The sequence below is a fragment of the Schistocerca gregaria genome, chromosome 6 (assembly GCF_023897955.1).
Source record: "Schistocerca gregaria isolate iqSchGreg1 chromosome 6, iqSchGreg1.2, whole genome shotgun sequence".
Taxonomy (NCBI): Eukaryota; Metazoa; Arthropoda; class Insecta; order Orthoptera; family Acrididae; genus Schistocerca; species Schistocerca gregaria.
The window spans coordinates 150,390,112-150,462,200 of record NC_064925.1 but is presented as its reverse complement, the minus strand read 5'-3'; positions in this window follow the sequence as shown (position 1 = coordinate 150,462,200).

Below are 72,089 nucleotides of genomic sequence, written 5' to 3'. Positions count from 1 at the left end.
GGGAGAAGAGAAGTTTGTGGCACAACTTGACCAGAAGAGGGGATCAGTTGGTAGGACATGTTCTGAGGCATCAATGGATCACCAATATAGTATTGGAGGGCAGCGTAGAGGGTAAAAATCGTAGAGGGAGACCAAGATATGACTACACTAAGCAGATTCAGAAGTATGTGGGTTGCTGTGAGATGCTGGGAGATGAAGAAGCTTGCACAGGATAGAGTAGCATGGAGAGCTGCATCAAACCAGTCTCAGGAGTGAAGACCACAACAACAACAATATGTGAACTTCGGCCAGCAGAGACTGCCCGTAGTCCAGTGTGACGACCGTTATGTTCATACTCAGATTATCTATTGATTAACGTTTCGTAAGTCCTTTTTTATTAGGAAGAGACAGAAGTGTCGGCGAGAAGCGCTGTTGTGTGTGAGATGGGAGCAGTCCATCTGGTGTGGCTTACAGCCGCACTCGTTAATCCGCAGCGGGCCCTACTCCAGACGGACTAGAGTGGTCCCGACAACACGGAGCTGCCGCGGAGTCAGAAACGGGTCGCCCGCAGCCGCTACGTCCGGCAAATCTGCGTTGCTTCAGGTGGAGCGGACCCGCGGACGGATTAGAGGGCTGCGCGGGCCCGCTTAACGCTAATCTCCGCGGCTACCTCTGACCTTCCTCCGCCCCTCCCACATCTACCTGTAGTTGCCCCCCCCCCCCCTCCCCCATCCCCAGTAAGCCGCGGCGGCCACAGACAGACCGCGGCCGGATTCCGGTCTCTAATTGCCGGCTGGCACAAAGGGCCACCGGCCCTGCTCACAAACAAGGCCTTCTCGCGTCTCTGACTGTACTGACTGCCTGCCCAACAGACTAGTCTAAGGCAGAACGCTCCATGCAGGGACCACACAAGCAAACAGGCAGAAGGTCTCCAATGTGTCTTGGCTACTGGTGACGTACACTTACCCTCAGTTTGGGCCTCCTGTGAAACGGCTCCTGTCTCTCTATTTGGGGTTGCTGACAGAAAAAAAAGAAGAGATAGAAAATCGATTACGACGGCCTGTAAAATTAAGGTGGGTAGTTGTTTAGCAGTAACCCCCCCCCCCCACCCACCCCCCCAGATTATCGTAATTGTCGAACAGAAGCCGGATGGTGTGGCTGAGCGGCTCTAGGCGCTTCAGTCTGGAACCGCGCGACCGCTACGGTCGCAGGTTCGAATCCTGCCTCGGTCATGGATGTCCTTAGGATAGTTAGGTTTAAGTAGTTCTAAGTTCTAGGGGACTGATGACCTCAGATGTTATGTCCCATAGTGCTCAGAGCCATTTGAACCATTTGAACAGAATACGCGTGAAACCAGTACAAAGTTTGTAGTTACAGAAGTAACAAGACCTGCAATAATACCGTGGCAGGATGTCAGTACTTGGTGCTAGCAAATAAACCTCTGTATCCAAATGGCAATGACACGACTGAATGACTCACAATCTGCCCAGCACAAACCGCTAAGGACAGAAACTACAAACTTGGAGAGGACGCTGTCTAATATTGTAGGCATCTTTCAAGAAGGGATACGTCACGATTAAGGCTATTTTGAAGCTGGACCTACGAAACTGCTATTTGGTTTCTTGGGTAGAAATAAAGAAGTTCGTGTTTCAACATTTTTACAGATTTAGTAACTATGGGGATGAAATAGTGAGGGAAACCTTTCATTTGAAGAAAAAGTCCTTATTACAACTACTAAAGTATTTTTAAACAGACATATATGAAAACTGAATTTTTACTCTTCGGTTACAAATAGAAAAATATATCTTGCAGTTATCAGAATTCAACCGCTATATGAGTGAAAGAGGGGATGCAATTTTTTATGAAACATTCCGTTTTGAAAGTATTTTTTAAGATAAATCTGAGGAAATTTCACTTTGGCTTCTCAGTTCGAAAAAGAAAATGTGCTTCACTTTTTTGTGTCGCGAATGATAGAAAATAGAGTTAAAACTGAAGTGAGATGTTGGCCTGGAAATTCTTGTTAGCAGCGAGGTTGACGTGACCAGACGTAGCTTATGTGTAATGTGGACTCTGCTAAAAAGAGCGGACTATGACGCATCACGAGGCTCTAGAGCCGTCGCAAGACGCAACCCTTGGACAGCAGCGTAGGCCTCGCGTGCTACTGTGTGACACAAACGCAATGCTCAAGAGTACTGAAACAACTAAAACAAGTGCTTCCGGTTGCGTTACCACTATAAAAATGCTAGCTGCCATATTGTTGGGACAGTGATGGGAGTGATGGCAGTGAAGGAGCAGCAGGTCTGTCGGTCAGATATGGTGTAGCCGGAGTTCTGATGCTGTGAGATCGCAGTGCAGCGCTGCGTAACGCGGAGACTTAGACTTATTTCCATGTAGTCAACACTTAGTCCAGCGCCCCCGTCTCTGCTATTTTGGGACTTAAACTCAGGGAACTATGAGAAGTTACACTACGAATAAGGCAGTTAGTAGAATATCCCCATGCACTGGTTTATGATTGCATCCAGTGTACCCTGAGATTCCAGCGGAGTTCCGTATTCTAACGAACCCTTCAGCCCTCTTTCCAGTGGTCCAGGTGCACAGAAGGCAGTCGGCAACCACGAGATATCCGGTCAAGTAAGCTCTTTGAAGCGCATTCTTGCAGTCCTATTCCCTCTCAGGACTCGTCAATAGGACACGACATTTGGAAATACAATCCCCGTTGCAGTGAAGTAGGGGGTGTTGTCTTCATGTTCTTGAAATATCTTTCCGTGATTTGATGTGACATAAGATGCATTTAGTCAAGATTCAGTGAAATGTCGTGCAGAATGTATGTTATATTTCATGGTATCGTCCATGTTCATGCTAAATTGTTTACATCGCTTTACATCTGATCCCAGTGTGCTTGAAAATGTTGATTTATGCTGCACAGATCTGATGATGGCATCGTAGTTCGGTGAAACCGGGTATCACAATAAAGGCTGTAAAATGGAGATCTTGGTTTTTTGAAGTTGTACTTCAGTTTCGCACCATGTTTCAGTCTTTTTGGAAATTTAATCCCTGTGGCGGTGAAGTAAGTAATGTTGTCTTGATGTTCATGAAACATCTTCCCGTGATATGCTGAAAAATAAGATGCATTTGGTCAAGATTCAATGAAATGTCATGCAGAATGAATGTCATGTTTCATGGTATCATTCATGTTCATGTTAAATTGTATTACATCGCTTTACATCTGATCGCAGTGTGCTTGAAGATGTGGATTTATGCTGCACAGATCTGATGATTGCACCGTAGTTTACTGAAACCGGCTATCACAACAAAGGCTGTACATTAGAGATCTTGGTTGTTTGAAGTTGCTCTTCAGTTTCGCCCCATACCTTGACAATGTCAAGTATACAGGGTGGTCCATTGATAGTGACTGGACCAAATATCTCACGAAATAAGCATCAAACGAAAAAACTACAAAGAACGAAACTCGTCTAGCTTGAAGGGGGGAACCAGGTGGCGCAACGGTTGGCGGGCTAGATGGCGCTGCCATAGGTCAAACGGATATCAACTGCGTTCTTTTAAAACAGGAACCCCCATTTTTAATTACATATTCGTGTAGTACGTAAAGAAATATGAATGTTTTAGCTGGACCACTATTTTCGCTTTGTGATAGATGGCGCTGTAATAGTCAAAAGCGTATAAGTACGTGGTATCACGTAACACTCCGCCAGTGCGGACAGTATTTGCTTCGTGATACATTACCCGTGTTAAAATGGACCGTTTGTCAATTTCGGAAAACGGTCTATATCGTGTTGAGGTATGGCTATTGTGATCAAAATGCCCAACGGGCGTGTACTATGTATGCTGCTCGCTGGACGACATAATCCAAGTGTCCGGACCGTTCGAAGAATAGTTTCATTATTTAAGGAAACAGGATGTGTTCAGCCACATGTGAAACGTCATCCACGACCTGAAACAAATGGTGATGCCCAAGTATGTGTTTCAGCTGCTGTCACGGCTAATCCACACATCAGTAGCAGACAAATTGCGCGAGAATCGGGAATCTCAAAAACGTCGTTGTTGAAAATGCTACATCAACATCGATTGCAACCGTACCATATTTCTATGCACCAGGCGACGACTTTGAACCTTGTGTACAGTTCTACCACTGGGCGCAAGAGAAATTATGGAACAGTGACAGATTTTTTGCATGCATTCTATTTAGCGACGAAGCGTCATTCACAACTTGGGTAGCGTAAACCGGCATAATATGCACTATTGGGCAACGGAAAATCCACGATGCCTGCGACAAGTAGAACATGACCCACCTTGATGGGTTAATGTATGGTGCGGCATTGTGGGAGGAAGGATAATTGGCCCCCATTTTATCGATGGCAATCGAAATGGTGCAATGTATGTTGATTTCCTACGTAATGTTCTTCCGATGTTACTACAAGATGTTTCACTGCATGACAGAATGGCGATATACTTCCAACATGATGGATGTCCAGCACATAGGTCGCGTGCTGGTGAAGCGGTATTGAATAGCATATTTCATGACAGGAGTATTGGTCGTCGAAGCACGTTCACCGGATCTGAGGTCCCCGGATTTCTTTCTGTGGGGAAATTTGAGGGATATTTGCAAACGTAATCCATCGACTACGTCTGAATACATGCGTCAGCGCATTGTCAATGCATGTATGGACATTACTGAAAGCGAACTACTCGCTTTTGCGAGGAATGTCGTTACACTTATTGCCAAATGCATTGAGGTTGACGCACATAATTTTGAGCATCTATTGCATTAATATGGTATTTACAGGTAATCACGCAGTAACAGCATGCGTTCTCAGAAATAAGTTCTCAAAGATACATGTATCACATTGGATAAACCGAAATAAAATGTTCAAACGTACCTATGTTCTATATTTTGATTTAGAAAACCTACCTGTTACCAACCGTTCGTCTAAAATCGTGAGCCATATGTTTGTGACTATTACAGTGCCATCTATCACGAAGCGAAAAAAGTGGTCCAACTACAACATTCATTTTTCTTTAAGTGCTACACGAATATGTAATAAAAAATGGGGGTTCCTATTTTTAAAAACGTTGTTGATATCCGTTTGACCTATGACAGCGCCATGTAAGGGGCCAATCTTAGCGCCATCTGGTTTTCCCCTTCAAGCTAGACAAGTTCCGTTCTTTGTAGTTTTTTTGTTTGACGCTTATTTCGTGAGATATTCGGCCCGGTCAAGATCAATGGACCATCCTGTATATAAAAAAAATTTCGTTATATTAAAAAATTTTAAGGCTAAATCTATGAAAACTGGTATTTAACTTCTCGGTTAGATATAAAGAAATATGTGTTAGGGTATTGAAGTTTCTATGGAAGTATCACCACAAGAACGAAAAAGGCATGCTAAACAAATACCTTGCATTGCAAAGTTGAGAAGATGTGGCAGTTTGTGAACAACATACAGATTCGATTAAAGGGAAACAAACAGAATCTGTGCAGACCATACAGACGACGCGAGCAAAGTAGTGGACGCTAAGCTAGTAAATCAGTACATGTGATACATTGATAACGTCATCTACTCACTTCCATGTAGTGATTACAAAACGCGACGGTACGTGTAATTCAAGATAACATTGAAAGAGGTTGCTGTGTCATCAGTGGTCGACACAGTGCAGCTAACTCTGTGGTGTGGTGTCTGTTTTATCCGCTCAGCTCTTAGTTCTGTGTCAGGAGGACACAGCACTGGTAGGATCCAGTGTAACTGCCATGACGTTTGTTGTCACAACAAACAGCAGGCTGACAGAGAAGTGTAATACGTGTGTGTCACGTGCTGAGTTCACAGCCATCGTTTTGCAGGGTGAACACTGACCCTCTCATACGAGTACTACTTGAAGTGCCTGTTATGATGTTGGTGACCAACACCAAGCTGACTCGGTGGTATGGCGCGTTCACGTAAAACGTTCAGGTTATTACTGTATTAGTATTTTGTGACGCTAATTGACTCCTGTAGTCAGGTACTTGTGACCTTTCCCGAAGGCAGGTAATGGCACGTGAGAAAGTGATGAGTATCTCACAACTTGGTCAGCGGAGTGAAGTGACCAAGCTGGACGAACTAACCTAGCAAAATGGGTGAGGAATGCTAGGCTTCTGCTTGCCCGAGCGACCAAATGATGTGTCTACCCGATCTCTTAGCGTGGACGCTGACTGAAAGGGATGGGGATGGGACAAAGGCTGCTGAGATGGATGATACGAATGGTGAAATATTATTATTTGGAACGAAATTACACGATAGAGACTGCAAGAACAAAGCAGAAAAACAGTACAACAAAGAAATTATGGCGACGAGAAGAGCTCATAACTTGAAGCAAGTCTCTAAATTGGTAATTACAAAAGTTATCATTGTTTCTGACTGTGGCAGAATCACTGGAACAATCTGATAATATGGTGCATCATAGGATAGCTGACGGTGTCAGTAATCACCACAACCGGTAACATTTTAAGTCAGGCATGAATATAAATAACTGCAGATGAATTTATTGAAATCTGATATGCAAATGCATCATTACTATTAATCTTCCACAACTGCACGAAAAGCTAAGGCAGCATGAGTTTCCAAGATCCTCATCTAATATTCCTTGTGGATTAATGACAGCATTTTATAACTTTATATGTGTTTTTATATTAATGTAAGTTTAATGATATTGAGAAATCGGATACAGACATGCTACATGAGCTTTGTTAATAACTTTGAAACGTCCCCTTAGAAAAATTGTGCAAGATTGTGCTTAAACTGACACACAATATTTTTAGCGCAATGCAATCTGACTTTCAATAATCCCTACAAAAGATGGCCCTGACTAACATTAACCTATACCTTTCACAAATCACTTACCTCACCAAAAATCTTCGTTACTCGAACTACTGCAATATAGCGAGTGCCACTACGGCCGGCTAAATAAAAGATTCAAACTACTGAAGGCACTAACTACTGATAGGCATAGTTAGCAAATGAATGATTTTAATACAGAACAAACAATGTATTTACCTTAATAGTCATAATATATATAGCAGTTCATGACATCCAGTCTTACAAATTTCAAAACTCTGTCATCTCTCTCTCCACATCCACCACTGCTGGCGGCTCACCTCCAACTGCGCAACGCTAAGCGCTGTTAGTATCCAGCTGCCGCTGCCCAACACTACAATGGCAGACAACAATGCAAACCAGCCACAGACTGCACACGGCACAGCCAGTGATTTTCACACAGAGCGCTACGTGGCGGCGGCGTTACCAATAAAAAACCTAAATATCCTACATACATAGCCCTCATGCACCCCAAAAAAATTTACTAATTGTTTTGGGCAGAGGCCAATACAGATTTGAAAAATTTTTTCATAATTACAATAACAAAGAAATGAAATGCACACACTTATCGATACAATGTTGGTCAAAAGCTAAAGTTTTCTCACAGTCCATAAAGACAGTCATGATCATTCATCAAAGTAAAATTGCAGTGTTTTTCTCAAAGTCTGAGTAGTTAAAGAAAATGCACACGGAAGTAGTGGATTTCCGTGCAGTCTTGAAGAAGTAGTGTTGTCCTTCCAACGGAAAGACAGTGCTGACTCTTGACATGCAGACAGGTAATGGGCCACAACAGAGCAAACCCACAGCAGAGTCAGTCGAAGTTTTAAAGAATATTGGTAGGTAGGTCGTCACAGAGTAGACCCATTGCAGTCCTGGTAGAGATTACGGTATTGGTGGGCAACCAGAAGTTCAGACCCACTGCAGTCCTTGTAGAAATAATGGTATTGGTGAGTCATCAAAGGTTTAGACCCACTGTAGTCCTTGTAGAGGTGGCCAACAGCCATCTGTTTGACTGTGCAGGCGCACAATCACCATTGAAGAGTCTTGCGGATAATATAGCAAGTCCATAACCACCACTTGTGCACTCACAAAAATTGTTTTTGAAATGTCCTTAGAACCAGCAATGCTCTTATCCAGTCCCTTACTGAATTATTAACACACGTGCAAACACTATCAGTCCCTACTTCTCACGTAATGTCCATATACTATGACCAACAGAAATGTGTGCAGTGAAATGTAATTTACAAGTTACTTAATTTGATGAACTGGTGTCAATTACAATTTTATAACATAAGAATACAATAATAAAGGTACAAAATATGTCATTAAAGAACATAACAATACAGATAACATTTGTAGTAGTACAGGCTTTACAAAAGAATCGAAATAGCAAATACATCAGTGTTACAAAAATTACGACATCAGTACATACATAAAAGATCAGAGTAACTTTTGAAATATCAACTACACACATGAGCATTAGAACAAAACAGAATAAATAATGTGTAAACATCTTTACAAGGTAAATAACATCTTATTAATTCAAATAATTTTTGAGGATAACAGTATTCCTCATCATAGTTCATATAACTGAGTATTAGAAAAACTCTAAAACATAAATCTTATCAGATAAACATATAAAGACCGGAAGAACATAAATACAGAAGGGTACACAAACACATAGCGGGATAACAGAAGGAAAGGACAGGGTTTGTTTTCAGTGTAACATTTGGTACTGCAGTCCAACTCAAAACTACATTCTGTAGATCTTTCGTCATATCTCAACATTTGTTTCCACCAAAAATATCCTATCCAAGCATGCTTTCTGTATTTTGTTCACATCCTCTTTCAAAAATAGTTTTTATCCACTGTACACTAATTTTTTTTGGCCAAATCATTTCTTATAGCTTCTCAATGCATTTCTTCCAATTCATCACAACTAGTTCTCTTTTATAACCTACCCCATCTTAAGCTAACTTAAAGCTACTGAGCTCAGATGCTAAACTAAGGGACAAGGCAATGCAGCAGCACAAAACAATTAATACAAACAGCAATAACATAAGAAAAAATAGAAATTGGCAAAGCAAGCAGCAGTAAATGTAATAACTTATATCTAAACATGACAAACCCACAAGCAGAAAAAATAGTACACTAAAGACAACAATGCAGATAAGGAAATGTATATTCACATCTTAATGTCTATGAAATTAAAGTGGCGCACTACAGAAACTAATTCTAAAAAAAATTACCAAGTACTGGAAAAGAAAATTATATATGCAGTTACTGTTACTAGTCCCTTCTTATTGTTCTTTCCTTTCCAAGTGCTCCTTTTTTTGAAGAATGTCGATCATAAAATTATTATTTATTAGATCTGTTGAGAGAAAGTTTTCACATTAGCAAATGCATTAAATTTTATTTTATAAAACCAATGCGGTAACACAGCTGGAAAACAGATATCAAATGAAACAAGCAACTATGAAAGGCAAAGCATAAAAATATCATTGAATAGTCATGTGACATTTCATAAGTTAGTACAAATTCTCTCAACTCTCGTAGAAAGACGCTTGTTATTATGAGGTGTGCAGATGTAAGAAAGTATCTTTCCAAGAAATGAGTGTGTCGTTTTTGCGATGCTTTCTGCAAAGGAATGTCAATAGCGAGGATAATGGCTTCTTTATTTTTTTCTCCACCTGTGTCTCTGAAAGGCACACACTAATGGCTTGTTTCCAGGTTTACGACACCAGTTTCCGCTACAGTGGCAGTCTCATATAAAAAATTTCACAGGTCAAGAATTTTCGTTACACATCTGTAGAAACAAAATTCTATTGATATAACAGTGTCCAAAAAGTTTTCGTCTGCATTGTAATACATTCAAGCATTTACATACATTTGATAACTCTAAAGTACGATTCTGGGTTTCCAACAACCTTTTTCACAAACCAGAGTCCCTAACCACTATTCATTATTCCTTACCTTATTCGTCGACACTTCTTCAATATTTCATTATAACAAATACGTAGCATAATCAAATAACTCATATAGCATTAGCTTATTGATCACAAACGTATCGCAATAGCATAATACACATAGTCATCGTAATAATAACATCGTAACACCTCAGTCAAATTCTCAAAATCGTCGTAGCTTCCTCCAATAATTTCAAAACCTAAAAAAGTTCTCTGCTCATGTCAGAAGTGTTATCTACCTCAAACGTACTTTAAAAATTGTGATCCCATACCAAATACATCATTCAAAGCTCTGACAGTATCACAATGGTTCTGAAAAAATATGAACAGTTCACAAAGTACAGACAAAATACAATTTCGTAAGTGTGAAGTTATCCAACTGTGTAATTATGTAAACATCTGTCACTGATGTAGTAAAATAAATGTTTGTCTCTCCCAGTTAAATGATCAGATAGCTGTGTAATTAATGTGTTAGAGAAATATGGTACCGATGTTTAAAATTGTATAAGCAAATACCATATTACCTAGGGCTCCTTGTGCTTGCCATATACATGGCACACGAAGTAAGCGTGTACCCCCCTGAGAATTAATGTAATTATACCCTCAGGTGTTACAGATTACAGCAATGGAATTAAATGTATCACGAAAAACTTTCTTTGTAGTTCAACAATCTTGATAATACATGGTTTAAGTACCAAATTAATCACTCAAATGCGTGCTCTGTAGTGCTAAATGTGTGTTTTGCTGTAAGATAATTCTGTGGAACTGTCGTAGTTATCGTCCTTTGTAAGAAAAGTTCTGCTGAAGTCAATGTACTTACCTCATCATAAACGAAAGTTAAATGCTTTCCGTATAGTTATCGTGGTTATTACGTTTATTGCCATGTTGAAGAAAGTACTGTGCTGTAACGTATTGTTGTGCTACAGAAAAGGCTGTTTCATTGTAGCTATACCACAACGTTACTACTAAAACATGTTTTCCTTTCCAGAAGAATTCAGAAAAACTGTGCAGATATAAAACAGATACACCGCAAAAGCAACAATGTAAATCGTGTCACATATTAGTAGCGTCGTGATATAATCGTGTAGCTATCAGAGAAACCAAATGCTAAGTCATCTTTAATCTCACCGAATGTACTTCAAATAAAGAATGTATTTTCAAGTAAACCAAAATGTCGCATTAAAATCTCATTAGCAGGACTGGTAAATGTTCTAAGTATGTAAGCCTTATAGTCGTTACGTAATCGTGCAACTAACAAACAAGAATGTACACACACAATAACATTGTGACGTCTGTTCACTAAAACAATGCACTCGTAAATACTGTCTAAATAAGTTCTCTAAGTTCTAGACTGGATAGTTAACTTCAAAACATTGTTGCATATTAACAGATTCTAAGTCTTACCAAGTATACTAGTAACGTGAAGTGAACAGCTTTATGGCAAAGACAAAGTTAAAATGCAGATTATCTTTCAATAAACGGTTTTACATGTGAAATGTGGTGTAAACCTTTACTCTTCCTAGTACGCAGAGTTTCAACTTCAACGCAATTATCAGGTGGTATACGTCGGATTCTGTAAGGTCCATTGTAAACTAGAAAGAATTTGTGACTCAAGTGTTTCTTCTTATGTGACAATGAATGAGCTTTAATGAAAACTTTCTGACCAATATGTAATTTCTTTGCATTTTCTTTACCGTGTAATTTTCTCCTTTTGTCTGCAGCTGAATTTATATTTTTAATAGCCAAATCAATTATGTCTTTGTGTCGAAGTTTACGTTAATTCGGAAATGGTACAAGCTCTCTCATTCTGTTCGGTGGTTCTTTATTTTTCAGTACAAGAACAGGTGGTAAAGCAGTGGAGTCATGAGGCACTTCATTCAGCACGTTTTGAAATAAGTGTAAATATCTGTCCCAATGCTGATGTTTTCTGTGACAATAAAGTCTGCAAAGCTTATTGATTTCTTTCATAATCCGTTCAGACAGGTTACAATGTGGTGAGTACAATGAAATAAAAACAGATTTGATTTTATGGTTACAAAGAATGTGTGAACAAACAGCAGATCAGAATTGCGGTCCGTTATCTGAAATGACTTTACTAACGTGTCCAACTTCACATAAGAAATTTTTAACAAAGGCTTTGGATACAGACCGTCCAGTGGCTTTACGTAACAGAGTGAAAGAAACAAATTTTGAAGTAAGTTCAACAGCGACTAGAACGTACGAAAATCCATTAGATGTTCTTACAAGCGGTCCCAAGAGATCAATAGCAGCAAATTCTTTTAACTTAGAAGGAATGATAGGAAACAATGGAGCACGTTGCGAGACAGTAGTTGGTTTCGCCTTTTGACAAAGTTTACAAATAGACAAGACTCTTCGAATTCTCTTTTCCATATTGTTAAAATAACAAGTCGTTCGAAGAATATGATAACATTTTCGTGGACCAAAATGTGCGTAGCTGAAATGAATGTACCAAATGAGCTTATTAAAGAAATCGTCTGCAATGCAAAGTACCCATAGCTTGTCATCAACAGTGCAGCGTTTGAACAGTATGTTGTTTGTAACCAGATAATAATGCCGAATCTGTGTATGTGTCTTTTCATGCCATTTACCTTTGATGTCTTTCCAAATCGGATCTTTATCTTGTTCATGAGCAATGTCCGTTAAAGATGTGGTGATGAAGTTTTCAAAGGCGACTTTCTGAATGTAAAGAATACTGAAATTTTTCTCGAGGTTGCATCTGTGTTACTTTTCTCAAGTCCAGCCGGTGCGTGTGACAGTGCGTCCGCAACAATGTTCTCCTTGCCGGGAATGTAGACTATTGAGAAGTGGAATTCTTGCAGAAACAATGCCCAACGTTTTAACCTGTCATGATTTAATTTTGAAGACATAAGAAATTGTAATGCACGATGATCACTGTATACTTTTGTGTGCTTACCATAAAGAAAGAAATGGAATTTGTTAAATGCCCAAACGATAGCTAAAGCTTCTAATTCAGAAACGGAATAATTTTTTTCAGATTTTGTTAGCACTCGGCTAGCAAAAGCAACGGTTTTCTGAACGGTAGTGTCATTTTCTATGGCTTCTTGAAATAATTGGGCACCAAGACCGACTTTAGAAGAATCCGTGCTAAGGCAGAAATCTTGTGACAGATCTGGATGAGCTAGTATTGGCGCATTAAGTAGCAATTCTTTCAAAGAATTGAATTGCAGCTGTGCTTGTTCGTCCCAGTTCCAAATAGCATTTTTTCCAGTGAGAGAACAAAGTTTTGATGTAACTAGAATTTGCATATTCAGAAAACGACAGTAAAAATTTACGAGACCTAGAAAACAGCGGACTTGTGTTTTTGTGGATGGAACTGGAATGGCTGTGATTGCTTCTAACTTATCAGGATGCGGCTGAATGCCTTCAGAAGAAATAATGTCCCAAAAACTTCACCTTTGTCCTACCGAATTCAGACTTTTCCAAGTTAACTGTATGTCCATATTCTGCAAAAATACGTAACACGCTGTTGAGGATGCGATTACGTTGTTCCCATGAGGCTTCTGCTATCAGAATATCGTCCACATATAAGGTGATGTGACGTTTTAAGAACTCAGGTAATATGGAATTTAGCCCGAGAATGAATGCTGCCGAAGAAATGTTCAAGCCAAAAAGAAGTTTCCGAAACTGATAACAAACGCCGAAACAAAGGAAAGCTTTGTATTTTCTACATTCTGGATGAAGTTCGATCTGATAAAAGCTGGATCTGAGATCAATGGAAGACAACACTTTTACACCATTAAAATTTTGAAGAGGTTCTTCTAACGTTTGCGGCCTGTCTGTTTCAGGAATAATGACGGTATTGATTTGTCTCGAATCTAAGACAAGCCTGATCGACCCATTTTTCTTTTCAACAACATGTAATGGATTGTTGTATGAGCTTACTGAAGGCTCAACAATGCCCTCGTCAAGCATAGATTGTATTTCTGTTCTAACACGGTCCCTATAATGTGGTGGAATTACGTATGGTCTAACACAAAATTTAGTATGCTCACGAACACGAAATTGGTATTGAAATCCCTTGATTGTTCCTGTTTTGTGAGTAAAAACTGTGGAATGTGCTTGTAAAATCTCAAAAAGTTCCTGCCTATCAGTGTCATTACAATTATCAATTTTTTGAATTTTATTCTGAATTAACTCATTAGCTTCAAATATGACGTCGAAATCACCCCTGCCAGTACTTGCAGAGTGATTGTTAGTGTCTAGTTCCGTAGAAAATTCCGAACTGTTGTCTAACAGAAGGTAAAGCCGATTAATTTCCTCGTTATGGTTTGAGAGCCAATCTTCAAATTTCAAAGCTATTGACTTACCTTCTTTCTCTAAACTTATTTCAGCATCGTGAAAGTTTAACATTGCATTGTTTTCATTCAAAAAGTCTCTCCCAGTATAATTTCCGTCGACAATAATGGAACAATAAGAAAGTTCATAGAGAAGCTGTGGCTTTGACAAAAGAATTCTAAGTTGGTTCGTTGGCGTACATCTACACTTTTTCCAATGACTGCACCTTGTAATTTAATCTTGCGTAACGGATGTGTGGGGGAATCCTTCGATTTACTGCATTTGCTAAAAGCTGTTTCACTAATTACTGAAATGGGACTGCCTGAGTCAAGTACTGCCGTAAATTTTACGTCATTTATAGTAATGTGAATCACAGGATATGCAATGTTGTTATGTTTTACGTCGTGTTCCTGGAGTAAGATATCCCAAATGTCTTCCATTTTTACGTAATTACTAGCTACGGCAGCTGCGTCGTCAGTTTCATAAGTAGGTTTTGTGGCCGCCAGCGGTATGAGTCATTGCCTATTGTGTCTTTGTTGGCGCGCGTCGTTAATGGGATTTGGAGACCTAACTTCTACAAATACACCTTGTCAAGAGGGCCCTGCTCTGTTTGAATCCCGCCAGTTCTGCTGCAATTCAGGTCTGTCGTTACGATCATATCGTGTGTCGTCATGTCGGTAGATTCCATAGTTTCTTTCTTGTCGGTCACGTGGTGGAGGATTTCTCCCTGAATCGTAACTGCGTGCTGGACTGTTGCGTCTTAAGTTATTCTGTCTCCCTTGATAATAATTATTTTGGTTTCCATATTGTCTGTTTCTCTGATTGTCTCTGTGATAGTTATTACCGCAGAGAGGTTATCTTTCCCTGTATTACTACTTTGCCAACGGTTGTCATACGGGTGGTGACTGTTTTGGTCACTCTTTGTATTGTGAGAATAACCTTGTCGTGTCCAGTTATTATTTCTTTCATGGCGGAATTGCGACGGATGTGACCAGTAATTGCTGTGTTCCTGTTTTCGCGTTCCGCGATTGTCAGTGTCAATTTCTAATTCCTGTAAGAGCCCCTGAAAAGCTTCAATGTCGTCTTTGCAACGTCCTGCCAAAATAATATGCCGTAAATCTTCCGGTAATTTGATTAAGCAAATGCGGATGAGTTCTGAGGGGCTGTATGGGTTTGACAGGTACTGATTCTTGTGCAACATGTCTTCAAAATATTTCACAAGACTGGAAAATTCAGATTGTTCATTATGATGCCATGTTTTATTCGGTCTTGTGTAGCTTGAGACCAATATGCTGAGAGGAAGGCATGGTAAAATTCTCCTTCACTGTGGCAATCGTGAATGACCGATCGCATCCTTATAGCTGGTTCATTCTCTAAGTAGCCACACATAAATTCTAATCTGTGCTCTAATGACCAGTTGGAAGGGGGGGGGGGGACGATGAGAGATTAGATGAAGCCACGCTTGTGGATGAATGTCGTTGCCAGAATTTTTAAATGTTTTGAATTTACGTGTAGTAATGAACAGCTTATAGTCAAAATCATCGTGTCGGCGGGTAGCATATCGGTCATTGTAACGTCGTGTCGGCGGTTCCATCTCAAAATTCGGTGCGCCTTGCCAATTTCTTTCATAATTTCCGAAGTTTCCTGTGTTATTATTTTGTGGTTGTTCTGTATTTCTATGTCCCTCTTCTCGTACTGGAGCGCGAGTGTCCTCTGAAATATGTAACTCTTGTATTGCTTGAGCCAACTGATCTTGCACTTCCCACATTTCTCTTTTGTACTGTGTGTTGATTTGATCTTGATTCTGTTTGAATTTTCTAATTTGTTCATACTCTTCAGTGTCAGTGAAGGCTACAGGTTTTGTGTCATTCAGATCATCATCTACCTTTGTAGACAAGTTAGTGAACTGATCTGAAAGTTTGGCTACTTTATCCGATAGTGAAATTATTTCCTCTGTGTGTTTTTCTGTACCAAGTTTCAGAGTGTCCATTTGTGTTGAAATTGTATCTGCTGTGTCCTTTAATTTTTCCTGAGTTTTTGCATGTTGCGTAACCGAATCGGTAGATGCAACTGAGTCAGTTTTAGCTTGCAAGGTCTCGTGATTTTCATGAACAATAGTTTGCAATTCTTTTATGACTGCTTTGTGATTCTGTAATGCATTTTCATGCCGCGAAAAAATAGATTGAAAATGCTCACAAATTTGTGTTTCTACCTCATTACAGATTTTTTGCCACTTCGATTCAATGTTGTGTAACTCAATAGTTAAATCTTCACGTGTTTGTTCAAGTGTGAGGTCTAACTTTTGAAGCTTTTGCTGTGTTTGTCTCTGGTGTTGTTCCATTGTGTCCCACTTTTGAAGATTTTGTTCCATTGTGTCTAACTTTTGAAGCTTTTGCTGTGTTTGTCTCTGATTTTGTTCCATTGTGTCTAACTTTTGAAGATTTTGTCCCATTTTTTTCTGATTTTGTTCAAGCTTTTTGTCTAACTTTTCTAGCTTTTGTCCCATTTGTTGCATTAACTGTAATAACAGTGCAATGCTGTCTGAAACATGTTCCTCAGTGCTTTTCGGCAGTGCATTCGAACCGGCAATATTCGCATTTTGAAAAGCAGAAAATGTGTCTTGATTTATTTAACAAAATGGTGAGGACGCAAAATCTGAATCTACAGTATTTGCAAGATTGTGTCCTGCCATTTCGGAATCCTGAGGCGAGCTGTTGCCGACCGATTGATCGATAATGCTTCCCTGTTCACTAATTGTTTCACTGCCTATACCATTATTTGCAGCCCGCTCCATTTCCCTATGCACTATTACCAAATTACTATTTTGAACATTAGTTAATTCATTACATGGTGGCGCTAACACACTACTTTCGTCTTCACTGTCATTTCTCAGTTTACTTTGGAGCCTAGTATTACGTTTTTCACACTCCACTATTGTCACAATATTTCACACGACAACACAGAAAAACACAATTTGAAGAACAAAAATAAGAGAACACATTAACTTAGCACTGGAAATAATATCTAGTTAATTGCAAGCGCAGCAGCGAAATACTTGGTGCAAACCTACATGCATGCCACAACTGTTTTACTGTACAACAATGGAAAACTAAAACTACAGAGGAAATTCTCTCTACAATTATGCGCTAGCAATAAACAAAGGTTACACTAACTACACAAGCTATAAGGAAAAAATCAGAAGATTCCAGTGAGGTATCCTCTGCTAAGGGTCAACATATGAAACGTCCCCTTAGGACAATTATACAAGACTGTGCTTAAACTGACACACAATATTTTTAGCGTAACGCAATCTGACTTTTAAAAATCGCTACAAAAGACTGGCCCTGACTAACATTAACCTATACCTTTCACAAATCACTTACCACACCAAAAATCTTCGTTACTCGAACTACTGCAATACAATGAGCGCCACTACTGCCAGCTAAATAAAAGATTCAAACTACTGAAGGCACTAACTACTGATAGGCATAGTTAGCAAATGAATGATTTTAATACAGAACAAACAATGTATTTACCTTAATAGTCATAATATTTATAGCAGTTCATGACATCCAGTCTTACAAATTTCAAAACTCCGCCATCTCTCTCCACACGTCCACCACTGCTGGCGGCTCACCTCCAACTGCGCAACGCTAAGCGCTGTTAGCATCCAGCTGCCGCTGCCCAGCACTACAATGGCAGACAGCAATGCAAACCAGCCACAGACTGCACACGGCACAGCCAGTGATTTTCATACAGAGCGCTACGTGGCGGCGGCATTACCAATAAACAACCTAAACATCCTACTTACGACTTGTGCAGTATTTTATTGAGAGATCAAAAAATAACCGCAATAAGTTTCTCTCTTTCATGTATGTATAATTAACTTTAGATCTGAATGGTGGTTATTATTTAAGTATCTGACGTGGATTCGGCAGTCTGCGACATCACCGAGATCATTCAGATACGATTGGAGGGGAATGGTATGTCCTTTGACCAGAATCTTTTGTTAGCGGTTCTATGTGGCAAGCTTTTACTAGCGGTTATGAGTGTGTGGTTGGGTGCGCGATGCAGAGCCCTATTAATGTTCAGGATGGCTGCCTCTAGACCGAAGACGCCATGTGCGGGACGATGGGTTGCGTAATCCCAGTAACTCGTTATTTGTGGAGTCTGAAGAGATCAACTGGAAAACAGATTCTTAATTAGTAAGAAAATTGAGGACATGTTAGATGACGACCAGTTTAACTTTAGGAAAGGTAAAGGCAGCAGAGGGCAATTCTGACGTTGCGATTGATAATAGAAGCAAGACTAAAGAAAAATCAAGACACATTAACAGGGTTTGTCAACCTGGAAAAAGCGTTCGACAACCTAAAATGGAGCAAATGTTCGAAATTCTGAGGAAAGTTGGGGGTAAGCTATAGGGAGAGTCGGGTAACACACGATATGCAGAAGAGCGAAAATGGAATAATAAGAGGACGACGAAGAACGAAGTGCTCTGGTTAAAAATGGTGTAAGGGAGGGATGTAGTCTTTAGCCTCTAATGTTAAATCTGTACATCGAAGAAGCATTGACGGAAATAAAAGAAAGTTCAGGAATGGAAATAAAATTCAAGGTGAAAGGATATCAGTGATACGATTTGCTGATGACATTGCTATCCTGAGTAAAAGTGAAGAAGAATTAGATGATATGCTGAATGGAATGAACGGTCTAATGAATACAGAATACAGATTAAGAATAGATCAAAGACAGACGAAATTAATGAGAAGTATCAGAAATGAGAACAGCGAAAAACTAAACATAAGGACTGATGGACACAGAGTAGATGAAGTTAAGGAGTTCTACATAGGCAGCAAAATAATCAGTGACAAACGAAGCAAGGAGGACATCACAACCAGACTACCACTGGCAAAAAGACAGTTCCTGGCCAGTAGAAGTCTACTAGTATCAAAAATATGCCCTAATTTGAGGAATAAATTTCTGAGAATGTGGTTCTGGAGTACATCATTGTATGGTAATTGGTACTGCTCAGTTTCAGAAAATCAAAAATTACAATTTCACGACAGTTATGTAAAGGATAAAAGAAGCCGGGGATCATTAGTAATGGACAAGCTTGTGATTGTTTTACAATTTTAATTAGACTCAAAACAGACTTTATTATAAACTTCAGTTCGGACATTTGCCCTCTTACTGTTGCAATATACAAATCTCCACTTTAATTGAATTACATAAACACGAATAAGAATCGTATCTTACATCCACAACCAAAATCAGAGATAGTAGGCATGGTTAAATTAATCAATGATAAACAATGGTTCTTGTTTAACCATAGCTGAAAAGACTAGTAACACTATACACTTCGAACCCAAAGTTACACAGCCACATAATACCATAACTTCATTAAAAAACAAAGATCTTAAAGCTTAATAAAACTGAACTGCCCATATAAAGGTCCACAGTGTAACATGCTTACACTAAAAATGCAAAATGGGCCAACCCAGGTAGCAAAACTGGCACACAGGAAAAATAACAAGTTGCACATTCATTAAAGATACACAAAGGATCAAATGATTAACGTAAGTGTTAAATAAGAATTGCTAGTAATAACTCAACCAATAAAATGACTCACAGAAACGCTAATATTGACAAAGTGGCCCCACTTAACTAACGGACATAATGACTCAGAATGATTCCCAAATTGCACTAAACTTTAATGAATAGCGTTAAGAGGTCCTCAGCAGTATTTGGAAACAATAACGCTACGGCCGGCATTCAATACAAGCGTTCACTCCCCACGGCCTGTGCACAGGCTCACTAGCAGGCGGTATATATCTATATATAGTCCGACCTTCCTCACAATGAACGGTCCTGACAAGAATCCATAATCGCACCGACACCAGGAAACGAGCAGACTTAACAAATGGCCTGCAGCACAAATAGATTGCAACGAAAACAAGGTCAAATCACAGCCACACTGGAATATATAATAAGCACGCCCCCAAATTCTTATGGAGCAATAACGTTACCAGTCTCCCAGTAAATTAGCAGGAAACTTAAAGATCACTTCCAGTTGCCTTAAGGCACTTTCAACATTAAAAAAAAACTTACCAACTGCTGCCGTGAAAAATGATTAAATCATTGACTCTACAGCTGCCGGGCGCGTACACAACCGCAACCAATCCCAAAGTGGCCAGTACGTCCGAAAACAAGTTAAAATTTGCATGAAAACCACTTAAAACACACACTTCACAGGCGATGAGAAACGAAATGAGGAACATCAGCCTCCTTAAAGTAGCCACTCTGGAACCAAGTTCAGAACCATTTGCCGCAGCTACCCATGCCAGAATAAATTACAACAATCTGCTTAGTTAAGCACAGAATAAAGTCATATGTGACTTGGAGCTTGCAAATTACGACCTGGGAAGCTGTTCTGCGTGAAAAGGCGAACCCACCACAATTTTACACGTCAAGGCCCCCAATGGTCGGCACCTTACATCCGGCGCGACAAAAGACAAGGGCGGCGAGCACGATTAGGGACGCAGCCTTGTTTTCAACAAGCTGGCTCGTTGAACTCGACCGGAGACTCTATCGTCACACGTTCACCCGGAAAACCGCCGGGGGTAGCAGTCAGAGACAGCAAGACAGCCGAATATCGATATCAGCGATGCAAGTAGAACAACGTACCGTCAGTCGCCACGGCTCAGAAATGAAACATGGATTGTAGAAAAATTGGGACAGAAGATAATCGACGCATTTGAGATATGGTACTACATACCAATGTTGAAAATTAGGTGCACTGATAAGATAAGGAATGAGGAGGTTCTACGCAGAATCGGAAAGGAATATGTGGAAAACAGTGATAAGGAGAAGATACAAGACGATAGGGCATTTGTTAAGACGTTGGGGAATGACTTCTATGGTACTAGAGGGAAGTGTAGAGGTCAAACACTGCAGCAGAAGTTCGAGAATGGAATACATCCAGTCAATAATTAATGATGTAGGTTGAAGTGCTTCTCTGAGATTAAGAGGGTGGCACGGGAGAAATTGGTGGGCGGGCCACATCGAATCAGCCAGAAGACTGGTGACCCAAAAAAAAAAAAAAATGAGTGTCTAACTACGTGCGTGGCTTCGAGCCCTATTAATTTCCAGGATGGCCGCCTCTTAATCCAAGACGCCAGGTGCAGGACGATGGGTTGTGTAATCCCAAGAACTCGTCATTCGTGGACACTGTAGATATCAATTGGAAAATAGGTTCTTAACTTAGTAGGATGCTCTTACGGTGGTCGAAGGCGACGACCTGATGAGGTGCACTGACCACCAGCCGACGCAAGGAAGGACGTTGTGCACACGGATGGCGGCCAGTAGAGCGGTCTCAGCAAGTAGCTGCCTCAGCATGTGGCCTTGCGAACGCCAGGCTAACCTCAGGCATTTTCGCAACAGAGTGCACCGTTGGACACCTGGAGACTCTTGCAGTGGTTGAGCAGTGAGGCGTGCTGGAGCGTCAATCCCTTGGATCGTCCACTGGTGGGATGAAGTCACACTCAAGATGGCACCCCTCTTGCTGCCTCTGGCTCGAGCTCCGGAATCATCAGGTGTAGCAACGACTCACATATCAGGTGGTAGGGGCTAAAGCGACTAGACGTAAATAAAGTTGATTGGCCCCCATGAGACCACAGTTGACACGGGTTATGTGGTGTTGTCCAAAGCGGGGTGACAAAGCAAAGTTGGCACCTCGCACAAAAAGCCTCAGAAAGATATAATCGCTGCATATAGCACCAGTGAATGAGCAATGCCAGTATAGTCACACCTGCTAGAACTTTGCTATGCCGCCACAACCGATGAACAGGGGAATGCTCGGCCTAGCTCGCATTCAACAATCATGACGACAGTACTGTCTTAGATAGGCCACCAGTCTATTAAATGTCATAGGAGGAACTTTACGTGAACATTATGTCAGTCAATCTTCAAGTGAAGACCATTCGAAAACTGTCAGTCTAACGTGATTCGTATACAGAGACAGTTGTCAATATTCATAAAATACATTTGGAAAAGTAAATCTTCGTATCTATACAGCAGTAATGCGAACTAATATTTTACATGTTGTAGTTCCACTTCATCGCCTCCTGGAGCAAACCAAAGACCCCACCGTTATGCCTGCAAATGTATTTACCAACTGAACAACAAAGTATGTCTGGGCGTCGGTAATAGCGGGAGATAATGCTATTTCTAACAAACAAGTATTTGCACTGGCTCTGACAAGTTTTTTTTTTTTTTTTTTTTTTTTTTTTTGGTACCATCAGTGCCTTCCTTCCTGTGAAGCACCAGGGCAGCACTGCCTCATTGAATTTCACCAGGTAATTTACCTCCCCATTGTTGCGTACTAGGATCTTGCACCGTGCCCTTGACGGGGAGATTTTCCCGGCAGCTTAGCTTCTCCGCCTCGTCACAGGTTGTGAAGTCTGCTCGGAGGCGTTTGGCGCAACAAGTGTGGTTTCGTCGAGAGGCTGTGTAAGTAGGCTGTTTAGGTTTTTTTATTGGTGACGCCACATAGCGCTCTGTATGAAAAATCACTGGTTGTGCTATGTGCAGTCAGTGGCTGGTTGACATTGTTGTAATACTCGCCATTGTAGTGTTGTGTGGCTGGATGTTAACAGTGCGTAGCGTTGCGCAGTTGGAGGTGAGCCGCCAGCAGTGGTGAACGTGGGGAGAGAGATACCGGAGTTTTGAAATTTGTAAGACTGGATGTCATGAACTGCTATATATATTATGACTATTAAGGTAAATACATTGTTTGTTCTCTATCAAAATCTTTCATTTGCTAACTATGCCTATCAGTAGTTAGTGCCTTCCGTAGTTTGAACCTTTTATTTAGCTGGCAGTAGTGGTGCTCGCTCTATTGCAGTAGTTCGAGTAACGAAGATTTTTGGTGTGGTAAGTGATTTGTGAAAGGTATAGGTTAATGTTAGTCAGGGCCATTCTTTTGTAGGGATTTTTAAAAGTCACATTGCGTTGCGCTAAAAATATTGTGTGTCAGTTTAAGCACAGTAATGTATAGTTTTTCTAAGGGGATGTATCATATGTCGACCCTTAGCCGAGGATACCTCACTGGAATCATCTGACTTTTCTTCTTGCAGTTTGTGTAGTTAGTGTAGCCTTTGTTTATTGCTAGCGCGTAATTTTAGAGAGAATCTCCTTTGTAGTTGTAGTCTTTCATTGTTGTACAGTAAAACAGTTGTGGCATGCAGGTAGATTTGCACCAAGTATTTCGCTGCTGCGCTTGCAATTAACTAGATATTATTTGCTATGTCGATGTGTTCTCTTATTTTTGCTCTTCGAATTGTGTTTCTCTGTGTTGTCGTGTGAAATATTGTGACAATAATGGACTGTGAAAAACGTAATACTAGGCTACAAAGTAAACTGAGAAATGACAGTGAAGACGAAAGCAGTGTGTTAGCGCCACCATGTAATGAATTAACTAATGTTCAAAGTAGTAATTTGGTAATTGTGCATAGGGAAACGGGGAGGGCTGCAAATAATGGTGTAGGCAGTGAAACAATTAGTGAACAGGGAAGCATTATCGATCGATCGGTCGGCAACAGCTCGCGTCAGGAATCCGAAATGACAGGACACAGTCTTGCAAATACTGTACATTCAGGTTTTGCGTCCTCACCGTTTTCTCAAATAAGTCAAGACACATTTTCTGCTTGTCAACATGTGAATGTTGCCGGGGCAAATGCACTGCCGAAAAGCAGAGAGGAACAGATTCCAGACACTAATACATTGTTGTTGTTGTGGTCTTCAGTCCTGAAACTGGTTTGATGCAGCTCTCCATGCTACTCTATCCTGTGCAAGCTTCTTCATCTCCCCGTACCTACTGCAACTTATGTCCTTCTGAATCTGCTTAGTGTAGTCATCTCTTGGTCTCCCTCTACGATTTTTACCCTCCACGCTGCCCTCCAATACTAAATTGGTGATCCCTTGATGCCTCAGAACATGTCCTACCAACCGATCCCTTCTTCTGGTCAAGTTGTGCCACAAACTTCTCTTCTCCCCAATCCGATTCAACACTTCCTCATTAGTTATGTGATCTACCCATCTAATCTTCAGCATTCTTCTGTAGCACTACATTTCGAAAGCTTCTATTCTCTTCTTGCCAAACTATTTATCGTCCATGATTCACTTCCATACATGGCTACACTCCATACTAATACTTTCAGAAATGACTTCCTGACACTTAAATCTATAGGCGATGTTAACAAACTTCTCTTATTCAGAAACGTTTTTCTTGCCATTGCCAGTCTACATTTTATATCCTCTCTACTTCGACCATCATCAGTTATTTTGCTCCCCAAATAGCAAAACTCCTTTACTACTTTAAGTGTCTCACTTCCTAATCTAATTCCCTCAGCATCACCCGACTTAATTCGACTACATTCCATTATCCTCGTTTTGCTTTTGTTGATGGTCATCTTATATCCTCCTTTCAAGACACTATCCATTCCGTTTAACTGCTCTTCCAAGTCCTTTGCTGTCTCTGACAGAATTACAATGTCATCGGCGAACTTCAAAGTTTTTATTTCTACTCCATGGATTTTAATACCTACTCCGAATTTTTCTTTTGTTTCCTTTACTGCTTGCTCAATATACAGATTGAATAACATCGGGGATAGGCTACAACCCTGTCTTACTTCCTTCCCCACCTCTGCTTCCCTTTCATGCCCCTCGACTCTTATAACTGCCATATGGTTTCTGTACAAATTGTAAATAGCCTTTCGCTCCCTATATTTTACCCCTCCCACCTTCATAATTTGAAAGAGAGTATTCCAGTCAACATTGTCAAAAGCTATCTCTAAGTCTACAAATGCTAGAAACGTAGGTTTGCCTTTTCTTAATCTAGCTTCTAAGATAAGCCGTAGGGTCCGTATTGCCTCACTTGTTCCAACATTTCTACGGAATCCAAACTGATCTTCCCCGAGGTCGGCTTCTACCAGTTTTTCCATTCGTCTGTAAAGAACTAGCGTTAGTATTTTACAGCTGTGACTTATTAAACTGATAGTTCTTTAATTTTCACATCTGTCAACACCTGCTTTCTTTGGGATTGGAATTATTACATTCTTCCTGAAGTCTGAGGGTATTTCGCCTGTCTCATACATCTTGCTCACCAGATGGTAGAGTTTTGTCAGGACTGGCTCTCCCAAGGCCGTCAGTAGTTCCAATGGAATGCTGTCGACTCCGGGGGCCTTGTTTCGACTCAGGTCTTTCAGTGCTCTGTCAAACTCTTCACGCAGTATCATATCTCCCACTTCATCTTCATCTACATCCTCTTCCATTTCCATAATATTGTCGTCAAGTACATCGCCCTTGTATAGACCCTCTATATACTCCTTCCTGCTTTCCCTTCTTTGGTTAGAACTGGGTTTCCATCTGAGCTCTTAATATTCATACAAGTGGTCCTCTTTTCTCCAAAGGTCTCTTTAATTTTCCTGTAGGCAGTATCTATCTTAACTCTAGTGAGATAAGCCTCTACATCCTTACATTTGTCCTCTAGCCATCCCTGCTTAGCCATTTTGCACTTACTGTCGATCTCATTTTTGAGACGTTTGTATTCCTTTTTGCCTGCTTCATTTACTGCATTTTTATATTTTCTCCTTTTATCAATTAAATTCAATATTTCTTCTGTTACCCAAGGATTTCTACTAGCCCTAGCCTTTTTACCTACTTGATCCTCTGCTGCCTTCACCACTTCATCTCTCAAAGCTACCCATTCTTCTTCTATTGTATTTCTTTCCCCCATTCCTGTCAATTGCTCCCTTATGCTATCCTTGAAAGTCCGTACAACCTCTGGTTCTTTTAGTTTATCCAGATCCCATCTCCTTAAATTCCCACCTTTTTGCACTTTCTTCAGTTTTAATCTACAGGCCATAACCAATAGATAGTGGTCAGAGTCCACATCTGCGCCTGGAAATGTGTTACAATTTAAAACCTGGTTCCTAAATCTCTGTCGTACCATTATATAATCTATCTGAAACCTGTCAGTATCTCTAGGCTTCTTCCATGTATCCAGCCTTCTTTTATGATTCTTGAACCAAGTGTTACCTATGATTAAGTTGTGTTCTGTGCAAAATTCTACCAGGCGGCTTCCTCTTTCATTTGTTTGCCCCAGTCCATATTCACCTACTACGTTTCCTTCTCTCCCTGTTCCTACTACCGAATTCCAGTCACCCATGACTATTAAATTTTCGTCACCCTTCACTATCTGAATAATTTCTTTTATTTGATCATACATTTCTTCAATTTCTTCGTCATCTGCAGAGCTAGTTGGCATATAAACTTGTACTACTGTAGTAGGTGTGGGCTTCGTATCTATCTTGGCCACAATAATGAGTTCACTATGCTGTTTGTAGTAGCTTACCCGCATTCTTATTTTCCTATTCATTATTAAACCTACTCCTGCATTACCCCTATTTGATTTTGTGTTTATAACCCTGTAGTCACCTGACCAGAAGTCTTGTTCCTCTTGCTACCGAACTACACTAATTCCCACTATATCTAACTTTAACCTATCCATTTCCCTTTTTAAATTTTCTAACCTACCTGCCCGATTAAGGGATCTGACATTCCACGCTCCTATCCGTAGAACGCCAGTTTTCTTTCTCCTGATAACGACATCCTCTTGAGTAGTCCCCGCCCGGAGATCCGAATGGGGGACTATTTTACCTCCGGAATATTTTACCCAAGAGGATGCCATCATCATTTAATCATACAGTAAAACTGCATGCCCTCGGGAAAAATTACGGCTGTAGTTTCCCCTTGCTTTCAGCCGTTCAGAGTACCAGCACAGCAAGGCTGTTTTGGTTATTGTTACAAGGCCAGATCAGTCAATCATCCAGACTGTTGCCCCTGCAACTACTGAAAAGGCTGCTGCCCGTCTTCAGGAACCACACGTTTGTCTGGCCTCTCAACAGATGCCCCTCCATTGTGGTTGCACCTACGGTACGGCTATCTGTATCACTGAGGCACGCAAGCCTCCCCACCAGCGGCAAGGTCCATTGTTCATGGGGGAGGACTAATACATTATTATTGCAATTAATGCAACAAATGAAACATAACCAGAGACAAACACAGAACAGTTAGACACAATGGAACAAAATCTTCAAAAGTTAGACACAATGGAACAAAAGCTTCAAAAGTTAGACTCAGTGGAACATACGCTTGAACAAACACGTGAAGATTTAACTACTGAGTTGCATTAAATCGAATCGAAATGTCAAAAAGTCTGTAATGACGTAAAAACACAAATTTGTGAACATTTCCAACCTATTTTTTCGCTGTATGAAAATGCATTACATAATCATGAAGGAGCCATAAAAGAACTGCAAACTATTGTTTATGAAAATCATGAGACCTAGCCAGCTACAATTGACTCAGTTGCATCTACCGATTCGGTTACGCAACTTGCAATAACTCAGAAAAACTTAAAGGACACAGTAGATACTATTTCAACAGAAATAGACACTCTGAAATTTGGTTCAGAAAAACACACTGAGGAAATAAGTACACTATCGGAGAAAGTAGGCGAACTTTCGGATCAGTTCATTAACTTATCTGCAAAGGTAGATGATGATCTGAATGATACAGAAGAGTGCGAACAGATTAGGAAATTCAAACAAAATCAGAATCAGATTAATACGCAACACCAAAGAGAAATCCGGGAAGTACAAGATCAGCTGACACAGGTAACATATGAATTACGTATTTCAGAGGACACTCCCATTCCAACACGGGAAGAGGGACTTAGAAGTACGCATACGCCACAAAATATTAACACACTGCATTTCGAAAATTATGAAAGAAATTGGCAAGGCGCAACGAATTTTGAGATGGAACCGCCGACACGATGTAACAATGACCGATATGCTACCCGCCGACACGATGATTTTGACTATAAGCTGTTCATTACTGCACGTAAATTCAAAACATTTAAGAATTCTGGCAACGACATTCATCCACAAGCGTGGCTCTATCAGTTCTCTCATTGTTTTCCTCCCAACTGGTCATTAGGGCACAGATTAGAATTTATGTGTGGCTAGTTGGAGAATCAACCAGCTGTAAGAATGCGATCGGTCATTCACGATTTTCACAGTGAAGGAGAATTTTATCATGCCTTCCTCTCAGCATATTGGTCTCAAGCTACACAAGACCGAGTAAAACATAGCATCATTATGATGAAACATTTCGAACAATCTGAATTTTCCAGTCTTGTGAAATATTTTGAAGACATGTTACATAAGAATCAGTATCTTTCAAACTCATACAGCCCCTCAGAACTCATCCGCATTTGCTTAATCAAATTACCTGAACATTTACGACAGGTTATTTTAGCAGGACGATGCAAAGACGACATTGAAGCTTTTCAGGGACTGTTACAAGAACTGGAAATTGACACTGACAATCGCGGAACGCGAAAAGGGAGCACAACAATTACAGGTCACACCTGTCACAATTCCTCGCTGACAGAAATAATACACGACAAGGCTATTCGTAGAACGTAAATCGTGACCAAAACATACACCACCCGTATGACAACCGTTGGCATAGTAGTAATAGTTACAGGGAAAGTTCACCTCTCCGCAGTAATGACTATCACAGATACAATCAGAGAAACAGACAATATGGAAACCAAAATAATTATTATCAAGGGAGACAGAATAACTTAAGACGCAACGGTCCAGCGTGCAGTTACGATTCAGGGAGAAATTCTCCACCACGTGACAGACAAGAAAGAAACTATGGAATCTACCGACATGACGACACACGATATGATCATAACGACAGACCTGAATTGCAGCAGAACTGGCGGGATTCAAACAGATCAGGGCCCTCTCGACAAAGTGAATTTGTAGAAGTTAGGTCTCCAAATCCCATTAACGACGTGCGCCAACAAAGACACAATAGGCAATGACTCGCACCGCAGGCAGCCGCGTGCTCTGGCTGGCTCAGAGAAAAATAACCTAAGCTAACCTTGAGCAAAATTCCAGTGTCCCTTACCGACGTAACCACATGATAATTGCTTTGAAACTGAAACTCTGCGTACTAGGAAGAGTAAAAGATTGCACCACATTTCACATGTAAAACTGTTTATTGGAAGATAATCTGCCTTTTTACTTTGTCTTTGCAATATAACTTTGCACTTTACATTACCAGTATGCTTTGTCAGACTTATAAACAGTTAGTATGCAACAATGTTTGAAGTTTACTATCCAGTCTAGAAACTATGGAACATATTTAGACAGTATTTATGAGTGCATTGTTATAGTGAACAGACGTCACAGTGTTATTGTGTGTGTACATTCTTGCTTGTTAGTTGCACGATTACCTAACGACTATAAGGCTTACATACTTAGAACATTTACCAGTACTGCTAATGAGATTTTAATGCAACATATTGGTTTACTTGAAAGTAAATTCTTTATTTGAAGTACATTCGGTGAGATTGAAGATGACTTAGCATTTGGTTTCTCTGATAGCTACAGGATTATATCACGACGCTACTAATATGTGACACGATTTACATTGTTGCTTTTGCGGTGTATCTATTTTATATCTGCACAGTTTTTCTGTATTATTCTCGAAAGTAAAACATGGTTTAGTAGTAAGTTTTGTGGTACAGCTACAATGAGACAGCCTTTATCGTAGCACAACAATACGTTACATTATAGTACTTCCTTGATCAGGGTAAGGTACGTAATAATTACGATATCTATACGGAAAGCATTTAACTTTCATTTATCATGAGGTAAGTACATTGAATTCTGCAGAACTCAGCTTTCGAAGGACGATAACTACGACACTTCCACAGAGATATAGTACAACAAGATGCACAGTTTAGCGCTACAGTACACGTATTTGAGTGATTAATTTTGTACTTAAAACATTTATTTTTAAAGATATTTCAAGTACAATGATAAAAAGAAAGTTTTTCGTGATACATTTCATTCCATTGCTGTAATCTGTAACACCTGAGGGTATAATTACATTAATCCTCAGGGGGGTACACGCTTACTTTGTGTACCATGTGTGTGGCAAGCACAAGGAGCTCTAGCTAATATGGTATTTGCTAATACAACTTTACACATTGGTACCATATTTCTCTAACACAGAATTACACAGCTACGTGATCATTTAACGGAGAGACAAACATTTTTTTTTACTACGTCATTGACACATGTTTACTCAATTACACAGTTGGATAATTTCATAATTATGAAATTGTATTTGGTCTGTACTTTGTGAAATGTTCCTATCTTTTCGAAAACCATTGTGATACTGTCAGAGCTTTGAATGATGTATTTGGTGTGAGATCATGATTTTTAAAGTACGTTTGAGGTAGATGACACTTTTGACATGAGCAGAGAATATTTTATAGGTTTTGAAATTATTGCAGAAAGCTATGACATTTATGAGATTTGACTGAGGTGTTGTAATGTTGTTATTACGATGACGATGTGAATTGTGCTGCTGAGGTATGTTTAAGCTGATGCTATATGAGTTATTTGGTAATGCTACGTATCTGTTATGATGAAATATTGAAGAAGTGTCGACGAATATTTATATGTGTAAAAAGGTAAGGAATAATGAGTAGTGGTTAGGGACTCTGGTTAGTGAAAAAGGTGGTTGGAAACCAAGAATCGTACTTTAAGAGTTACGAAATGTATGTAAATGCGTGAATGTGTTACAATGCAGACTGAACTTTTTGGACACTTTTATATCAATAGGATTTTGTTTCTACAGATTTGAAACGCAAATACTTGACCTGTGAAATTTCTTATATGAGACTGCCACTGTAGCGGAAACTGGTGTCGTAAATATTTCGGTAAGAAAGTTATGTGACCACCTGCACGTAATGTGTCGTGGGGACCCAGCTGGGCGAGAGCCATCTGAAAACCAGCCATTAGTGTGTGCCTTTCAGAGGCACAGGTGGAGAAAAAAAATAAAGAGGCCATTATCATCGCTATTGACATTCCTTTGTAGAAAGCATCGCAAAAACGACACGCTCATTACTTGGAAAGATACTTTCTTACATCTACACACGTGATAATGACAAGCGTCTTTCTACGAGAGTTGAGAGAATTTGTACTAACTTATGAAATGTCACATGACTTTTGAATGATATTTTTATTCTTTGCCTTTCATAGTTGCTTATTTCGTTTGATATCTGGTTTCCAGCTGTGTTGCAGCATTGGTTTTATAAAATAAAATAAAATGCATTTGCTAATGTGAACACTTTCAGTCAACAGATCTATTGAATAATCATTTTATGATAACACGTTCTTTGAAAAAGGAGCACTTGGAAAGGAAAGAACAACAAGAAGGGATTTATAACAGTTACTGCATACTTAATTTTCTTTTCAACTACTTGGTAATATCTTTTGTAGAATTAGTTTTGTGGTGCACTACTTTAATGACATACATATTAATACGTGAATAGACATTTCCCTTTTCTGCATTGTTGTCTTTACTGTAATATTTTTTCTGCTTGAGCTTTGTCATCTTTAGATATAAGTTATTGCATTTGCTGCTGCTGTTTGCCAGGCATAGTGTTACTGAATTTCACTTTGTATTACTCTGTTAAGCCAGTTTTAATAGGGATTTATTTTTCTTGTTTGCTGCACAGCGCCTTATATTAGTTGTAATATTGCAATTGCTTTACCAATTTCAATTTTTTTGGGTCATTGCTGTTTGTGTTAATTTGTTTTGTGCTGCTGCATTGCCTCGTCCCTTAGTTTAGCATCTGAGCTCAGTAGCTTTAAGTTAGCTTAAGAGGGGGTTGCGTTGAGTTGCGATGAATGGGAAGAAATGCAATGAAAGGTTATACAAAAAATGTACAGAAAGCAGGTATAGGTAGAATTTTCTTGGAAATAAATTATGAGGTAAGATACTGGAAAATAAATAATGAGGTAAGAAATATGTGAACAAATAAATACAAAAAGCATGCTTCGATAGGATTTTTTTTGCGGTAACAGATGTTGAAATACGACGAAAGATCTGTGGTATGAAGTTTTGGGTTGGACTGCAGTACCAAATGTTACCCTGGAAACAAACCCTGTCTACATCTACTACATCTACAGCCATACTCCGCAAGCCACCTGTCGGTGTGCGGCGGAGGGTACCCTGAGAACCTCTATCGGTTCTCCCTTCTATTCCAGTCTCGTATTGTACGTGGAAAGAAGGATTGTCGGTATGCTTCTGTGTGGGCTCTAATCTCTCTGATTTTATGGTCATGGTCTCTTCGCGAGATATACGTAGGAGGGAGCAATATACTGCTTGACTCTTCGGTGAAGGTATGTTCTCGAAACTTTAACAAAAGCCCGTACCTAGCTACTGAGCGTCTCTCCTGCAGAGTCTTCCACTGGAGTTTATCTATCATCTCCGTAACGCTTTCGCGATTACTAAATGATGCTGTAACGAAGCGCGCTGCTCTCCGTTGGATCTTCTCTATCTCTTCTATCAACCCTATCTGGTGCGGATCCCACACTGCTCAGCAGTATTCAAGCAGTGGGCAAACAAGCGTACTGTAACCTACTTCCTCTGTTGTCGGATTGCAGTTCCTTAGGATTCTTCCAATGAATTTCAGTCTGGTATCTGCTTTACCGACGATCAACTTTATATGATCATTCCATTTTAAATCACTCCTAATGCGTACTCCCAGATAATTTATGGAATTAACTGCTTCCAGTTGCTGACCTGCTATTTTGTAGCTAAATGATAAGGGACCTATCTTTCTATGTATTCGTATCACATTACACTTGTCTACATCGAGATTCAATTGCCATTCCGTGCACCATGCGTCAATTCGCTGCAGATCCTTTTGCATTTCAGTACAATTTTCCATTGTTGCAACCTCTCGATACACCACAGCATCATCCGCAAAAAGCCTTCCGATGTCATCCACAGGTCATTTATGTATATTGTGAATAGCAACGGTGCTATGACACTCGCCTGCGGCACACGTGAAATCACTCTTACTTCGGAAGACTTCTCTCCATTGAGAATGACATGCTGCGTTCTGTTATCTAGGAACTCCTCAATCCAGTCACACAATTGATCTGATAGTCCGTATGCTCTTACTTTGCTCATTAAACGACTGTGGGGAACTGTGTCAAACGCCTTGCGGAAGTCAAGAAACACGGCATCTACCTGTGAACCCGTGTCTACGGCCCTCTGAGTCTCGTGGACGAATAGTGCGAGCTGGGTTTCACACGAGCGTCTTTTTCGAAATCCATGCTGATTCCTACAGAGTAGATTTCTAGTCTCCAGAAAAGACATTATACACGAACATAATACGTGTTCCAAAATTCTACAACTGATCGACGTTAGAGATAATAGGTCTATAGTTCTGCACATCTGTTCGACGTCCCTTCTTGAAAACGGGGATGACCTGTGCCCTTTTCCAATCCTTTGGAACGATTCGCTCTTCTAGAGACCTACGGCACACCGCTGCAAGAAGAGGGGCTAGTTCCATCGCGTACTGTGTGTAAAATCGAACTGGTATCCCATCGGGACAAGTGGCCTTTCCTCTTTTGAGCGATTTAAATTGTTTCTCTATCCCTATTCGATATCAACCATTTTGTCAACTGTGCGACAATCTAGAGAAGGAAGCACAGTGCAGTCTTCCTCAGTGAAACAGCTTTGGAAGAAGACATTTAGTATTTCGGCCTTTAGCCTGTCATCCTCTGTTTCAGTACCATTTTGGTCACAGAGTGTCTGGACATTTTGTTTTGATCCACCTACCACTTTGACATAGGACCAAAATTTCTTAGGATTTCCTGCCAAGTCAGTACATAGGACCTTACTTTCGAATTCATTGAACGCCTGTCGCATAGCCCTCCTCACACTACATTTCGTTTCGCGTAGTTATTGTTTGTGTGCAAGGCTTTGGCTATGTTTATGTTTGCTGTGAAGTTCCCTTTGCTTCCGCAGCAGTTTTCTAACTCGGTTGTTGTACCACGGTGGCTCTTTCTCATCTCTTACGATCTTGCTTGGCACATACTCATCTAACGCATATTGTACGATGGTGTTGAACTTTGTCCACTAATCCTCAACACTACCTGTACTTGAGACAAAACTTTTGTGTTGAGCCGTCAGGTACTCTGTAATCTGCTTTTTGTCACTTTTGCTAAACAGAAAAATCTTCCTACCTTTTTTAATATTTCTATTTACGGCTGAAATCATCGATGCAGTAACCGCTTTATGATCGCTGATTCCCTGTTTTGCATTAACTGATTTAAATAGATCGGGTCTGTTTGTCACCAGAAGGTCTAATATGTTATCGCCACGAGTCGGTTCTCTGTTTAACTGCTCAAGGTAGTTTTCAGATAAAGCACTTAAAAATAATTCACTGGATTCTTTGTCCCTGCCACCCGTTATGAACGTTTGAGTCTCCACCCAGAACTATAACATGGTGGGGAAATCTACTATAAATATTTTCCAAATTATTCTTCAGGTGCTGAGCCACAACAGCTACTGAGCCCGGGGGCCTATAGAGACCTCCAATTATCATATCTGAGCCTGCTTTAACCGTGACCTTCACCCAAGTCATTTCACAATTCGAATCTCCGTCAATTTCCTTCGATACTATTGCACTTCTTATCGCTATAAACACGCCTCCCCCTTCACTGTCCAGCCTGTCTCTGTGGTATACATTCCAATCTGAGTTTAGGATTTCATTAATGTTTACATGTGGTTTCAGCCAACTTTCTGTCCCTAGTACTATATGGGCGTTGTGACCGTTTATTAATGAGAGCAGTTCTGGGACCTTTCTATAGACGCTCCTGCAGTTCACTATTAGCACATTAATATTGTTATTCCCTGTTGCATTTTGCCTACTCCCTACCTTGCCGCGTCTCAGGAGGCGTCTTGTCGGGCCTAGGGAGGGAATTCTCTAACCTAAAAAAACCCCATGTGCACTCCACACGTACTCCGCTACCCTCGTAGCCGCTTCCGGCGTGTAGTGCACTCCTGACCTATTCAGGGGGACCCTACATTTCTCCACCCGATAGTGGAGGACGAGAAATTTGCACCCCAGCTCTCCGCAGAATCGTCTGAGCCTCTAGTTTAAGCCTTCCATTCGGCTCCAAACGACCGCGATCGGTTCTGGGAACGATACTACAAATAGTTAGCTCTCATTCCACCCCGCGAGCTAGGCTTTCCGCCTTCACCAACTCCGCCAACCGCCTGTACGAACTGAGGATGACCTCTGAACCCAGACGGCAGGAGTCATTGGTGCCGACATGAGCAACAATTTGCAGTCGGGTGCACCCAGTGCTCTCTATCGCCGCCGGTAGGGCCTCCTCCACATCTCGGATGAGACCCCCCGGCAAGCACAGAGAGTGAACACTGGCCTTCTTCCCTGACCTTTCCGCTATTTCCCTAAGGGGCTCCATCACCCGCCTAACGTTGGAGCTCCCAGTAACTAATAAATCCCTCCCCCCGTGTGCCTGCTCGGACCTTGCTGAAGGAGCGGCCGCATGTCCACTCACAGGCAGAGCGGGCGACTCCACACGGCCAGCCTCCACATTGACCCTCCGCCTCGTGCGCCGTGAACGCCGCTGAACCCGCCACTCACCTTGGGGAGAGGGTGGCCCAACCGCGCCCGGTACCCACGAAGATGCCTCGACAGCAAGGACAGTGGGTGAAGCATGTAACACCTGGGGTGTACATTGCGACGCACCAGACTCTCCACTGCCGCTACATTCCGAGGCAGCACCCTGAAGACGGCTGACTGCGGCCATCAACACGCTCAGCTGTTCGCCTCTTCGCGAAGCTCCTCCTGCGTCCGTACACAGCAGTCACACATCCTATCCATCCTTAGGAATCAATTTATTGAAGAGACTTAATCAACTTTTAACTAGACTGCTAATTCACTAAAGGCGGCTGATTATTGACTAAACTGTGATTGCTAACCACTTCTTGTAGAAAACAATGAAAATAGCACTACCTGTCTCTGGACTGTATTCAAAACAAACACTAGCACTACTGGCACTATGATTGACTAAAGGGACTCTCTCTGACTGTATTCAAAACAAACACGAAATCTATGGAACACTATTACTAGCACTCGACAATTAAAGCTTCCTAAAAGCAAAAACACACCGAAGAAGAAGTGACAAGTAAGAAAAATACAGTTAATACATTAATTAAGGTAGCTCGCTGCACAGCAGACGTGAAGCAGACGGCGGTTAGGGCGACACTTCCTTTCCTTTTGCGTTATCCCACTATGTGTTTGTGTACCCTTGTGTACTTATTTTCTTCCTGTCTCTGTGTACTGTTTCATAGAATTTTTTCTCTTCTAATACTAAGCTACATTCACTATAATGAGGAATACTGTTATCCTCAAACATAATTTGCATTAATAACATGTTATTTTCTTCGTAAAGATGTTTACACATCACTAACTCTGTTTTGTTCTAATGCTCATGTGTGAAATTGATGTTTCATAAGTTATTCTGATCTGTTATGTATTTACTTACGTCATAAGTCCTGTAACACTGATGTATTTGTTATTTCCATTCTTTTGTAAAGCCTGTATTACTGCAAATGTTATCTGTACTATTATGTTCTTTAATGATATATTTTGTACCTTTGTTATTGTATTCTTATGTTATAAAATTGTAATTGACACCAGTTGATCAAATTAAGTAATTTGTAAATTGCATTTCACTGCACACGTTTCTGTTGCTCATAGTATATGGACAATAAGTGAGAAGCAGGGACTGATAGTGTTTGCACGTGTGTTAATAATTCAGCAGGGGACTGGATAACAACATTGCTGGTTCTAAGGACATTTCAAACAAATTATTTGTGAGTGGACTAGTGGTGGTTATGGACTTGCTGTATTCTCTGCAAGACTCTTCAATGGTGCACCTGCACAGTTGCAACAGATTGCTGCTGGCCGTCTCTACAAGGACTACAGTGGGTCTGCACCTTTGATGACCCACCAATACCATTATTTCTACAAGGACTGCAGTGGGTCAGCACCTTTGATGACCCACCAATACCATTATATCTACAAGGACTGCAGTGGGTTTGCACCTCTGGCGGCCAACCAATAGTAATCTCTACCAGGACTACAGTGGGTCTGCTCTGTGATGACCTACCTACCGATAGTCGTCAACGTCGACTGACTCTGCTGTGGCCCATTACCTGTCGGCATGTCAAGAGTCAGCACTGTCTTTCCGTTGGAAGGACAACACTACTTCTTCAAGACTGCTTAGAAATCCACTACTTCCAAGTGCAATTTCTTTTATTGCTCAGACTTTGAGAAAAACACTGCAATTTTACTGTGATGAACGATCAGGACTGTCTTTATGGACGGTGATAAAATTTTAGCTTTTGACCAACATTGTGTGTGCATTTGATATCTTTGTTATTGTAATTATGAAAATTTTATCAAATCATTATTGGCCAGTGCCCAAAACAACTAGTGAAATTTTTTGAGGGGAGCATGGGGGCTATGTAAGTAGGCTGTTTAGGTTTTTCTTATTGGTAACGCCACATAGCGCTCTATATGAAAAATCACTGGCTGTGCTGTGTGCAGTCAGTGGCTGGTTGACATTGTTGTAATACTCGCCATTGTAGTGTTGGGTGACTGGATGTTAACAGCGCGTAGCGTTGCGCAGTTGGAGGTGAGTTGCCAGCAGTTGTGGACGTGGGGAGAGAGATGGCGGAGTTTTGAAATTTGTAAGACTGGATGTCATGAACTGCTATATATATTATGACAATTAAGGTAAATACATTGTTTGTTCTCTATTAAAATCTTTCATTCGCTAACTATGCCTATCAGTGGTTAGTGCCTTCAGTAGTTTGAATCTTTTATTTAGCTGGCAGTAGTGGCGCTCGCTGTATTGCAGTAGTTCGAGTAACGAAGATTTTTGGTGAGGTAAGTGATTTGTGAAACGTATAGGTTAATGTTAGTCAGGGCCATTCTTTCGTAGGGATTTTTAAAATTCAGATTGCCTTGCTCTAAAAATATTGTGTGTCAGTTTAAGCACAGTCTTGTACAATTTTTCAAAGGGGACGTTTCAGCTGTGTGGTCGAAGAGTGCGAATTAAATACTATGGAATTTATGTGAACTTGGAACCATCGTGTGAGCAAGAATTATGGTCTCTAACTTTTCTTGAAACTTAGATTATCTAACAATGGTGTTATCCAGAATAATGAACTTCGGTTCACCTTGTGATTGATAGTAGGGAACAATACGTATAGGCTTGAGAAGTTGCTCTTAAATTTTCGTATATTACTGTGATGTTAAATTAACTTTTCTCATATGTGCCTGTGTGTTCAGCGTCCTACTCGCGCTACATACGAGGTCTGGACACGTTAATGTGACCACCGTCTACGGTTTATGTCAACGTGAAATAACCACTCACAGATGGCAGTTGGCAGCACTAGCAGTGGAGCGTATATAAAGCGCGTCCAGGAAACGCGGAAAACACTGCAACAAGGTTCTAGGCCGGAGGAAGCTGTGTTATGGTATTGGGAACGTCTTCGTGGCATTCCCTGGGTTATCTCGTAATTCTGGAAGTCACAGTGGATCCACGCAAGTATGGGTCCACCCTTGAGAGACCACGCCCATTCCTACATGCAGATTTATTTTTCTCGTCACGACGGGGTCTACCAGCAGGACAATGCAACGTGTCACACAGCTCTCAGTGTACGTGCGTGCTTCGAAGAGCATCAAGATGATTTTACCGTACTCCCATAGCCACCAAACTCCCCAGATTTAAGCCCAGTCAAGAATGTGTGAGACCACTTCAATCGGGCTGTTCACGATATGGATGCTAGAGAGATCAATGGAAGCATATCAGTGTCGGCACCTTCCAGAATCTGAGCAGGTCGGGGTGGCCGAGCGCTACGGTCGCAGGTTCGAATCCTGCCTCGGGCATGGATGTGTGTGTTGTCCTTAGGTTAGTTAGATTTAAGTAGTTGTAAGCTCTAGGGGACTGATGACCTTAGAAGTTAAGTCCGATAGTGCTCAGAGCCATTTGAACCATTTGAACCAGAATCTGACTCGCAGCCTGCACGACTCGCAACGGTCAATTCTGAAAAAGATCGTTATTTAGGATTTCGACAGGTGGTTTCATTAATGTAACTGAACAATGTAAATAGCTACATAACTGAATGCTGTTTACATGTTTCTCATAGCTCAATATGAGCTAAAATAAATCGAGTCTATTCAGCACAGCATTATCGTGTGTGAGGAGCGTTGATTGGTGAATGAGGTGTATAAGAGCACTGTGATACATTTATTAAGACCAACTTATTTGAAATGCATATTACTGGCCACGAATAACATTATATAATCTCTTTCTTGTTAATTTGTAAAAGTAATTCTTTTAAATTATTATAAGTATTGATCATTAAACCTTAACACAATGCCATCCCTAAGAAAACAGATTTAAACATACATTATGTGATCAAAAGAATCCGGACACCACCAAAAACTTACATTTTCATATTTGATGTATTGTGCTGCCACCTACTGGCAGGTAATCAATATCAGCGACCTCAGTAGCCATTAGACATCGTGAGAGAGCAGAATGGCGTGCTCCGCGGAAGTCACGGACTTCGAACGTGGTCACGTGATTGGGTGTCACTTACGCGAAATTTCCACACTCCTAAACATCCCTAGGTCCACTGTTCCCTATGTGATAGTAAAATAGGAACCTGAAGGGACACGTACAGCACAAAAGCGTACAGACCGACCTCCACCGTTGACTGACAGAAACCGCCGACTGTTGAAGAGGCTCATAATGTATAACAGGCAGACATCCACCCAGACCACCATACAGGAATTCAAAACTGCATCAGGATCCACTGGAAGTACTATGACAGTTAGGCGGGAGGTGATATAACTTGGATTTTATTGTCGAGCGTCTGCTCATATGCCACACATCAAGACAGTAAAAGTCAAACGACGTCTCGCTTAGTGTAAGGAGCGTAAACATTGGACGAGTTAACAGTGGAAAAACGTTGTGTGATGTGACAAATCATGGTACACAATATGACGATCCGATGGCAGCGTGTGGGTATGGCAAATGCCCGTTGAACGTCATCTGCCAACGTGTGTAGTGCCAACAGCAAAATTTGGAGGCGGTGTTGTTATGGTGTGTTCGTGTTTTTCATGAAGGGTGCTTGCACCCCTTGTTGCTTTGCGTAGCACTGTCACAGCACAGGCCTACATAGATTTTATAAGCAGCTTTTTGTTTCCTACTGTCAAAGAGCAATTCAGGGATGGTGACTGCATCTCTCCATAATGAACGACCTGTGGCAGAGTGATTACACAACAACGTCGCTGTAATGGATGGCGTGCACAGAGTCCTGACCTGAATTCTATAGAATACCTTTGGGATGTTTTGAACGCCATATTCGTGCCAAGAGTCACTGACCGATATCGATACCTCTCCTCAGTGCAGCACACCGTGAAGAATACTCTGTCATTTCCCAAGAAACCTTCCAGCAGCTGATTGAACGTATGCCTGCAAAAGTGGAAGCTGTCATCAAGACTAATGGTGGGCTAACATCTTATTGAATCATAGCACTGCCGACGGAGAGCACTACGAACTTGTAAGTCATTTTCAGCCAGGTGTCCGGATACTTTTGATCACATAGTGCAGGTTTAATGCAGCTGAATGTTTACTTAATTTTAGGAAATGTTTAAAAAGCACACATATTGACAACAGATTAATAGTAATATACTATAAATGATGAAAGTTAATTCAAGAATTAGCCACTTAAAATCCACTGCATTTAATGGAGCCGTAATTTAGCTGGCACATCAGTGAATAACCAAAGCAGTTAAAATAGAATCACAGAATCAAATTAATAAATATATTAAAAGGGAATCAGCGGCCACCCACACCAATTAAATTTACCTGTGGCTGCTCATAAATTAATTCCGGAGCATAATCCAAATTCAGAAATGTTTAAGAAAAGAATTTCGACAGTACTTTACCAAAACAACAACTCGAGAATCATTACATGGTAAACCGTACTCTGATAAATACTAATGCTTTTATCATTTAGAAACGTAAGTCTAATAGTGAAGCTGAGACCAATACAGTAACAACAGACGATATATTCATCAAGTATTCCAGCTTCGAGACTGTTAATCCGGCGTTTCAGTGTAGGTCTTAGTGCCCGTTAGAGGATGGCGCAATATTCATTGTACTAAGTCACTGTGACAACATTTACAATTCCGATGGGCACGGATACCTTTCACGGAACAATACAAGGTCTCAGACAATATGTAAAGAAACTGTTTTAGTTCTGGAAACAGTTTCACATTAAAATGATATACTGTGATGTGAAATTTTACAAGAACCTCAGACAATAAATTTTAAATTAAGCAGACTTGGGCTGTTTCTGAATCACTATCGGCACACGCAATGGAGGCGTAGCCCGTGAACACCGTTACTATGTTATTTGAAACGGTGGTCGAGTATTCACAATGAATACGGACGCTTACGACGAAACCCAACGGGTGAATAACAGTTGGTGGAGTTTAACACATGCAACTTTTTTAGCACTGAAAAACGTACCATAAAAATGCTACCACATGGAAATAGCACTCCTGTCCCAGGAGTTTTAGCTACATAATTAATGCACTATTCGTTTCCCATTCCTTCCAAATTAGTATGGCCAAAAGAACCCCCATCCAAACGGTTATGTCTCTAAACAGCAATACTGTAGCTCGAACCGAACACACAGCCTTCCGTTACCGGTGCCAGACACATCCCTCGCCAAGCATCATTGGTGTCTCCTCTTTCCGCTCCACCCGAAACGCCACTCCTGACTATTGTGTACCACACAAGGTGGCAGCACCGTCGCATGCAAAGTTCTAGGAAGTAGAGATGTGCCTTATCATGGCACGTTATTTGATACCACGAAATGGAGACTCGTTCCAGGCAACAAATATCATCACGAATGTAAATTATTAATAAAGCCTTAAAGACCAACACGATACTAGACTCAAAATTAAAGTTTTGCAAAAAAGAGGGGATGAATTGCCTGCCCTGTTCTATGACAGTGAGACCAGGAGTAAGGAAAATAACTACAAAAGCACCACACGATCGACTGATACGTGATTTTTTTTATCTATCGAAGGTTGAACAAGGAACGTCCTTATAAGTAATGAGAATATCTGAGAAGGATTATGAAATGTAACTGAAACAACAAAGTCGAAGGATAAGGGGAGAGATGGAGGCTACACCTAGAACATATGGAAGAATACAGAATTCCTTTCACTGTCAACAGGTACAAGACCTCAGAAAAGAGATACATTCGAAGACGGATAAAAAGATGGTCTTAAGAACGGGAAGTCCAAACTGGCGTATTGTATAAGAAAAGGAGAATTTAATTTTATTTTGTTTTAATATGACGACACGTGATGTTTAGTTAAATAGACATTATTTGCTTTAAGATATAATGCATTATTAATCCCACAGCATGTACCCAGTCATTTATAAAAATTTCTTTCGGACGGTCGCTAATTTGGTTATTTCTGAAAAATGTTTGAAGAACCAATTCTCCGTTAAATGTACATATATGCTTCAAAGCGGTGATGCACGACCGCCTCCTGACTTCTCTGACGAAAAAGCACTAGTCATGTCATGAAATAATTAGGTAGTGCATTACCCATACCAACAGCGGCATATAAAACTAAATTATCTAAATTCTCTTTTTGATTTTGGCTGCTGACCCAACGTACAGCAGTCTCTGGCAGACTATGTAGCGTAGTATACGCATGTTATCAGTTCTTTTCCTATTTTTGTGTTTGTATCGGGCAGCACTGGCGTCTTCAATAGGGAACTGCTTTGCTGCAAAAAAAAAAAAAAAAAAAAAAAAAACAACTACAGGCTAATTCTGTGGTAAGGCCCATGTATGTCACATTCTCAGTTCCTAGTCACGTGTTTCCTGAGCGCGAAGCTATGTGACGTGGGGCTTAACATTATCCAGACAACAGTTCCGAAATGGGACCAAATGGATGTCTCAAAATTAGTTTGCATACATAGCTTTGATTCACAGTCTACAGTTCCCCCTTTTTATTGAAAGAGGTGTGCCTTTTGGTTCAAATCAGTTCTTTTATGCACATAACAATGATACAATCGGTCATTCCCCTTTGCAGAAAATCCACTTTGCGTATTCAGTTGTGTACCAGAAATTTGAAGTATTTACTACCTTTTCTGTCGCCTAGTTGGTTACGAAATCATTTTGACATTGAGAGTATAGCGTATTTCAGAATACGCATGCTGTCAGACATTTGGCTGTTCCGTGATTATCACTGACGTTCCACCACGCTGCCCTGTCATTAGCTCTCAGTTTCATTGGTGGGCGGCTGCGCGTTCTGCCCTGTGATCATATGTCCGCAGTAGAAAAGTGCTGAGGCGATTCAGCTGAAACCGAAAGACCAGCAGCAGCTTCGATCACAGAGGGTTGCAATACATTCACTCTTCACACTGCGTGGGTACAAAAGCATTTCTATCCCTCACTTATTAACAAATACTCTGGTATAATGGCATTCTAAATTCCTCACCTCTTACAACACTCTGATCACCATAGGCATTGTTTCGCCAATAACGTTGATTATTTACCAAACAAAAATAGTCGAACAGCCACATGTGCTCAGAAGTTATTTTACATGGACGACCATTTTCTGTAACTCATTAATGCTATCTTCAGGCCTCTATGAACTCCATTTATAGACAATCAGATCTATCAACACTTGTAAAACTGGAGCCATCAACATCTTGATTCTGTGTGTTCATTTTTGGAGTGTTCTCTTATTTGACTTGACAACAGTCGAGATATTTATGGCTCCAGTTATGGAAGCAGCGATATATCTGATTGTGTGCACACGGAGTGCATAAAGGCCTGAAGATGGCACTAATTAATAGCTTTAACTGGTCGTCTAAATAAAATAATCTCTGAAAATATACGTCTGCATGGCAATTTTTCTGACTAGCCGCTGACACGCATCCACAATAGATCAACAGTGAATAACATCAGTACTTACCTGAACCACTTTTTTCAGTTTATCTTTTTCCACCGTTTTCTACTGACGTATCCAATACTTGCAGCTTCTGTATCCTAAAAAAATGAAAAAATCTTGTTGCGTACTGTTTTGTGGTGTCACCGATTTCTCGATATCTTCTTCAGCGGGACATCACAAGAGACTTCCCTGCTGTTCTTAGTATCTTTCAAATTACAGACGATCAGAATGAACCACGAAGCTTCTAGAACAATCTAGGAATGTACCCGGTATCGTGCTGCTGCTTTCCCTATGTAATTGTCTGTGCATTCCTGTAATACATTTTATACAGTACTACAAGCAACTTTCTTAGTCGAATATTAATAATCATATTAATAGCTGAAACACGATGCTTTAAGAGAGATGTGATTCTCCTTGCACTAATTTTAGGTTATGCTTTATAGAGATTTGCAGGTAATATGACTGAACACAATAAAATTTATTAGAACCAGCTCTGGATGGAAAAAAGTACTAAAGGTATATGTTGTCGGTATGTTACAAGATGAATGCTTTTACCTTAAAGTAAATTGTTGATTCAGAATCTAAATGTAGGGCTTCTCTCAAATACGAAAATCCTCGTCTCTCTTCTGTGCTTGCGTTACTTTTGCAGATTTTAGGTCATTAATGTCATTTGATTCATTTCAAAAGACTCGTCCCCCACATCGACCACACTTAACGATACTTATGTCTATTTGGACTATGTAAACGTACGTACAGAAAATAGTCAACGCTGTCGAATAGCAGTAAGTAGAATCGTTGCAGAACAGCGATAAGTGTGCATATAACGCGACTATTTGAATTAAATGGTAGTTACAAATGGTGTCATTCATGCTGGCATTCCTTAATTTCCATTTACTTCTTCTTCTTCTTGACATCATCGATTAGGCTTACTTCCTGTACCGCTTTCACTGAAGCCATCTCTCGCTACATCTGTCTTTCCTATTTGTTTTCAACTCTTCACTTCTTTAACTAAACTATATTCCATTTTATCCATTCGGTAATATGTTCCCTCCATTTTATGCATTCGTGCTCTAGTGTTTCATTTATGCAGTAAATATAATCTCTTCTCTCATTATTTGTATTGTATTTCATAGTACACCCTTTAATGTAGCCGTAGCAATTTGACTGAATCCGACTGTATTCTTCTTGCGCCTTTCATAATTAATACCCAAGCTTGGGTGGCATGTAACACAGATGTAATTTTTAGTTTTGTTTTTGGTCTAACATGAACGCTCTCAATTTCTCCTAGTTATGTGTACCGCTGCAGTATGTACTTGCTTTCAAAAATGATTTCGAAGATAAGCTTATTCGGAAACTCCGAGCGTCAAGCGCTTCCACTAGATTGCGAACCTATCTGTGAATGTACGGCGCGTCGTTGGCTCTTTGTTCGGGCACAAATGCAGACGCGGCGAAATAGAAGGGGTCTGACTGAATGGTTGCTATGACCCTCACATAGATAACTGCGTACACACATCGCTCTGTATTCTTCCGGTGCAAGATATGGGTATTGCGCTGGAGAAACATTCGATGTCTATCTCTTGGCTAGATTCAGATACGCGTAATCCATTTTCTCTAGCGGTAAGACGGCCAATAACAGTTTATTTCTCAGATACCAGTCTTTCATTTCCAAGTTTCAGCATCTAATTTCGTCGTTGATTAAAAAAGAAGATATGTTTCAGCTATGCTTCTGAAACTGGGTAGATTCATTGGAAATAAGAAGTTGAGCTGCATTTCATTAAATTACGCTTACAGTGCCCTAGTTTCCCAGACTACATTTTCCGCCTCTTATTAATACAAATGCAATAGAGGGTTTAATGAAATTGTAAAAGTTATGATAGGCCGTAGAGAACAATATACTGCAAATGTTGTTGTTGTTGTCTTCAGTCTTGAGACTGGTTTGATGCAGCTCTCCATGCTACTCTATCCTGTGCAAGCTGCTTCATCTCCCAGTACCTACTGCAACCTACATCCTTCTGAATCTGCTTAGTGTATTCATCTCTTGGTCTCCCTCTACGATTTTTACCCTCCACGCTGCCCTCCAATGCTAAATTTGTGATCCCTTGATGCTTCAAAACATGTCCTACCAACCGTTCCCTTCTTCTTACGTATACACAAAGAAAATCGCACTCCCATGTATGTCCATGTCTTGCGTGTTACATAAGATCTGAATCAACGCAAGCGTTCGTAGGCATTAAATGCATCATGTTTAAATGATGTCAGAAGCTAACTACCACATCTGAGGCTGTTTAGTAGTGCGGAGATAGTTTACATGGCAAAATCGACCATGATGACATCACAGTCACAAGGGAAAACACAATTAATCAGTTATTGAGCCTAATGAGACGTGAGTTCATTAGACCCTTCTTGTTGTATATCCTCTCATAGATCAGTACCTACAATTCTCTATACTTGTATATCGATGACAGAATATGGAACAGGAAAGGTCTAATGAACTTACGTCCGGAAATTCGTGGTTTCTAGACCATTTCTTCAGTCATACACTATTACAGAGACTGCGGTCTAATACGCGCTGTACTACGTAGCCACAATTATAGTATGTGTTGAAAATGGTATCGATGCGCTTCAACGCATGTGTGTACGCGTCATAGGATGTTCTGTCTCAGATGTTCACATTGGCCAGGCTGCATCAGAACAGTGTCAAAGGCAGCATGCTCCAGTGTCTCCACATCTGGAATGAGCTCGCCATACACGATACTTTTGAGATGGCTCCATAACCAGAAATCGCACGAGTTGTGATCCAGGGAACGAGCAGGCCATGTAAGTAAAATACAGCGTTCGATCCATCGAGCAGGGAAAATACGATTGAGATGGTGAAGTGGTCTCGAGCGCCATCATGTAGCAGCCACATAACTCTTCGAATCATCAATGGCACTTCTTCCAGCAGGGAAGGAAAAATCAGCTTTAAGAAACGCCGGTGGCTCCGACCTGGAACTTCCGACGTGGAAGGCCCCAAAATATGGTCGACAAGTATCCTAGCCCACATATTCCGTCTGCAGCGATGTTGATGATTCACTGTCACCACAGCATTGGGGCCATGCATACTACCTCACAGACGAGTGCTACGAATGTTGAAGACGCCACCCCACGTAAAGGTGGCCTTATCTCTGAGTAAGATGGATGACACAAAGACCGGAATCATGGTTCCCCGGTGACAAAGCTGCTCCGGATGTGGGAAGTCTGTCGCTAGTAAGCCCTGAACATGCTGTAAGTGATAAGAGTAGTACCAACTGTCATGTGGAATGTTGCACACCGACGTCTGGTTTACCCTGCACAGGCGGGCCAACTGCCTAGTAATGGCACTATGGCCGCCTTCCAAAGTGTTAATCATATTTTCCTCGAAGTCCGTGTACGAACAATTCAGGTACGTCCTTTATGATTTTCTGCTTCCTGAATCGACCCTGTCTCAGACAAAGGACGAAAAACTATTGCAAACATTGAACGCTATGTTTATTGTCGGCGGAAATCCGTCTCCTGATACAACCTTGCTACCGGCAGCCCGTTGCCATTTGCCTTTTCATAAGTAAACACCTTGTCGGTAAGTTCTCGATTCCAATAAGTAACCATTGCGTACAAAGCTGTATAACATACACTGAAAGATGAGTCAGCAAGAAAAGTGAATCGGACACAAAATTACCGGTTACTATAGCAGTAAAGAGGGTGGTAGGCCATGACGTACGAGGAACAGTAACTCCTTCTAGGAGGAAACCGTACATGCTGTAACTGTGGCTGCATGCTACAGAGCGTATTAGACCGCCATGTCCCATTTATCTTGACGACCTTAAATAACATCGAAAAATCGGCCGTAGCTGAGGATGTTTTTCGAGATGGGAATCACGAAATTAAATTTAACGAGACAAGCGTTCTAGCACGAACATCCCAGTATCATGAGCGCATGTATAGAGAAGCAATAGAAATTCACAAACACCATAACAATTTTAATAGAAAAGAGGAAGTTTTAAAGTTGGACAAAATATGGATGTCAACGTTGCGCCAGCAGAATGACAATCGATTACTGTTAATCGAGAATGATGACACCTTCCAAAGATAGGCATACCGACGGCATCACGTGACGAATGGTAGTGCCCTGTATGCCCTCTATAAATGCGAGAGTGCCTGGAGCTTAAGTGGCAGCAGCCGGACGATCTCAGACGACGTCTACCGCAGATGGAGACGAAACGTCAGGTGGAAATTTTATACATCGACCACGGCCTCTCAGCCCGGAAGTTTTAACTGAAGATCCTAAATAACTGTTGTTTATCCAATTGAAAATTACAAAACGTTTCAAGCAAATGTTCTTTATCCGTCAGGGGGACATCAATCAGCATGATTGCCTTCGTTATAGCTTTGTTTTTTTACAAAGATATGAACAACGGTATGACTTTTTTAAAGTGTACCCCGTATTTTTTATTCGGTAATTAATTTCCTCTCCAAACACCTATTCAGAAATGGATCACAGTGTATCATTCACTGAAACACAACTTTATTAATTACATAACACAACACTGACTTTGAGCCCCGGATCACAAACTCTTCCACCTGCTGGAGTTGTCAGAAAACAAATTAAATCCAAGTAAAAACATAACACAAAATTGACTTTGTCTCTCCTGTACCATTGCCCAGTAGTAGAACATTCAAAGGTACTCAAAGTGGTGACCCTGGACACCGATAGACTGGTGCACTCGTTGAACGAATGAATTATTTACTGCTTCCAGTGTTGCCCGCTGAAGAGAACTACAAGCAAGCACGATACGTTCCTGCACGTCCACTGGAGTTGTTGGATGGGTCACATGGCTCTGAGCAGGATAATTTAAAAAGAGGCAAATCGTGATTATATGGAGTACAATATATGCCTCCAGTAACTTACTGTCCTGTTCGATGGTTATTTGTGCCACTGGAGCCGTGTATCTTAATGTGGCGTTGTGAGGAGACACGTTTGGGAAAGTAGACAACTCGTGATGTTCATTGCACGACGTTTCTTTTGGAGCGTTCGCTCTGAAATTGGTTGAGGCGGACTTGCGTTTACTGACAACACCAGTCGCTGTAGGATTAAAAACCGATTGTAACTGACAAGGTGTGACACTTGTCTCCGTTACCTGTCGGTTACGGTATTTTATCGACCACTGCTCTTACACTGTGTTACCTGGCTGCGAACAGTGCATCATTCCTTCTAGAGACAATGAACATTCCGCATTTGAACGTCAACAAATCGGTCAACTTCCTTGACGCCGTGGTCAACGACTCGTCGAGAAATACAGGGCGATTAAAAAACACTTTAGAACTTTGGAACGATGCAGAAATTTATTGAGGTAGCTTACAGAATCGGTAGATTTGTTATATTGTAGGAAACATCATCATGTTTCACATTAATGCGGCGCGTGTCATTTAGGTCCGATGTGACTACCATTTGTGATGCGGCAAGCATACCGCTGGTACTGTAATCAATTTCTTCCCACAATCGCTGCATTAAATCTGGCTTAACTTGTGCAACGGCAGCGTAGGTTAGGTTTTTCAGTTCGGCTAAATTGTTTGGTAGGGGAGGAACATACACGGTCTTTCATGAAATCCCATGGAAAGAATTTCGGTGGTGTAAAGTCTTGGGAGCGAGGTGGCCTTGGGACCTGTGCTGAGATTATCGAGGAAATCTCGAACTACCATCTTACTGGTAGTAAACCACCCCGTCTTGGTCATCTTCATCGAACTGTGGAATTAAAAAATTTTTCAAGCGTATCCACATACACAATGCCAACGGCAGTTGCTTGCGTGAAGAAGAGAGGTATATACAGTTTCTATTTGCTAAGGGCCCAAAACACACTAACCTTTTACGCCCCCGGTAGCTGAGTGGTCAGCGCGACGAAAGTCAATCCTAAAGGTCCGGGTTCGATTACCGGCTGGGCCGGAGATTTACTTCGCTCAGGGAATGGGTGTTGTGTTGTCCTAATCATCGCCATTTCATCCCCATCCACGCGGAAGTCGCCGAAGTGGCGTCAAATCGAAAGACTTGCACCAGGCGAACGGTCTACCCGACAAGAGGCCCTAGTCACACGACATTTATTTTACAATAACCTTGGAGCTATTACGAGCGTGTTCCAGCGATGCATGTCGATTTTCGCTGTCCCGTACTCAGTTGTGCATGTTCACAGTGCCACTGACAGAATATAGTGAATCATCGCTAAAGAGTATTGAATTCAGGAATGTCTCGTCGTCCTGTAACTGATGCTACGTTGACGCCTGGAGTTCCTCGCGAGCAAACTTATCTGCGTCACTAACGCTCTGTGCTGTTGTGAATGTGTGTTGTTTCCAGTGTAATCGTCTACTGAGTGCTCGCCGAATAGTCTTTCATGGCATGGCAGTCTCGCGAGGCGCACGTCGCGCTGATTTTTGTGGACTGCGGGCAAAGTTCTCTCTAACCTGTTCGACATAATAGTCAGCACGCGAGCGACCTTGTGATTCTGTATGTCGCTCTGAACATCCTATCTAACAAAGTTCTTGTGCCAAGAGTACATTGCAGTCGTGGAGGTTTTTTAGCGTATTCGGTGCAAAATTGACGCCGAACAGTTGTTGCAGAGTTCGTTTCATGAAACCGAAACACAGAGCGAACGTGCTCCGCACCAATGAAAGTAGCCATTTTAACGGTTCACTACGCTGGCACGTCTGGTGGCGGAATGGAGTACTGTAGCACTACGTGAATCAAACTTGTGGTGGTTTGTTACAGAATGGCACATCTATCGATTCTGTAAGTTATCTAGATTTCTGTGGCATTCCAAAGTTTTAAAGTTCTTTTTGACTCGCCTAGTTTACTACTTCTCTATACTACCTCTCCATTATTCTCTGTCGTCTGCAAGTCGGCCCACCTTTCAGCGATAAAGGCATGGCTCATACCAGCTAGCTCACAGTCGTCACGCAATGGTGGATGGTCACGTGACTGCCTCACCAGTCCTCAATCACTTACCGTCTTACGAAGCAACTGCTGGCCCTTTTAAGTGTCATGACTAACATTTTGATTGGTGAACTTTTAATCCCAAGAACTTTTCGTGTGAAATGAAACACTGTCTAAAGAGAGGATTACAAACAGTGATATCAACCCACAAAAATGTTTCACTCTCAGGCAGAACATATCGAAAAAATAAACTCGTAATTTTCAGTCTCCCTCGGAATCGCTGGTTCATGTGCTTGTTTACATGGAGTTTATTAGCTCGCACGTGAACAGAAAGGTTAATGGCATCTCGCACTCTCGTAGCGCAGATGGCGGCTGATTGATGCACGGTCGCAGTCGCTATAGCTGTGTAGGTACTAGATTAGGACTGTCTAAGGCCCTCCGTGGTTTCATCTCCAGGGAACATGTCTCTGGTGTTCTCAGGTCACGCTAATTGTCACCATCAGAATCAGAGTCAGAATTTCCAAGATTTTCTCAAAAGAATGAAAAACGTAGACCGTTAACTTACGTAATACAGTGAAACACTTGCAGCTGTCGTTTTGATGTTACTTTATAATACCACGACGGCAGGGGTTTCATTGTATTACGTAAGTGAACGGACGAAATCCCGCAGACCGTCAGTCACGAGGGTGTACAAGGGAAAAAAAAAATTACGACAAGTATGTGTTCTGTGCGTAGACATGCCACTTGCGTGTGGAAAGTCAAACTTGTCGAATCCATAATACGCTGAATCGTTGCCGTATTGCGTTCCAACCGTGGACCAAAACGGTATTAAGCTGGAAGATGTTATGCATTGGCCTATCAGTATATATAACAGAAAACACAAAGGAAAACATTTGTCGCCTTCACAGTAACCCACATTTCCAACATCAAACTTTCGACAATGTTCGTTTAGCTGATGGAAAGACATATTCTTGGAATCGAAGAAATCTATATAAACAGATTTTCTCAATAATTTCGTGATGCCTTAAGATGCCACTCTCTTTATTGACCTACGATTGTACAGTTTTGCCCTTAAGTCATCTTGTAGTATCTGAAAAGGAAACATTATAATGCAGATGCAGTGGTATCATTTACGAATTTAATGCAGAACAAGTCATATACCAAAATCTACTAGACGGATTGTAACTTACTTCGTTTGCCTTCCCTCCATGTGCTCCATCCATTTCTTGTGGTTACGCAGTTTTACGTCTAGGCTTTAAATATAAGTTACTGAAACCGTATAGCATTAGCGATATATTCGAACATTTCATAGCAGTCTGTATTGACTTGGACTTACATTTAAGCTGTTATTCATCATACCCAACAACAGTTCCTTCCACGTTATTCTGAATCTGCCCACAGTCGCTCAAGCACGACTCTTTCCCAGACACAGCAGCGTCATCTGCCCACCCTATCCGACAGTTTATGTACGTGGAGAAGACAAACGGTACTGTTAGCTTTCCTTGATATATTTTCACTGACACTTTGAAGAGAAATTCCATTCAAGATTCTTTCACATGATTATCCCATTCTTTACTTTCCATTATTAGAGCACGCACACATTTTAGCTTGATACACTCCACTTTTCTTGACGTATGCAAGTATATTTACACTGCGTTTTAGACGTATGTCACAGTAACTGAATTATCAAAGCTCCCCGTATGTACTACTGTGTAGTGTTGCTGACCAACACTGTTAATGTGGAGTTTATCTGACCCACAGTTACACGTAATTTAACAGCTTCCACAAATACTTATATAAAATTGCCACTCACCTGTTTGATACTGTGTTCATTGCAATTATGAAACGCTAAATTCTTTCAGATGGCCCTTCATTACTTTGTTTAAGTTCACAAAGTACGGATGTAACTGGAGAACACAATTAGGAACTGACGTTGATATCGGTTTTTCAGAGAAAACGTGTTTCTTTGTCACGCTTGTATCATTCTGGTTATTCGTAATTACATGAAATTTTAGCTTTCCCTCTCCCATCTTTCTTCCACCCCTTTACCCCAGTTCTCTAACAATGCTGTGTTATGGGGTGATATGCTCTTAAACTGCCTCAAATTAAGATAACCCTGTTAGTAGTCTCCATTTCAGGCTAACATTACTTCCAAATTTTTGTAGGGATTATCAGAAAATAATTATGAAGCTGAAGACAAAGCTTGTGTTCACTTTATGTTGTGGATCTGTAAGGTTTACATGAGCTCATTATGAAAGCTAGAAGAGTTTCACCTTGAGTTACTGTCTTTGAAATGTGGGTATGGAGACATGAACGTATGGTGGCGAGTTGATTGAAGTGCTGGCAGGTCAGGATGGGGTGCCGTTTCCCCGCCTGAACGTGGATGTAGTAGTATTCGTTGCTGCAGTTAAATGGCGGACAGTCAATAAGACATCCCTCTTTCAATCATGATAGTTACACACGCTGAATCTGGTCGGCTCCTTTATAAGCCCCACCGGGTGTGTAAGGTATTTCTGCACTTTCATGAGACACAGGCTAACTTATTCTGTGGTGGTGGCATACTGATTAAGTATTCTTGTGTCCTGAGTATTGTTTCTTGCTCCATTACATATGGCCATCGGTCTGTGGCTTCTTCCCGTATCACGTCATTCTGCTGAATCGACATTGGACATTTCGTTTACCTGACCACGCTGTGGTGTAATTGGGTACAACGGTACACGAAACTGAGAACTTCTCAATATGACTAACTTCATCAGTTTACTGATATGCTTAAAATGGCACTAACAAAACCGTTCTTTTCAAAGTAAAGAGCTAGAGTAGACTACATCAGTAATTAACCTCTTTGATAAGTTTTTCTCAAAATACCATATGATTACCTATAATTTGTATCACCTCGTTTGTATCCTAAGATGTTTTATTGAAGTTACGGAAGTAGTTACTTATTTTAAGGTGATCGACAAGTGCATGTTTAGTGGTCGCCTTAGAATTTCTATGTAACTAAAGAAATTAAACTTCTGAGCAATCTTATAACTGGGAAACGCTTTTTCTTAAGTGTACCGTTAGGCTAGTAATGATGCATTATCACTTCAGTTCATTCTTATTTTCTGTAAATGATCTCCCGAAATGTGGTTCGATACAGTGTATCGACATTTTATGAACGAAAGGATCGTAACAGTTTATAGTTTATTACGCATATATGCAACACGAAAGGAAAAAGTTGCAAAATACCAACATAAAGTCAAACCTTTCGCATTATGTTAATGCAGAAGATAGGTAAGAAGAAGGAAGCCACAAAATGAGCTTTTATCGTTGAGAAGTACATTTCCTTCAAACGGTATGTGGTACGTAATACAAGGCTGTAGCGCGATAAAATAGAGAATACTCGAGTATTAATGTCCAATTAAATGTGATACAGTTTTGAAAGGGGGTTATTACATGACAGTTAACAAAAGTAAGGTAAAGATAGAGGAATGTAGACGAATTAAATTACGAGATTCTGAAGGATTTAGCAAGGGCATGAGACACCAAAAGCAGTTTTTGGACACGAAAATAGGTGACGATGGTCGAAGCATGGAGGATACAAAACAGAGAATATAAAATGAAATTGGAACAGTATTCACTTTTCGCTTGATACTTTATCCGTTACGTAATATAAATGTGTGGTAATATAAAATACAGAATGGTTGAATGCTAATATTTAATAATATTTAATAAACAGCGGTATTTCTGTCAGAGATGGCAAAGGACTTTGAAGATCAATTGATTGAAACAGATACAGTCCTGACAGATTATGAGTATATTATTTTATTTTCTTAGTCATCAGTCTTCTGACTGGTTTGATGCGGCCCGCCACGAATTCTTCTTCTGTGCCAACCTCTTCGTCTCAGAACAGCACTTGCAACCTACGACCTCAATAATTTGCTGGATGTATTCGAGTCCCTGTCTTCCTCTATAGTTTTCACCCCCGACCGCTCCCTCTAGCACTATAGAAGTTATTCCCTGATGTCTGACCAGACGTCCTATTGTCATGTCCCTTCTCCTTCTCAGTCTTTTCCATATGTCCCTTTCCTTTCCGATTCTGCGCAGGACCTCCTCATTCTTCACGTTATCAGTGCACCTTATTTTCAACATTCATCTGTGGTATCACACGCTTCGATTCTCTTCTTTATCCGTTTTCCCACAGTCCATACTGTGCTCGAAACGTACATTCTCAGAAATTTCTCCCTCTAGTTAAAGCCTAAGTTTGATACCAGTAGACTTATCTTGGCCCTGAATGCCCTTTCTGCCATTGCTCGTGTGCTTTTGATGTCCTCCTTGCTCCGTCTGTCATGGATTGTTTTGCTACCTAAGTAGCAAAATTCCTCAGCTTCAGCTACTTTGTGACCGCCAATTCTGGTGTTTTCTCGCTGTTCTCATTTCTGCTACTACCCATTACTTTCGCCTTTCTTCGACTTACTCTGAATCCATGTTATGTACTCATTACGAGCACCACGGAAAGTAAAACTAGGACAACTGAATAAAGTCCAATTAAGTGGAAGCAGAACAGGAGATAAAGGAAAAACTATATTAGGAAATGAGACACCAGATGTAGTGGAGGTATGGGTAGCCAATATGTGACGATAATATAAGCAGAAAGGATAAAAAAACTCAAAATTGCGATTTCAACAAAAAAAATGAAAACGAGAATTTTTTTTGACGTCCAACATAACATTAAATTTATGTGGCATTTCCCGAAGGTATTCTTGAGCAAGTGTAGTTTGGGTGGTGAACTATTCAGACAAGAAGAGAATAGTAACTTTCGAACTGTGGTGCTACAAAAAGGATTTTGAAGATTAGATGGAGACATTTATCTAATGTGGAGGTAGTGAATCTGACTGAAGATATGAGAAATTAGTGGCATAAAATGACTGAAGGAAGCTATCAGTTTACAGAACGAATCCTAACGCGTGAAAGAATCGTCAATATTTTAATGACTGAAAATGTGTGCAAGGGGTGGAGGCGAGGGTTAGGGTGAGGGTACAATTGTAGGGAGAGAGAGCGACCAAGGTCCCAGTAGAGTAAACTGTTTGAAACGAAGGCAGTAATTATGCAAATATGAAGGGGTTCACACATGATAGATTAGCGTGGAGGGCTAGTATTTGTATACTGAGCACCACTACTACAACAACAACAGCTGGAACAGTAAAACATAAGGGCGAGCCACTTCTCCATCAGTTCCGGTCATTAACAGAATAAACGCTTCACTGTCTTATTCCTTCTTTTGACAAAGCCACGTAATTAACATAGTGAGGTTGCTTCATTCATCAATACATTCAAAACTGATTTGTACGATTAAATGTGTTTTTCTAAGTCTATGAACAGAGCAAAATTACTCTACGCAATGTGGTATGTCTATTTTTGCTTTGGTGAACTACCAACTAGAAATTTGTGCCCACAATGGGCAACGTCGGTTCACCCTGTTATTGCCTCCTCTATTAAATCCGGAAAAAATTAACTATGTATAAAAAATACTAGTTCCGTTCATTACGTGGTTGAAGTTGCCTTAAATGACTCTATTTCAGGTCACAACAAAATTGAAATGTTGCAGGAAGCACCCATCGTATTGACAGTTAGTTTTTTCTTAAGAGCCTCCAATATCCCTGTATTTTTCTGGTGTTGCTTTGTCCGTTCGTCTGTCTTGTAAGGAATTCTGAGGAGGGTAACTACACTGAAATCGTTTTGACACTTTATTTTTCTGACAACTAAGTGCAAGCAGCATATAATAATGTAATTGTTGCAACAACAGGAAACAGCTGTACACAGTAAGGATCACGAACAGACCATTTTCAGTCGGAGAGTACGAGGAGCGTTTGAAAAGTCCATGCAAAAATAAAAACTACTCAAATGTTTGGGGTTAAGCTTTTTTAGTTTTGGACATAGACTCCTTTTAGACTTATACACTTCATCCAGTGGTGTTCTAATTTGCTGATCCCTTCCGAATAATAGGAATTGTCCAAGTCTGAAAAATAGCTATTAGTTGCGGCAGTCACCTCCTCGTGTGGATAAAATCTTTGACCCGCCAGTCATTTCCTCAAGTTGGGGAACACATAGTAGTCCGAGGGAGCCACGTCTAGAGAATAGGGGGTATGCAAAACGAGATGGAATCCTATTTCCATTAATTTTGCGACCACAACTGCTGACGTGTATGCTGGTGCATTGTCGTGATGGAAAAGGACTTTTTTGCAGTCCAGTCGCCGGCATTTCCCTTGCAGCTCGGTTTTCAAGCGTTCCAATAACGATGAATAATATCCATCTGTAATAGTTTCACCCTGTTCCATATAGTCGATGAGACTTATCCCTTGAGAATCACAAAAGACAGTCACCATAACCTTTCCGGCCGAAGAAATGGTCTTCGCCTTCTTTGGTGCTGATTCTCCCTTGTTAACCCATTGTTTAGATTGCTGTTTGGTCTCAGGAGTATAGTAATGTATCCATGTTTTGTCCACAGTGTCGATACGACACTTGAAGTCCTGCGGATTCTTCCTGAACAGCTGCAAACAATCCTTGCACCACTTCACACGATTTCTTTTTGTGTCAAGCGTGAGCAATCGCGGAACCCGTCTCGCGGATACCTTTCTCAAGTCCCAATGTTTATACAAAATATGATGTACCCTTTAATTGGAGATGCCCACAGCACTAGTAATTTCACGCAACTTAAGTCTTCTGTTATCCATCACCATATTATGGATTTTATCAATGATTTCTGGAGTCGTAACCTCCACAGGGCGTCCAGAACGTTCAGCACCACTTGTGCCAATATGGCCACTCCGAAAATTTTGAGTCCACTTACAGACTTTTCTAATCGAAGGTGCAGAGTCGTCATAATGTTTATCAAGCTTCTCTTTGGTCTCCTTAGGCGTTTTTCCTTCCATAAAGTAATGTTTAGTCACCACACGAAATTCTTTTTCGTCCATTTTTTTGACAATCACTCGACTTCCTTGATTTACGCGAATGCCAAACACAAAAAAATAGACCAATATGGCTGAAACTTGGTGTGCGTTCTATCCAAAGATGCTACTAACTAATCATGACCTCGGCACGCTCTGGTAGCGCCATCTCCCGGACTTTTGTACGGACGTTTCAAACGCCCCTCGTAGCTGACTTAACGTGCTTCTTTGTATTAATCTTGTCTAATGAGGTGGCGTGGGAAGACGACTGTTCAAACATTCGTCTGTCATTCAGACACAGGTATTCGATGTTTTTTATAAACTGGTTAAAGAAAATGCTAGTTTGTTTCCTTTAAGTGCACCCTACCTGTCCCCTAATCGAGCTTCCGCTTAGTAGACACTACTCATCATTTTTCATCGAATGGCGGCAATAACTCAGTACACAACGAAACTTCAGTAACTTTCTCTCCTCCATCTTAACGCGTAAGTTCTCACCATCAACAGAAGCCACCGTCGTTGTTATTCAGCTTTTGAAAATGTCACGAACTAAAGAGGGTGCGACCACATATTTCATCACGATATCCGAAAAGTGGAAGTCTCCTTGGACCACGTGTAGAGATTTACGAGATAAGGAATGTAGGTCAGTGTGTCAGAGTCATGTGCGTCACATCCACAGTTCAAGCAGTGACTGACGGATCGTTGTTCGTTGTTGCGACAGTATCATGTGTAATTCGAAGTCATTAGAGTCACTCTCTATTAGAAACAGTCACGTCTATAGCATTTCAAGGAAGCTCATTCTGGTCTGTGCTGTCCTCAGAAAATAATGGACTACATATATTTCTATATGTAATGGCAAAACAAATGTTTACTTCAGGCAATGGTCTTCATTAGCAAAAAGTTACTCAGACTTTAGGATTTCACAAAAATGGGCACATTCTCCCGGTTACTTTTACCACTGCCATGAAATGTTGCATCCAAATTGGAAATTAATCGTGCTAAAATGTATTCCGTCTTCCACGTCCATCAAGGGAACATTACCGGAGATAAGCCAATATGACTTGTAGACCGAAAATTGCATGAAAAACTACATGTAATTGGACGGTGCATTTTATATTCTTTCTTTACACAGCGAGTAAATATTCCCTGGCTTCAGTAAAAAACTACTTAATAACCACTGACTCACCAGATGTGCAAGTCAGACTGGACCCCTGTCTCTTCAGATGAGTGACACAAACGGGTAGTGTTACCCACCTCAGGCGCATAATCACAAAACGACAACGAAGAGCACTCTCACGAGCTCCACTCCGACACACAAAATCCTTCTGTCTACTGAAGGATATTGCGCTACAGCGTGATGTGTAAACACGAGAGAAGCCTCAGCTGCCATTCAGTGCGTATCAGTTAAGTCCGTTTTGTCAACGCACGTTTCTTTCCCGTGGCGCTCGTTATATTGTAATTTAGAATGTTTTACTTTCTGCCACACAGTGATTGTAACAGCATAGCGAAACATAGCAAGAAAACATAAAAAACTTTAGTGTTTCGTTGGTATTTTGCTATTCGATCCTGATTTGCAGCAACTGTCTATTACAAAATATGAGCTGTGAAAATAAGGATATTTTTAATCATCCACTGGTTTGGAAATTTGTTCTGGCGTAAAGTCAAGCGCCGGCACGCCAGTCGGAGACGAGAGCAGAGAGGCCTGTGAAGAAGACGTCAGCCAGTAACACGCTGACCAATCCGTCTCCAGGACGACAACGCGACAGCAGTGGCCTGTATGCAAAGAGAACATAAGCTCCTCGCCCGACTGGCCGCGACCTAACGGCTTCAAGGCCACCGATTAGAAGGGTCTAAGGTCATTATTTTGCTCGTACATTCTATGTAGCTCAAACATGGAGTTGTTTTACTGCAGAGATGTCTTATTTTCTCTGTCGGCCTTTGGTTGCGATACGTCTGTTTAACACAAAGCTAAGTATTGTATTTTTTCCTTGTATCCTTCCTTGAGTTCTTCCATGGCCAAAAAGATTTCATTTTTACTAGATAGTAGACCACTATGTAGTAAACATGAAGTCCTTTTGGCCATGCAACAATGCTCCTCTGTAAGATCTGATGCGTACTGCATTGAAACTACTCGTTTCCCTAATGATAATATAATCTATTGTAGAACGAAGTTCTTCAGTGTTCTGTTGCCAAGTGTATTTAAGAATGTGATTGAGTTTGAAAAATGTGTTGGTAATTTTGATATGAAATAGCTCACAATCAATCGTTTGAAGTAAATATGTTTTAATAATTCATACTTTGCGTATTAGAACTGGCCACAAGCGTTTTTTCCTTACGAATCGGGTTCCACTGCTGTGCATTGCTACAAACTTGCGCCAATAACGATTCCAGTGGCCGCAGGGTAACTGAGATTGGACCGCCAATCAATGGAAACGGGTCGCCTGATGGGATGAAACACGTTTTTCTTATTCCACTTGGCCGTTAGTGATAGGCCGCTATCCAGGTGAATGGCTCCTCGAAACATGCAATATTCCATGGACCCAGACTGATGGGACAGTGGTTCCCAAACTTTTCCTCTGACGAAACACTTGGAGCATCCTGGTACTTTGATGGAACACCATGTTTATTTTCATGGTTAATAATATTTTAAAAATGAAGAAATCTTGTTTTATTTAGTGATTACTTCAATGTTAAATCATGACTAAAATGCAGAAATTATAATGTTATCTTAAAAAAAAGATTTTTATCTTTAAAATGTGGATGAAGCCGCCATGTTAGTGGCAGTTTTTTCGGGGAGCGTTTATTCTCTTCGCGCGCAACACCACTGTTCTGCGGAACACAGTTTGGGAAACCCTGATTAAAGGACATTCTTCTGGACTTTCATGAGAGTCGTGGTAATAATGATCATTGTGGACCACGTGCACATTATTGCGAGCCGTCTGCTTCCCTTTCATGCTTCAAGTCTTTCCAACTTCTTGCAGGAGGACTGTCAGCGTCACAAGGACATTATCGTACTACAGTGGTTTCAGGAGCATGATAGTGAACTCATGTTGACGTCTTGGAAATCGCATTCACGTGATTTGAACTCGATTGAACACATCAATGACGCTACCGGATGCCATCTACGCTTCAACAAACCACCGACTCGTAATTCACTGGAACTGCATGACCTCTGCCCAGACATCTGGTGGCACATATCTCCAGAAAACTTCTAAGTACATGTCGAATCCATGCCACGCTGAATGCCAGCTGTGCTGCATTCCATAGTTGCACCAACGCACTATTTAGCAGGTGTTTATAATATTTTGGCTGATTAGTATACGTTCTCGCTTTTCTTCTTTATTAATTTAGTTCCATGACGTCTAACAAAATTTCGTTCCACGAATAACCACTTAATTTTTGAAGATAACGAACATATTGTCGCGACCCGGCACAGCCTCACTATAGCAGAATGAAGTAAGTGTGAACTGCGTAGCGCGCTCGGGATGTTATTGACAATTCCGGCCGGAGTGGCAGTGCGGTTCTGGGCGCTACAGTCTGGAATCGAGCGACCGCTACGGTCGCAGGTTCGAATTCTGCCTCGGGCATGGATGTATGTGATGTCCTTAGGTTAGTTAGGTTTAATTAGTTCTAAGTTCTAGGCGACTGATGACCTCAGCAGTTAAGTCGCATAGTGCTCAGAGCCATTTTTTTTTTATTGACAATGGGTTAGTTATAAATTGCTGTCAACCTTTATATCGGAGATGAGAGCGAGAGAATCTCCTTGGTTTGAAGCAAATAAGTTTCCTGAAATTAGGTTACAGAATTGCAGTAGGCAGAAAAGAATGGTTAGTTTCTATCACGTTTCTTCTAACATTTCCTTAGGCGAGGTGTTGGCCATAAACCCCTTAAGCAGATTCAGTCTATTTATTCGGACTTGCTACTTCAAAGCTAATTGCCGGTACATATAAGAAACCAGTACAAAGCTCTCACTTGTTCTTGGTTAGCATTGAGACAAAGACTGACAGCTCCTGTTCAACACTATTACAATGAAACTGTAAAAATCCTATTTTACCTGAAGTTCCTGAGTGTCCACCAGAGTCTATCACTGTCTTCTCGTAGTTGAAGTCTTTATCACCTGTATCGGCTGCTATGGACCTACACGGCCCTGCTGGTGTCTCACTACAGAATCTCCAAACTGCCGGGAATGGCTCAGAATCTGCATCTGAATCTCTGCTTCTAGCTATTCCGCTGCCTGGCCTTTTATTTCGTTTCTCATGTACTTGGGTACACACGAGTTAATTTGTTTCACACAACCCTTTAATTTCTACGTGATCGGATTGCACAAGAAAGCCTATGGTTCCACACGACACTCTCGTTTCTAATTGGTTGGCTTGCGCAAAAGTGGTCATAAAAGCAAGAATAAAAATTAAAACTTTCTACTATCACAACAATATCTTAATATAGTAAAATTACGCCACGAAGTTGACCCTTATTAGCTCAACGCATAATACAACGGAAAAAAACACAATTTACGACACAATTTACGAACAGGTCTTTCATATTGTAAACTTAAGGAGCTAAAATTCTAGAATAAAAATTTCACGACACATTCCATTGGACTATGCGACTGAATAGAACGTCGCTACGCTCAGAGCGGGAAATCTTAATCCTCGTCGTGCAGATATTACACAAATGCGTTGTAACGTGGTACCCCAATACACTGTAATGACGCCCTGTACAACATGAAAGGTTGACTGAGGAAGTAAACACAGTAAGCACCATAACTTCGTTAGTTCTCCAGAAGCCATCACTCAGAGCACTTTTCCAGCTGCCAACGTCCAAACTGCACAGGTGACAGCATTACAAACGCAAAATGCTGGTACCCTCTCTCTCCAAACCCAGAAATCAACCACAATGGATGCAACCGTGCATATCGTTCTGAGCACAGCAAGAGGCCCCAACAGTCTCCACGCTAACAGACTGGACCCTCAGTCCGTACCTACTACCGCCTCGTACAACATGAACTCGTCAACCGCGGCACGGGTTCCACCTTTTCCTCACTCGCAAACAGCGATAAACCGAGAGAATCAGTGCAAAACTCGTACCTCCTAAAGAGAGATGAGGCCCCTCCATGCCCGCACCAACGTGGTGATCAAGCCAAACGTTCTAATGTCACCTCCGTCAACATGTTAGTTATGTAGTAGGTGGATAACAGGATGCTGGGCTGTGATGTTATCCGAGCGTCTGGGTAAGACTACGCATCAGCACGGTCCATCAGGTGATAGATAGTGGACGAAACGCGAGTGAGGGTAGCAATTTGAAGAGCAGAGGGAAAACAGTGTCAAGGCTCTTGCCGAGGGAGAAAACCTCTGCGACAGTGGGATGGGTAGTAAGAGCAGTAGTGGCTTACTAGCTGCGATAGTTCATGCAAGGTATGTTAGTGTGGGTAACATGCATTCTTACCGTGGCAGGCGATGACGTTGTTTCCCGGTTTGCTGCAGCCGCTGCATTCCTGGGACAATCAGGATCGTTATTTATTAGTAGGAGATCGGCCATAGACCATCTCACTATGTGGGGGGGGAGAGGTGTATAATTTGTGTGCATGTGTACGGTACGGCTTCCCTGCGTGGTGGCAGTTTTTCAGCAAGCGTATTCCAACTGGTTATCCAGTTATGGTAGTTGATTAACGGGGGGCTCACCTGTACCGTTGTGTTTGCGTGTACCTGCCCATGATGTTAGGTCCTTGCAAGTATGCCTTTTGGTCTGTTATGTTTCCATCTATGGTTGCGGTCGTAGTTTCCCAGAATGAACGGGTTCTGCGAATGTCTGGATTTTCTGTATAGTATTGTGGTGAGCCGGCCGGAGTGGCCGTGCGGTTCTAGGCGCTACAGTCTGGAGCCGAGCGACCGCTACGGCCGCAGGTTCGAATCCTTCCTCGGGCATGAATGTGTGTGATGTCCCTAGGTTAGTTAGGTTTAATTAGTTCTAAGGCGACTGATGACCCCAGAAGTTAAGTCGCATAGTGCTCAGAGCCATTTGAACCATTGTTTTTTTTTTTTTTTTTTTTTTTTTTTTTTTTTTTTTTTTTTTTTTTGAAGTCTTGTGGTGAGTTTGTGGATTACCTCCTTGACAGTCTCAAGTTGGTTTTCCCGGTGAAGATCCGCAATGCGTGCGTATCGTGAAGCACTGCTTATGATTTTGAGTACTTTGTTTTGTATGATCTAAAGAAGGCCCAGGCGTGTGGGCGCAGCGTATCCCCAGACAGGGGCTGCGTACTTCATCAGAGGTCGAATAAGTGTCGTGTACATGGACCTTGACACTTGTCTGTTCAGTGTGCTACGCCTGTTTGGCATAGGGTAGAGCTGTTTGAGCCTCGCGCTTGCTCTTTTGGTCATGTGTTGTATGTGGTCGCCCCAGAGTAATTTCCGGTCCAGCCAGACACCAGGGTATTTGACTTTCTCGCGGAAACGTATTGGGCGTGCATGTAGAGTTATTGGTCTGCAGTATCGGTGGTTGCGCAGTTGCTTCGGTCTTCTAGTGAACAGAACGGCTTCGCACTTGTCGACGTTTACTCTAACACGCCATTTCTCTAACCAAGGCTCAGCCAGTCTGAGTGCCGTCTGTAATCGTGACGTAATGTTTGATAGTTTCCAATATTGCGTGAGGATGGCTGTGTCATCCACGTAGATTGCCATCGTTGTGTTGCTCCTGCCGGGACGTCTGTCAATGAGGGAACCCAAAGATAGAACAACGCCACTACGGTTCAGTGGACTAACGAAACAGGAAGCAAGAGTAGTTGGGTAGCGGTCGGTAGCGCCATTCTGTGGTCGGAAGCGGCTTCCTGCGGAGGCGTGAAGCGATAAGAAACGAGGTCGCTTCTCCAGGCTACGCCCCGGGCACATTTCTACTGTGCCGCCTTCTCAGTGGAAGCGGATGCCTTTGTCGCGGGATTAGGGCCATCGCACCGCGCCATAAGCAGCTTCCGCCCTAATCTGGGACGGCAGCGGAGTGGCAGCCCGTACCCATCCCTACGGCCAGATGAATGAGGCCGCCCCCACTGTCCGGGGAGGCTCAAGTGCGCAGCGAACATTAACCATATTGCAGGCAGTTTCCAGATGGGATGCCACGAGGGCATCGCTTACTATTGTATGAGCTGCACAGGACGTAACACGAATATTAGAGCAAAGCGTATCACTCAAATTTTCCCAAGGATGATTTTTTATGCAATGTGACGAATTTTATGGGATAGCGATATGTAAATACACTACTGGCCATTAAAACTGCTACACCACGAAGATGACGTGCTACAGACGCGAAATTTAACCGGCAGGAAGAAGATGCTGTGATGTGCAAATGATAAGCGTTTCGGAGCATTCGCACTAGGTTGGCGCCGGTGGCTACACCTACAACTTGCTGACATGAGGAAAGTTTCCAACCGATTTCTCATACACAAACAGCAGTTGACCGGCGTTGCCTGCTGAAACGTTGTTGTGATGCCTCGTGTAAGGAGCACAAATGCGTACCATCACCTTTCCGACTTTGATAAACGTCGGATTGTAGCCTATCACGATTGCGGTTTATCGTATCGTGACACTGCTGCTCGCGTTGCTCGAGATCCTATGACTGTTAGCAGAATATGGAATCGATGGGTTCAGGAGGGCAATACGGAACGCCGTGCTGGATCCCAAAGGCCTCGTAACACTAGCAGTAAAGATAACAGTCTTCTTATCCGCATGGCTGTAACGGATCGTGCAGCCACGTCTCGACCCCTGATTCAACAAATGGGGACGTTTGCAAGAAACAACCATCTGCACGAACAGTTCCACGACGTTTGGAGCAGCACGGACTATCAGCTCGGAGACCATGGTTACGGTTACCCTTGACGCTGCATCACAGACAGGGGTGCCTCCGATGGTGTACTCAACGACGAACCTGGGTGCACGAATGGCAAAACCTCATTTTTTCCGATGAATACAGGTTCTGTTTACAGCATCATGATGGTCTCATCCGTGTTTGGCGACATCGCGGTGAACGCACATTAGAAGCGTGTATTCGTCATCGCCATACTGGCATATCACCAAGGGTGATGGTATAGGGTGCCATTGGTTACACGTCTCAGTCATCTCTTTTTCGCATTGACGGCACTTTGAACAGTGGACATTACATATCAGATGTGTTGCGACCTGTGGCTCACCCCTTCATTCGATCCCTGCGAAACCCTACATTTCAGCAGGATAATGCACTACCACACGTTGCAGGTCCTGTACGGGCCTTTCCGGATACAGAAAATGTTCGACTGCTGCCTTGGCCAGCACATTCTCCAGATCTCTCACCAACTGAAAACGTCTAGTCAGTGGTGGACGAGCAACTGGCTCGTTACAATACGCCAATCACTACTCTTGATGAACTGTGGTATCGTGTTGAAGCTGCATGGCCAGCTGTACCTGTACACACCATCCAAGCTCGGTTTGACTCAATGCCCAGACGTATCAAGGCCGTTATTACGGCCAGAGGTGGTTGTTCTGGGTACTGATTTCTCCGGATCTATGCACCCAAATTGCGTGCAAATGTAATCACATGTCAGTTGTAGTATAATATATTTGTCCAATGAATACCCGTTTATGACCTGCATTTCTTCTTGGTGTAGCAGTTTTAATGGCCAGTAGTGTACGATGTAGAATAGCGTACAAAAAAAAAGGGCTCTGAGCACTATGGGACTTAACTTCTGAGGTCATCAGTCCCCTAGAACTTAGAAATACTTTAACCTAACTAACCTAAGGACATCACACGCATCCATGCCCGAGGCAGGATTCAAACCTGCGACCGTTGCGGTTGCGCGGTTCCAGACTGTAGCACCTAGAACCACTCGGCCACACCGGCTGGCAATCGCGTACACATATGGGGAGCTGCAATTTGTACTCAGGTGCTTCATGTGGAAAGGTTTCCGACGTGCGTGTGGCTGCACATCGGGAATTAACACACTTTGAACACCTTGTGGTAGCTGGAGTTAGACGCATGGGACAGTCCATTGTTACAGAATTCGATATTCCGATCACAATGTGTGAAACGTAATACTAAATTTCACCCAAGATGTCACTAACGACCGACAGCAGAGGCGTCTCCGTAGAGTTGTCAGTACTCTAGACAAGCAACACTGCATAAATTAACCGCAGAAATCGATGTGAGACGTACGATTAACGTATCCGTTAGGACGGTGCGGCGAAACTTGGCGTTAATGGGCTATGTCAACAGACGACCGACACGAGTGCCATTGTTAACAGCATGACATCGCCTACAGAGTCACTCCTGGGCTCGTGACCACAACGGTTGAACCTTAGATGACTGAAAAATCGTAGTCTGGTAAGATGCATACCTTTTTCAGATGGTAACAGCCGATGATAGGGTTCTATTATGGCACACCCTACGAAGTCATGTAACCATTTTGTCAAAAAGTTGACTGCGAGCTGATGGTGGCCTCATAATAGCGTGGGTTGCGTTTATATGGAATGGCGTGGGTCCTCTGGTCTAAGTGAACCGATTATTGACTGGAGACAACTATGTTCCCCTACTTGGAGATGATTTTCAGCCATTCCTGGATTTCATGTTCACAAACAAGTACGGAATCTTTATGGATGACAATGCGCCACGTCGCGGTCCACAACTGTTCGCGATTTGTTTGGAGAACATTCTGTACACTTCGAGCGAATGATTTGGCCACCAAGATCGCCCAGATTGAATCCCATAGAACTTTTGTGGGACGTAATCGAGAGATCACTTCTTGCACAAAATCCTGCACCGGCAACAGTTTCGCAGGTATGGGAGCCTGCAGAGGAAGTACGGCTCAATATTTCTGCAGGGGTCTTCCATCAACTTGTTGAGTCCATGCCACGGCGATTAGCTGCACTACGCCGGAGAAGTCCGACACAGTATTAGGAGGTATTCCATGATTTTTGTCACCTCAGTCTATTAACGAAATTTCTTTTCTTTTATGTTAGATCATGCTGTGCTGTTACGTTACTCAGGTCTTCGTACTGCTTTTTCAAATGGTTGTTTCCGATTTTTTTCAAATTGGTGAACGAGAATATGTAAAGAAACTGGTTCTCTACTTTCAAAAACACCTTTTAAATAATAAAACATGACCTATACAAGGAATCTGATTACCCTTGTTAGCCACGGACGAAAAAAAAAATTGGAATAGTATTTGTTAGAACGTGCAGAATCTTATGTGAGACCAATTAGACGTCAATTTTAATGTAAATATGGTATGCCAATGTTTACGTGATACAAAAAAATAGATAATTCAGTACAATTATTATATAGATCGATAAATCACTTTACCGGGGCCAAATGAACAATCGCTGTCAATGTAATTACAGTAAACCTGCAAAAGTAAAAACAAATTATTGTAGGGGCCTACATAGACATCGCGCATCTGCTAGATGCCCACTAAATACGTAATTTTGTTTTGAAGCTCACAGCCAATGAGAAAAGAGGTGCAGTTTTCAAGCAGTAAAGGCGGACAGCATCAGCTGGTAATATACGTAATTTTATGGTAGCTAATTTTACTACGAAAAATTAAAATATGTACTCCCTCCAAAAGAAGTTACAAATAAACATTAAAATAAAAATTATAATGAGCAGCAAAATGTCTGAGAAGAATTTTGAAAGGAAATTATTGATTCAACTTTAATTTGGCGGGTTTTTAACACTATCAACAAGACGAAATAATGGAAAGAATATTTATTAGGACTAAACAAAATTGAGACATTGTGATAGTATTTTTAAAATAGTTCATTTAAGTGCAATTGGCTTTATTTTGGAAATGAGAGAGAGCGTAATAATCTCCTTTTAATGTCTTAACTGTTGCTGCAGACAGTGCGACGACGTCAGTGGTGGTCCGCGCGGACGATGTGTAAAGTAAATCATGGTTCGCGGCGGGAAGATAAAGACGGATCCTCCTGTTTCATTAATATTCCAGTTACGGCGGTGGTCCACGTCTCCGTTGTAGTCGAATCAGTTGGCAGCGCTGACGCGATAACAATAGTTCCAGTGTGTGCGTTGTCGTTACGCGCGCGACGTTTTGTTATTAAAAGTTTATTAATCACGCGGTGCGGGTAGGTCAGAATTATGCAACGCCTTACCATTTAAGATATATATCCGGTTAATGCCAATACTTCGCACAGTTCTTTCACCGTTTTGCCACAAGAAAACAGTCACATGTGTTTTTCACCATAACAGTCCGTTAAACATCAGTTCAATTACGTCGTCGTCTTTAAGACAGTTTGGACGATATAATAAATGTTTCTTGATCAAATCACAGCACTGTTCTTTTACTCAACATTGTGGTTTGGTCCACTTTCACGCAATTCTAACAGTTAGTGTCTCCACACGACAATGGTGTCTGCTTCACGGCTAATTGTCACAAGTTCACACAGTTTGTAAAATCGTCACCGCAAACACTCGATGCGCATTTCAGGTTTTACTATTCACTTAATAACGCACAATCTCCAATTAACACAGCGGACGCACCGTAATTAGCTGTTCCTCAGCGCATCACCGTCTTTCACGCAGAAATTTGCAACGTTCTACACCCGCAAACCGGCCACGATACCACAACCACTCGCGCGCTCTCTACCTATAGTCGTTCGCTCTCTCTCTGACACGATACTTCTCCGAGCCTAACCGAAGATTTAAAAAGCATATAGAACCAGAACATTCATATTTGAACAATATAAAATATAAAACAGTTGCAAAATGAATGAAGAAATAATGTGACGTATTAACAAATAAAGAATAGTTGAAATAAATGATGCATAAGTAGTAAGAATAGGTAATGCACAAAAGAAAAAAAAAATATCATCGACTTTCGGGGAAAGCAATGTCTTTACAAATACAAAGAGAAAACATTCTCTCTCATTAGCTATAAGCTGTCAGATTTCGTAGTTTTGCTTACTGTTAAAAGTACCATAGACATTTTTGTGCTAGTGCCGCGGGTAGGTCACTGTCGTTGCCTGACAAAAAAAGAGTAAACAACCCAGATAGTTACGAGGAAACAAACTGAAACTTCGCCGGGTGAGTTACAATGTGATTACAAAGTCGGGGCAAATCACAAAAAAGTTGCCAGTGTGACTCCACTTATCAATAAGACGTTGTAAACGCCCCTCCCCTACCGGTCCGGCCTCGATGCTTGCACTATTCGGCTCGGAAATATCTCTTAGAGCCGTTATATCCTCTCCTGAATCAAGCTGGCCGATATATGTTATATGTGATCCTTGACATCTTGGATACTAGTACTGGGATGAAGGTCAGGTTCAAGCTGTATTGGGGAGCGATGTGGGGATCTTTCTGCCCATGTGATTACCTCAACATCACGCTAGAACTTCGTAGGGACACATCCAATGCGTGGACGGCCACTAGCGTGTTGAAACTGTGAAGACCATTTCGCCACATGAGACGTAACAAGTGCTGAAGCAGGATGTCTTTGACGAAGCGTTGTGAAGTTAGGGTTCTCTCATTCATTGCCAGCCAAGATGGCAACCCACACCGTAACGCTAGGTCCAACCCGCTATGCCTCTCCAAAACTTTGGAACTATGCCATCCCACCCCATGCCGCCCCCGTACTAACTGACGCCTTTCATCCGGGTTGATGCTGAATCGCGATTCATTGTTGAACACAGTGTGATGCCATTCATGAGCAGACCGCACATCCCGCTGATCAGACCACATGAAACGCAGTCATTTGTGCTGTCATGTTATCAGCATTGGCTACTGCTGCCCATTGACCAATGATGGAGAACACAGTATACTGCAAAGAGTCCATTACTCGTTCTCAGATAGAAGGCGCATATGGAAAGGTGTTTTGATTTGCTTGACGATAAGTATGGCTGCCCACACATTCCCATGAAGTCCAACATGGGGTTACCGCCAAATCCGAATGCGGTAAAAGTCTGGATGCTGCACGATTCGACATCCAGGCCTCTTTGAAACTCTATCAGGTACCTCACACCAACATGGCACAGCATATAAAAGTTTTTAGAAAAGGAAAAAAAAACACATCCGAGGGTCGTTCAGTAATTATCCCCCAATTTTTTTTTAGAAAGCCCTTAATATACACAGGCAAATGTCCTTTTTGGTGCTTCATATTTGACGTTTGTTCTGTGCACTTGTGAAGTTTCGAATGGTTCCGGCAGATGGCAAAGCCGTAGTGCAGCGTCAGAATGGCGTAAACATGCGATTCACGTTACAAGCAGCGTGCTGTTATTGAAAAAGAAACCGTGGTGATCATTCATAAACGTATGTGTGTAGTGTATGGCGATGCTTTAGTTGATGGGAGTACAGTTGTGCGATGGATAAAGAAAGTTACAGCCCCAGAAAACGCAGAAACAGAGCTCCATGATTAGCCACGCTCGGGACGTCCTTTCACAGCCAGTGCTCCAGACATGGTGAATCGTGCAGATGCCATTATTCGTGCCGACCGGCGCATCAGAACTCGACAAGTTGCTCTACAGTTTTCGGTCAGCATTAGAAGTGCGTCTGCAGTGATCAAGACTCACGGATATTCGAAGAGGTGCTCACGGTGAGTTCCTCGAATGCTCACAGCGGACCACAAGTTTCAAAGCAAGGCCATTTAATCTGAAATGTTGGAGCGTTTTGAGGCCGATGGAGAGGACTCTCTGTCACGTGTCGTTAGGGGGGACGAAAGATGGATGCACCAATTTTCGCCGGAAACAAAAAAACAGTCCACGGATTGGCAGCATCCTTATTCAGATCAAAAGAAGAAATTCAAGACGACTACCTCTGCGGGAAATTCATGGTGACAGACTTCTGGGATTGTGATTGTGCCTTTCTCGTGGATGTGATGCCAATGGGGTCAACCATCAATTCAGAGGCATACGTGAAGACTCTAAACTGAAGAATCGTTTCCGACGTGGTCTATAGGACAAGAATCCAGCAGAAATCTTACTCCAACATAATAAGACACACCCACAGGCAAGTGTGAGAGCCCGGGAACACATCGCCAAATTGGGTTGAACGTCACTGCCTCATCCATCCTACAGTCCAGACCTGGCACTGTCG